The sequence below is a fragment of the Augochlora pura genome, chromosome 1 (genome assembly GCF_028453695.1).
Source record: "Augochlora pura isolate Apur16 chromosome 1, APUR_v2.2.1, whole genome shotgun sequence".
Classification (NCBI taxonomy): Eukaryota; Metazoa; Arthropoda; class Insecta; order Hymenoptera; family Halictidae; genus Augochlora; species Augochlora pura.
The window spans coordinates 8,920,511-8,992,599 of record NC_135772.1 but is presented as its reverse complement, the minus strand read 5'-3'; the positions used below and the strand labels follow the sequence as shown (position 1 = coordinate 8,992,599).

Here is a 72,089-nt window from a genome sequence, read left to right as displayed (position 1 = left end):
AAAATTGCACCGTTTAATTATTTAGTTTCGTTTTTATCACAGTTTGAAGATGGAAGGGCAAGGCGCGCGTTTCAGACATATTTTATTGCATTATTTCCAAAAAAGCAAGCATCGCAAGCACGATTTTTATGTTATATACAGTATATTAAAATGAAGCCTTGAAAGAAAGACAGTGTCAAAATTCATTTGTCTAATTGAATAAACTTATATTTTTAAGCAAAAGAATTGAATTCTCCTTCTTATTTTGAATCCGCAATTACTTAGTTGCCAACCCAATACACTGACTGGCATTTAAATTCCCTAAACCTTTCTTACCAGATTTGAGTCTGCTGCTTGGCGCTCTTTTCTCGTTGATTTGTTTCTCTGTTTCGGCAAGTCGGGGCGGTGGTTCCTGAAGATTCGTGGGCAATATGGAGTCGTTCCCTTCCATCATACTCTCGAAATTCGCGTCCTCCGCTCTCATTTTCTCCAACTGTTTTCTGGTCGCCTCTTGCCTATTGTACAATAATAATGCGGAAGTAACACAGGAAAGTTATCGCTTGTAACCTACGCACCGTCTTTCGAATCTCTCCTGTTCCGTTTTCGCAGCGTCTTCGTACAAATGCTCGAGATACGCTAGATAGCGAAACTTTTGCAAGTAATCGTCGTACAACGAACGCAACTCGATTTCCAACTTGTCGAACTCCTCCATGAAAGCTGGTCGCACTTTTTTCAACGTTTGCAGCCTCTTTTGATTTCTGTCGAGCTCTATGCGCCGCCTTTCGATCCTTCCGTCCAAGTTTTGCTCTGTATCCTTTTCACAAAATGTAAACGCGACACGAAAATGTTACCAAAATGTTTTAAACGTTACGAAATGTTACACACTTCGGTATCGAAATCAGAAAAGGAGAAAATCATCTCGTTTAACTGAAAAATTTCTCATTCTAAACATAAAAATTGCAATCTATTAATGATTTTCTGGGCCATTTTGAAGATCCAGCTTTCTACGAGAAATTTAAAAGAAAGACGGTCTAATTGAATCCGATGGGAAGATCAAAGGTTCTAGATAATGCTGTCTAAGAGTTGCATTTCAAACAATTGATTAATAAACAATTAGAAACAATCATCTTCACCATCAGAATAATGATGACAGAATATTGATTTGCATTTGCTGTCAAACTCGTTAAAATTATGAAAAGAAATATAGTTTTTTGGAAGGTAAAAGGATAATACCTTGACGCTGTCAATTTGTTTTTTGGTATCGTCAATCTCCTTGTGCATACTATCGATGACGTTTCTCAATGCCGTTTCGATTTCTACCGTGTCGAACTGTCTAGCAACTTTGGAGTTACGAATTTCTCGTAGATCAACTTCACGTCCTAATAAGTCGAACAGCGATGCACCGGTGACAGTCAGTTGCCTTGCCAATTCTCTTGTCGACTTTAATTCGTTAATTTTATCGGAGATATCAAAATTGGATACGTCAAAATTATCCTCTTCGGTCATGTTGCCGTCGATGCTGTTGCTCTGGGCATCGTATAATAACGTTGTAACTTTTAATAGCTCTTTTACAGCATAGCCGTCCGCCTGGTACAATTTCTTTGTGTTCAATTTCACGTTCGTTTTCAGCGCCTGGTTTTCAATATATTCAAACTTATTCCCGCAGCTCATCGTTTTATTAGTAAATATATGGCGAAGTAAAAAGTTTTGAGTCTTTTTCGTTAGATGCCTTTAGTGCGAGCCATATCTCACGATGTATACGTTGCATCTTGTCATTCTATAAGGCGATTTAAAGGCGACATAACGCTTCAAAAAATTGTGTAACGTGTTTTGTTTAGTGAATCCAGTTGTGTGTTAGAGCGTTCCAAAATGGAGGGGAAAAAGGGAAAATTCGATACATTCTTTAATACCACTACGACCAAGGGGAAAAACAGAGCAGGCGGTCAAAAAAATTTATGCTGTTTATGGACCCAATACAGTATCGAATGTAATATGAACGTCGAAGATGAGACAGACACGTTCTGGTAGGCCACTCGTCGAAAATGTTGATCAAATCATGAAAATCATCGAGTCAGACCGGCATGGGAGCACTTATTCCATTGCTCGGGAACTGAAGATTAGCCAGAAAACTGTTTGGAACCATTTGCATAAGGCTTGTCTCAAGAACAAGCTCGATGTATGGGTGCCAAACGAATTGATGCAAAAGAACCCTTTTCTTTGCAGAAGCGTAACGAAATCGATCCGTTTTTTAAGCGGATGGTGACTGGGGATGAAAAATAGGTCACATACGAGAACAACAAGCGAAAAAAATCGTGGTCCAAGCATGGTGAGCCGGCACAAACGATTGCCAAGCCTGGATTAACGACCAAGAAGGTTTTTACTGTGTGTTTGGTGGGATAGGAAGGGAATCTTCCACTATGAGCTGTTCCCATCGGGCCAATCACTCAATTCAGACATATACGGTCAACAACTGATCAGATTGAAGCAAGCGATCGACGAGAAGCGTCCAGAATTGGCCAATAGGGAGGGTGTTGTTTTCCATCAAGACAACGCAAGGTCGCACACATTTTTAATTAGGCGCCAGAAGTTCCGAGAGCTTGGATGGGAGGCTATATCGCACCCGCCGTATAGCCCAGACCTGGCACGAAGCGATTATCACCTGTTCAAGCATTTGCAAAATTTTCTTGATGGTAAAAAACTGGCCTCAAGAGAGGATTGTAAAAATGAGCTGGTCAAGTTTTTTACCAGTAGAGACGAGGATTCCTTCAATCACGCAATTATGAAATTTCCTTAAAAATGGACAAATGTTACCGAACAAAATGGCGCATATTTGATCTAAATCGTATCATTCTAACTGTGTTAATTTCATCGTCGAAATAAAGAGAAAAAAGGCTCAGAACTTTTTACTTCACCTAATAATATTAAAAAACACATATATTCTAAATTATAAATTGCAATTACAAAACTCAAGGTGACACTAACATTCCGATCAAAACGGAAAATAGCAGAAAATTAATTGTTGCCATGTATGCTCCTTTTTGTACCAAGCTACTTTTACTCGAAACATTTTTCATGCAACATGTAAATTACAAGAAAGAGTAAGTTGACAGAACTAATTGTCTTGGTAAATACGGTCTTGTTATTTTAAAAAAGTAATACAAACTAATCACTCTTAGTTCCTAGTAATTTGGGTGTTAACCCTTTGCGATCGAATGACGGCTCTCAGGCGCCTCTAAAAATTATCATGCCATGTTTTAAAATAATCTTTATCATATTTACTAATATTTAAAAAATTGTTAAGAGCTATTGTCTGTTACATAAGTCATAAAATTCAATTTTATAATTTATAAAATGCTCCAGGTTATATAAAATGGAAGCACTGTAAGTTTGAAGAAATATTTTGGAATTCCAATTAAAATGGCTCCAACTGCAAAGGGTTAACATTTGCTTACCATAAATTCAGCAACGGCACGTATTAACGCGATGCGTTCTTCTTCGGTATTATGTTCGGTAGGCAGATCAACATCCGGGTCAAATCTCTTCACCAGCCAAATAAGAATCTCCGCTACCAATGGAAAATTTGGTATGCGAAAATTGCCAACTGATATGAGCCTCGGATAACCGAGCACACGCATCATTTCCGTGAAATCTAGAAAAGAAATAAATATGACATTTCTTCGAATCAGTTTTTGAACTTCCAAAGGTCTTCAATGAAACATGTGATTAATATATATGTATGTATATATATACTTCTTAGATCGCGAAATGACATTGTTGGAGAAAGGAGGAATTGCTACTAAACGAAGCATAGTACTCGTCAATAGGGGTCGGTGTTTTCATTCAAAACACACAACACGCGTTGCCAAGGGAACTCTTCATTTTATATAGGTATGTATTTGAATGTCGTTTAGAGCAATTTAAAAGCTAAATCATATTCTAAAGGGACAGGAATATTCAGAAGATTTTCGTTGATTTATATTGTGCAGAGAACGTTTATTTATTGTTCAAATAACAAATAATTCTTGATAAGTTAGTCATAAGTAGTTCGAAATAAATCTTTTCGGTGTCCAAGTAGTTTATTAATTTTACGTATATTATAAAATATAATGAGTTGTCATAATTAAGAGCAGTCCTGGTTTAAATAAAAATTGGACTTTTCATCAGAGCTGTTCTAAGGGAAACAGAAACCCTAGCATGATTAGTCTATTCTTATATCTCGTTCGTGGTTTCACGTTGCTGCGATGGCAGCACTATATTGATCGTGTGAGATATACGTGTAAATAAATAAATTAATTTTAATATTGATATTCACACTTATAATTTAATTTAATTTTTAATATTTTTAGTTCAAATATTTTGGACTAAAAGCTGACTGAATGTTGACGCTTTCAAAATTTAGAAAAGTCCGATTAACATTTATAATATGAAAAAAAACTACATTAATATAATTGAATAACTCGTTAATATCGAAATTATCAACATAATAGAAAACTAAGAAATTTAATAAAATAAAGATCTCTTCTTGCTAACGTGTTCATTTCCATGAACTATCGGTAAGGCAGTACGCAACACGAAATGATAAAAAGGCATGTTGTGATCCTAAGTACGCTTTCTTATCATAGCATTTTATCCAGAGTCGATAATGCAGACCTTTAGACGGGATAAGCACTATAAATAAGTTCGTACGGATTAAAAAAAGATACAAAAAAATTAGTACTTCTGTAGTTACCTCCCACAGAAGGTTTAACGTATGCATTCTAGTACATTTGGTCTCGTAAATTTTTTATTTTGACAATATTATTTAATATACAGTATAAGGTAAGTAATGATTGGCTAAAATTATAAGTTCAGGTCATGAGCGTTTACGCTTCTCTTATGTTCCGAATTTTTTCGTTTTTCATGAATTCGTTTCCTAGCTGCAGCCAGGAATTGTTTTCGTTTCATTTCTGCAGTCTCAGGAGATATCTCCGGTGGAGGTTTTATAACTTCTCTGATCATTGTTCGTAACTTCTCTAAAGCATCAGCTAAATTCAATTGCTGAGAGCGTGTTAATTCTGATTTAATGATGAGACAACCATCCTTTGTCAGCTTGGTCATGTACTGCAATTAACATTACCTTCATTCATGGATAATTGTATATTTCAATTAAAATACCAATCTAGAGACAAACCTTTACGATCAATTTTTCTCTGATTTCTTCTGACAACCACTCAGCACTTTTTACTTGAAATCTAAGATTTACTTTACTATTTGTACGATTAACATGCTGTCCTCCTGGACCGCTGCTACGACTGTACGTTATGTCAAGTTTATCAAGAGGTATGTAACCACTGAATTTGGCCTTTGGATCTTCAGGTTGCTAGAAAAATTCGAAAACATTGCAAGTATTGGTTATCATAGTATATCCTTTTATATTTAATATAGCATGGGACAGTAATAATGTTCGATACAATAAACTTACAAAAGTTGGCGTGTACAGTTTTAGGTTACTTGTAGGATATAAATTTTCCATAGAGTATGCACTTTTATACGTAAGTGCTCTCCCGAGGACCGAGAACTGATGTTGAGACATGTCATTTTGAAAAATTCTTAAACACTGTCTACCGACAATATTCATTTTCTTTTGTACTAAATTTCATAAACACTGTAGAGTCACAGACAATCGATAGTAGAGATTGTACAACTTGTAGAACCATGTATCACAGACCAGTTATAGAATAGACCGCTCATGCAATGCACAGTAAGGGATCTTACTGCTGCATACTTTCAGGCGACAACTAGATCCGTCAGTGAGGGTCGGTACAAAAGTTTTCATTGCTCCGATTGGCTGACGATTCATTGCTGAGATAGGAGTCACGGCGGATTGGATAAGTAGCAGAATGGTGGGGGCCCATTACTGGGAGTAAGTCCCATTACTGAAATTTTATTCGTGTCACCCGCAATATTACCAACCGAGAGCAAAATACGACTGCAGCGCTTACTGCGGTAAAAATTATACACTCAGTACGCATTTAAACAAATGAATAATCGGTGGATAAGATTGTAAAGAATATCTTATTCTTTTACTTTCATTGTTTCCAAGAATAAAATTAAAAATCATCCATTATCATATATATATATATATATTGCCAGGCATTTTAGATATTTCAGATAGATCATCGAAGCATGACACAATGTCCAAAAAATTTGTTTTCAGTTTAATTGTTCACATTTATTTAAAGGCATCAATAAAGCATAATAAATGATTACAATATAAGTTTCAAATTAATGGTTAAATATATTAGGCTTAATTCATTCAGAATGAAATATATGGTAATTATTTGATCGGTAATGGTAAAGCTTTTCAGCGCGATGAATAAATACTAATGCTCCTTCGCACGTTATTGTGGTTCACGCATTGACTTTCCATCATTTATTGGCGTAAACCAATAATTCGTGTATTATTTTCAAAATTATAAATGTCGTATTTGATGAATTTGATTTAGCATATTTCATCTGTGTTCCCAATTCTGATATGTGTTCATTGCTTTGCCGTGATGGCAGCACTATACAGGACGCAACGAAACCCGGACGCTACAACTTGATAGTCACCCTTGTCAGGATGGGAATTGGCAAGATTTCTACAACAAATCTACAAAAATATGAGATAAATCTCGTTCAATAATCAAGTAAATAAAAAAATTAAATAAAAATTAAATATATAAAATTATAAATATCAAAGATTTCGAATCGTTTCTTTCAAGTTTCAACTTATCTATACTTACTACAATCATAAACTTTCCTGAAATTAATAACTTGCGAATTTAAGACTTGCAGTAATAACGCATATTTAACAATTACTAAAGGAGGTAGAATAACTGATCGAAATTCCACGCCTGCAGTTTTATAGTGCATCAACTGATTTTTATCAACTTTGTAATTTACATACAAGTTACCCACATCTACAAAGCGCATTATTTGAATCTTTTTTGTAGGCTCAGATAAAGAGGCTAAGGAGCGTGAGTTTTTTCTTTTTCTCGTTCAAAATAATTGCAATTTTTTTAAACTTTTCAGTCATCTAGTTACATCTGGTAATTCGTCCAATTTCAAAATTTTGTTCCGATTTAATAGGTGTTTGAACACTTTCGTGAGCAACTGTATGTGCAGTTAGTGTAAAAAGTATTCGTACACTGTATTTTCAATTTTTGACACATTGTCAATATTTGAACTGTGCCGTACATCTATAAACCTGGATTCATTTTAACCACTTAGCGGCGTTGATCTATTTTTGAGATAAATTTTGTATCTGTTTTATTTGTCACAAGTTTCTTTCGACAAATTGTTCTAGAATTATTCTAAAATGTGCGAAATTTATGAATATATTACACAATCATTTTAACTTAAAACGTAGGAAGAGTACTTTTGTCGTAAAATCGTCATTACCTTGTGACGTGTACACATGTCGTCCGCAGCTAAGAGGTTAAAACGTGAAGTTTCTATTTATGTTACCCGTTGTTCGTTTCCCTGTAACACGTTTTGCATAATATATCTCATTGCAGGTGGAAGACTGTACACACGCATTTCCTGAGAAACGTTTGTAAACACACTGGATAAGTTTTTTAACGACTGATTCTAACGTAGATTTCAAGACTGTAGACCCTCGAATGAAAGGTATACAATTAACTTACCTCTGCGATTTTTTAGATGAAACTAAGAAAACAATGTTAGTGCAATAAACCTTCCATTTATAACAATTGTTCAACCGGTAATTACGTGTTGAATATCGCCAACACAAGGAATAGATTTGTAACATTGTTTGAAGATATTACCAACTGCTTTACGTAAATAAGACAAAATATAAATCTATGCAGATGCAGCTACCGGAAGATTTCGAGGTGGAACTAAAAATGTCCCACCATACCGTCAAATACATAAAAAAGGTGGGACACTTTTAATCCTACCGTGCCCCAAAGAGTTAAACCATAACATTTTTATTTTACAACGATTTGTTGCTATTTGACAAAGTTTATAATATTCATTCGATAGAGCTGTTTCTGCTCCACAAAACTGTGCTAATTGTCTTTTTTAGTCATTTAATTCATTATTACTTTTGAGGCTATAGCGATACACGGTCGGCAACCGTAATAACAGTTCGAGCTGTCCTTTTGCAGATTCCAAGGGTTTGGCGAAAAAAACATTCCTTGACGTTAGCTAGTACGGAAATTACCTTATTCCTTTATTCACGTGATTTACTTAATTAATACGTAAATTACTAATAAATTATAATTATTAAATTATTAAACCTTTGCACTCCGTTGTCTCCTCTCAGGGGACGTCGTAATTATGGTATATGACTAAACATTAAAGTTTATTAGCGATTTGCAACTATTTCTCGATGTCTACAAATTCATATAAATCGAATATTATTATAATAATATTATATACACATATACATATATGAATAATGTATACTATATAATATAAATGTTCATAAGCGCTGGTAGGTAACATCTATGATGGCGCGGAGTGCAAAGGGTTAATAATGATTAAAAATTAATACTTAATTTTTTTACGTAATTTACTATAATTTACTTTTGCGTAATAATAAAATAATAGATATTAAATAATGGATTCATTTATTATTATAATTATTAACACAGCAACAAATCGTTGTAAAATAAAAGAAAATATAAAAACGCTACGAACTTATTCCCCAACGTAATATAATGTTGGATCCATTTCCCTTGAATTTATCTACACGTGAACATTTCTGTGGCTATAAGGAAAACAGCAAAAGTCACAATTATAACAAATTTTCATTTATCCACTAATTGAAATGTAGCATATAGGCTTTACGTATTTATAAAAAAAAAATCCTGAGGACAAATTCGACGGGCTCCCGAATATTATGCAATTTGAAACACTATTGCCACGAAGCGTTAATAATCCGAACTTTAAACGACAATATTTCCGATGTGAAAACATGTCGCGTTTCTCTTAACAATCATAGATTTATGCATCTTCGATTATGGCTGACATATTTTTATTAATACTTTATTATCGAATAGTTTATTCTTATCATTTGCATAATTTGTTTTACCTTGTTAAACATTTAAAGAAGGAACCAAATTTGCTTCAAGTTTTGGCCAATAATTACCTGTACAGAATGATAATGCTTTGCACCAATGACAATCGTGAGAAACGTATAAAATCATCTAAAAATTAATTGATCAAATTATAAATCATTCTTATAAAATCGTATATAAATGTTAGTTTAATACAAATATTAATAAATCTCGATACAGATCTACTGCATTTTGTATATTATTTCGAACGCATGTAACAAAGTTTTTTAATACAATAACTATTGTCAGTCGGATGAGTAAATTCAATGTATTTCACAGTAGAACTAATAAACATCGTCTAAACGATTATGATATATTCAATGTTATTATCAGTCCCAGAAAACAGTAAGGTAATTTAGATTTTTTTTAAATCATTTTAATACGCAAAACATGCATATAAAGATAATTGTTTCGTATCAGAACAATTCAACCTATGCGACTCTAAAATAGGTTTAAAAATATCATTCGCGGCGTGGAGGGTGGCAACGCGTCGCGAGACAGTATCCCGATACCGATTCGCGAGTATTGCGAATCTATCACGATCACCTACGTCTCCCCTTCCGCCAGGTTTTTGCACTACACCCCACCTCCTACCATCGTTTCACTGTTTCCCTCTCTCCGCGTGCTGATGCACGATGCAGGGGAGAAAGACACGCCGCCTTCTGACCGGCTCGTAGTTGCTCGAAAACCTCTCTTACCTGTGCCGTGTGCGCTCGGTTTTACACTTCGACGAGCTTCCGATTCGTTCGGTATCGCGCCGATCGTGTCCGCTCCGATCGTGCTCGTTGGAGATCTCACCGTGCGCGGCGACCACGCTTTTGGTTCCGCGCGCCAACCCTGGAACCGAAGAACGGGGTCGATTCATGCGATCGATCTGGCCTGTCCGGGGCACGCTCGAAAACGCGCGGGCTCGTGCGCGCCTGCTTACTCGATCGACCGCTTAAACACGGCCGAACATGTTTTGATCTCGCGTGGGATCTGTATCGGCCACCTGGATCTCGCGCGAAACGATTCTGCGAACAATCGAATCTCGGACCAGTTCTATCGATTCAAACGTCAAATCGATGGTCATTTACAGTTGCTCCGAACTTAGGTATTGGTATTGCAGTGATGCCAACGCGATCATCAGACAGTACTTTCTCATTCTAACAGGTGCTCGAATTGTCGAAAATCATCGAGTCACATAAAAGCATATTAGATTTACCGCCCGAATTGTCGTGGGCCTCTAGAGTCAATCGAGAAGAGAACTGTCTAAAGTGAAGCTTGTTCTCGCGGCAATTATATTAACATTATATTAACATCATCGATATCATTGACAGAGATAGTTAAAAGCCTCCGGTACCGCGTAACGTTGCCTTCATTTGACTATCTCGGCTGTCCCGAAGCTTCTAGAGCCCGACCAAGGAGAAACGGGCCAGAAGAGGAAGTGGAACTTACGGTTATCAGAATTACAAGCGACTCAGTAATCAGTCCGATCCCAATCAGCGGCAGCAATTCCGCGGAAGCTTCTGGGCCGCAATCAACCGCGGCAAGTTCGGAATTGGAAATCGAGGAGTCGAGTGACCAAATTTGGCCGGCGCGACAGTCCGTTTCTAGACAACCGGCCACGAAACTGTAATTCAAACTGTGATTGACTAATCCCGGCTTGCGGCTGGAATATTGGCTCGAGCGCAGATCTAATCCGCAACGTACCTCGGTGGTTCCTTTCGACCGCAAATAAATTACCGCCGCCGCCGCCGCCGCCTCGACCGGATCGAGCGAATACGTAATATCGTTTGATGAAATCTGCCACGGCGACGTTCCCGACAAATTGCCGGGTCTCGACGGGCCTCGCGGCCTGTCAACCGGACGAGAGTCATCGAAAGGATCAACAGGTTCTGCAACTCGGCGGAGCTCTTCGATCCGCGTAACTGTCTCTCGAGGCGTTCGCCGGAGATCCTATCGATGCTCCACGAATGCTTCCGATTAGGATCGGACCCGTCGCGAACCAAATCCGAGTTACTTGTTGCTGGCAAGTGTAGCGAGCGCTGCGTTATTTTAAATCGATCGCGAGGGTAACCCGGAGTGATGAGATTCCCGTGAAAGTTAGCGAACGATTCGTGAAAGTGTATCGGTAAATCTCGTACAGCGAGAGTCCCGGTAAAGTGTGACTGTGGTCATTTTGATCGCGGCTAGTGCCAATCGGCACTCGGAAGAGGAATTTAGATAAGAGCGGCGCGAGAAAATGTAACTGGAATGTGTTGTATAAATCAGAGTGTGAAGTGATCTGGGTCGTTGAAAATTGTGTTAACTGGATTCAGGAATTTACGGATTGCCCTAATGTGTTCCAAGAGAGAAACCTACCTGTGCCGTGTTCCGATTTGATTCATCGCCAATTAGTGGCGCTGATTTGATTGACAACATAACCTGACAACTGAAAATAGATTGCAAATACTGTTGTACGTCTGTTATAGAGAAATATCTCTGACGAAAGTTCGGCACGAAACTGGTAATATCTTTGGAAGCGTGATTGACGTTTCCGGTGTAAACTGTTCTGCAATGCTGAAGAATAAACAGTGAAACGCAGAGGTTCGAAAACGTGGGTCGCCGTCCGATGCTGTTGAAGAAGAAAGTGCCCTCGCGAGGCACCAACGCTTATCCTGACATAACCGCCGCCGCACGGATCGCTCGATTCCCAACGCGTGATTTTCCGTGGAACAAGGCGAAAAGGAGTGGATCGAATCGGGGCTGAAGTTCCCTCGACCGCGTCCAGCCGGCTGAGAACTTTCGTCGATTGTTCTTCCTGAAGATCTGCTGGCCGAGTGATTCATCGAGGCCGCCGCCGCCGCCGGTTGAGCAGGTCAGGGACGCGAGTTCTCTGTGGCTTCGGGTCGGTGCACGTCCAACCTGGATTTCTGCACGATTTAACGTGTCGGGCTTCAAAGACGAAGCGCGAGCGTGCGGCCGCGAGCGAGCGGTCAGAAGTATCCGCGCGGCGAGAAAGTTACAGGACACGATAACGAACCCGCTGCCCGTTGGATTTAATCGCGCGTTTATCGAGCGATCTTCGCGGTACAGGCTCGTCGCGTTACAATCCGCTGTGGACCACGTGCTAGCGGAATGTTCGATTCGACTGAATTTCCGAGTCGAGGAAAGTGAGAATACGCGCGCGCGCGCGTGTGTGTGTGTGTGTGTGTGTGCTTGGTGTACCTGTACCTTCGCGTTAAGGTGAAGTGGACCGTTCGTGGAAGTGGGAAGGGAATATAGGAAGAATAGAACGAGGTGACTGACCGGAGGAACTAGGGAACGCGAGTGGTGAGTACTCGCTAGATAAATTTGATTCGGTGCTGGTTTGTTTCCAAGATTCTCGCAGGCTCCAGTTATTCGAACAATTTTTCTAAAAGTGTTCCGAGTTATTCAAGTTGATGCTGTTCATCGCGATGCATAAAATTGTTGAAATATTGTACGATTAACTCTAAATTGACTTGATTGAATTAGTGAAAACTAAAAAATTTCCGCATCGCGCTTTCGGGTCAAGTAACAACTACGGTGGCTATCTGTCCTTCGTGGAATTGAGGAAAAGGTGCAAATTAAAAACTAAAACATGCTGGAACAACTACATACGGAATACAGAATCATCAATTCATTGCGACATACAAAACAATTTTGGAAATTCATAAATAGTAAGAAAAACGACCGCTCTTTACCCAGCACTATGAATTATAAGGATGAACAAATAGTTAATCCTACTCATATTGCGAATTCCTTTGCTGAATATTTCAGTTCCACTTTTGCCAACAATACTGCAAGCACACACGAATTTACTGCCATTAATGAAATCAATATATACTCCGTTTCTATTAGTTTAGGGATGTTTACAACAAAATAGAAACACTTGGTGTGAAAAAAGAACCGGGTAGTGACAATATCCCGGCAATCTTTCTCAAGTCGTGCATATTTACAATGTCTCTTATCCCTTAAAGAAAGCTGCTTTCCTAATGCATGGAAAATTGGAATTATCACTCCCATATATAAGAGTGGAGATAAATGCTGCGTTTCCAACTACAGATCTATTTGCGGCCTAAACATTATGGCGAAATTATTCGAAAGCATTATTGTAGGTAAGCTCTCTTTAGTGATAAAAACCACATCGCTGCTGAACAACATGGTTACATTTCTGGTCGATCTATAGGGTTGGCAATTAAATAATTTCTGATCCAAAATAAGAAGGAAAATTCAATTCTTCTGCTCAAAAATATAAGTTTATTCGATTAGTACTGTCATGTAATAAATATGCTGTCTGCAGTTAGGTAGTACAACAGAACAATAGATCTCTCTTTCATAGGTTGAACGACACCAATCACGGTAGAAAACGTCAAGAGGTTTCCCTAATGAAATATTTATTTCTACATGAATCCCGTAAGTAACTTTTTTTCATCGATCTTTATACACTCCCAAAGAAAAAGATAGCATAGACGTGCTATCTTTAATTTCTCGCGTTATAATTATGGTACAGGAAATGTGCCAATGATACAGAAAAACTACCTTCTACTAGTATGTAAACACTATCTATTGGGTTGGCAACTAAGTAATTGCGAATTTAAAATAAGAATGAAAATTCAATTCTCTTGCTTAGAAATGTAGGTTTATTCAATAAGACAAATCAATTTTGACACTGCCTTTCTTTCAAGGCTTCATTTCAATATACTGTATATAACATAAACATCGTGCTTGCGATGTTTGCTTTTTTGGAAATAATGTAATAAAATATGTCTGAAACGCGCACCTTGCCCTACCATCTTCAAACTGTAATAAAAACGAAACTAAATAATTAATCGGTAGAATTTTCTTACTTAATTAAAGATAGAAGATCAAACAGCAAGAAAACAATATAGATCAGATGCTTTACTCCTACCTTTTTGGAAATAATACAATAAAATATGTCTAAAATGCGCTTCTTGTCCTTCAGACTTCAAACAGTAATAAAAACGAAGCTAAATAACTAATCAATACAATTTTCTTACTAAATTGAAGATGAAAGTCGAGTACAATAAGAAAACAATATAACTTAATAACTTTGAACACGTTGACAAAAGAAAATAATGTGCTAAAACCATCTATTAACAAAATCCGCAATCATTTAATTGCAAACCCAATACTATTATCAATCTAACCCAATATCACCACTTTCTATCTTAAGAATTGGATAAGTGTCATCAAGTCGATACTATTTATACGGACTTCCATCAGGCATTTGATACTGCTAAACACACTCTTCTAATTAGAAAACTGCGTGCGTTTGGCTTGTCAGGTAATTTACTTGCATGGTTTTAAAGTTATCTACGTGATAGGTCCTTCAGGGTCAAGTTTGACCGTCAATTCTCTGAATCTACGTATTCGGAGTACCCCAAGGATCTAATCTTGGACCACTGCTCTCCATCATATTTATCGATGATCTAACTAAAATTTTTTGTTCTTGTAAAGCGTTACTCTTCGCAGATGATCTAAAAATTTTCCGCACGGTATGTACTCTGAATGATGCTATAAGTATACAGGATGACATTAACAAACTTCAAGAATGGTGCAATATTAACATGATGAAATTGAATGTCTCCAAATGGCACTCCCTAAAATTGACAAGAAACAGAAAGGGCATAGCCGATGAAGATGGTCAAAACTGCCCTCAGAGGTTTTTCAGTGAGTCATATACCGTTCGATAGCTGACCAATAATCTCATCTGTATAAAATTTTAATCCTGTAACTCGTCCGTAAGGGTAGTTACAGGGTAAATTAGATTTCGAAGTTTTCCGGCATTTTTCCCCCTTTAGCGGCTTTCTAAAATTTTGAAAAAAATGTGGCTTATTTTGGACATCAAGCCGTATGTTATAGAATTTTTTCAGATATTTCAGTTGCAAGCTGTGATTATCAAAAATGAAAAATTAAAAAAAATTAATTCCCTGATAAGGTACTATCACGGCTAGTGTACTCAATTTTTCTTAGATTTTTGCTCGCCTGCAACATTGTCAGAAAAAATGAAAAACGAATGTGTCGATGTTTTTTTGCTGTCAGAAAGAAGCTACTCTAGTTTACCGCAAGTGTGGATTAAGTAATTTTAAACGTTATTGCATCGAAATAAACAATTTTTTAACCTAGAATATGCGAATTAAGTGAGCAAAAAAATTGTGACGATATGTACCAACTTGAAGTAAACAAAAGTGGAAATTGAAATTGTTATTACATTCCATTGAGAATAATGAAGCTTGCCTTCGTCTCTTCGGAAATACTGTGACCGCGAAATATTTATACGCGTCATTAAGCCGTTTTCAAAAATTAATTTTCTTCTTCGATGTTTTCCTTATACTAAGCATTTATGAGAATCGTAAATGTCTTCTATACTCGGTTTATGACGAGCGCTTTTCTCGCAGCAAATCTTAAGGGAAGTGTTAATCGACGCATCGAAGATGTCATTTTGCTTTTACAACTGTAAGTAAGAGAATAACGAAGAAGGCCATAACACCACGTTCTTCACATACGATTATTATTACTAATACGATCATGATGGCATTATCATCATTCCATATTGTTTAAATTTATTCAAAACAGAGTGTACACGCGGAGGGCGTCAGACGAAGGAAATTTTAAAAAGCGGAACATGTCAAACAAAAATGATTGTGAAACTACTAGGCGTATGCGTCGTAAGTGAACTTTCAATATGTGAAATGCGAAAACTCTCAAAAACTTGTTATTGAATCAGTAACATTCGTTACTGAATGTATCAGTCATCCTCTCACTATAAAAAATAAATGCTTAATCCAAGAACAAGGAGTGCAAATGCAAACTCGTGTACAAAGTTGATGCTGGCATGTATTAATTTGTCGGAAAACGTAAAGACAATATTTTCTTCAATAAACAATGAAGTTCAGATTAGCCCAAAGTGATATTAAAATTACAGAAGACATAAGTTTTTATTACAAACATCCTTTTCCAATGTCTTTCTATGCAATTTCCAACTTCTAGTTTTATTGTCAAGTACTAAAAGCTTTGCCAGTCTGATTTGTCACAGAATTATATCACAGGAAAACAAAATACGTGACAGAACATTGTTCATATTTTTGATAAATGATTTACTGAAAGGATTGTTTTGGAAACCCGCCCCTACAGACAAAATCAATCTTTTTAATAACTGAATTAATCTTTTTTATAACTAAATTATTATTCGGAAAAATATCCAGCTTCGTTTTTGTTGTAATTTCATTGAAATAAATCGTTAACCCTTAGAGGAACATAAGGTTGCTAAGAGTAAATATTAGTATGTTTATATTAATTTGTTTAGACGTAAAATTGATTTTACAGTTCTTTTTTTCCCCAAAACGTATTCTTTTATATATAAAAAAATTTTGCACTTTTTATACTTTTGTATAAAAATTGCAGATAAGGTTATAATTAAATACAACAGTCACCAATTTTAAAATAAGGAAAAAATGTTTCCCATATTCGTGAAAGTATTAATTACTGATTAACGCTTTCCAATTTCCTATTATCCATAAACGAAGCTGTAGCAATTTTTCAGAATAGTCTAGGCAAATAACTAAAAGCACTTTGTACTTATCTTGCTTAATATTACACAACATCCGCCCTCTTGCTAGACGCATCGATCATTTCTTATCAATTAACCAGTGAACTGTGGCGCCCTCATTTAAAAGTGCGCACAGTTTTGTGTCGCCAGAATCGAGCCACGACGAGTATATTCGTCAATCACAAAGTAAGTTGCGCTAGTAAGATATTGGATAAAAAAGATGGGTTTATTTTATAAAATTGAAAATTTTATTACTAATATTTACTTCTTTGGTTAACTTGGTAAGGTATGCACTGACGCACACTTTTTGGAGTTCGATACAGCAAGATGAAGATCAAGATCACCGAAAATTCAAAGTTGCTGCACTGCTCACGAGTTAGCTTTCTAGTTTATAAATCCACTTTTTGACTTTTGCCTTTGCCCCTTCTAGGTGAACATCTAAAAAACGTTATCATCTATTATATAAAAATAAGTCGAGTTTTCCTTCCTGACGCTATAACTCCAGAACGCACGAACCGATTTCCACGGTTTTGCATTCGTTGGAAAGGTCTCGGGCTCCGTGAGGTTTATAGCAACCAAAATTCTGGAAAAATTTCAAAAGAAAAGCAGGAAAACAGGGAAAATCATTTTTCACATACAGCGCCATCTCTGATACATAGCATGTACTACAAACCAATATGGTTTATAAAACAAAAAAAATAACTTTTCTTCATCTTTTAATCCCCAAACGAAATGTTACAAAAAACGAAGCCATCTGGTGGCGAAACGAAGTTCGCCAGGTTTGCTAGTCGTACATAAATAAATTCATTATGCGAACTGGTAAACTTTTTCAACCAGTATATACGGGGACGGATGACATCATATCAAACTGTTTATATTTTCTATTTGTTTGTTTTATTCCGGCATGGCCTCAAAATATTCTAAACATCTTGAAATTTGAGAATATGTTTCGTTTTTCTCAAAAATTGCAATTTAAATAGCTAATGGTCACTGATTTATACGCATGACGAGTATACTCGTCAATACACAAAATTTTGCCACTTCTCCATGACGAGTATACTCGTCAATCACAGTTAACTGGTTAAGTTGTAACGAAGATACCTAATAACACTGATTCCGCGGAGGATATTCGAGTTCGTGGACCTATTCCAGTTCGGCGCGATCCAGATAACGATCCTTTTAATCACGGTTACTTTCTCGTCATTCCTGGCCCTGTTAGTCCCGACGCGATCGAATTGCGAAGAGAGAAGATCGCGCGCGTTCAGCTGCTCCGGGGCTCGTTTAATTGCCAAGTTAATCTTCTAACGAAGCGGGTCTACAGGTTCCCGCAGTTAGTCAACGACAACCTGTTTCTTCTTTTCGCAAATGCAGATAATGTTACGCTTCTGATCGTGACGGCACGTTGTTACCGTCTTGCCGCCGTTCCCCCCTACCCCTCGGAGATCCTCTTGATCTTCGAAGTATGGCACGATCAATCGAAACAAACCGGCTTCAGTCGGCGATCGTTGATCGAGTTGATAGTGGCCAGGAAACAAAGACAATTTCTTCTTGCGCCATTTCAATCATTTTTATCTGTCAAGATACGAGAAACGTGGCGAAATAAAGAGATTCAACGAACAATATACTGCTTTACGTCATAAAAGCGTGGACGTAAATGTTTACAGTCCTCGACTATTGCAGAATTTTTTATAACATCGTATAATTTAATTTAGATCTCGTATGTAGATTTACAACTTATTTACAGCAGTTGGGAAATACTGGAAATGTCTTTAAGTATCATGTGATTGTGGCATGATTCATGAAGAGGAAGTAAATCGGTAAAACAAGTAGAGCTGTTAGTGTAAAAATCAATGTTGAATCTGACTCAACAATGCATTATGAAGAGTTGCAATGTTATGGAATGATATCAAATGATATTGCAATGTTATGGTAATAAAATAATAGTAATTAATAATTTAGTGATATTAAATGATATTTCAATGTTGTAGGACGTTGAATTTTTATGATATCTTTGAACAAACGCACACTTTACGAGCAAAGTTTATTAACAGAAGTTTTGTCAATTAAATACAAGTTGCATTAAATAGAGTCTAAAATTCAAAAAACATGAAATCCATATTTTTAATACCCGAATGTCATTAAAAATACCATATAAATGTTATTAAAGAATGGATTTCATTATAATGTTTCACTAAAAACAAAACACCGTGGTTCCTAGAGCCGATGGTTAAAAGAAACCGAAAAGAATTCTCGAAGGTGATTTTTGTTTCATCGCGAAACATATGGAAATTCAACGCATGAATTACGTGATATCTCATTTTTTCAAAAATGGACTTACACCGCCTTCAAAATAAACGGTCCATTTGTTCCGCGTTGTAATACTAAAACGAAACAGGCCTAAACATGCGATTTTGATCAGAAAAGATTTTCGAGCACTTTTGCACGCTCTTTGCCCCACGGTGAGGCTTCCGAGAAGAAAAGGAGAGTATCTTCGAGAACGATTTACGAACCAACGCAGCGACGCGAGCAAACCAACCAAGAAACTGTATCCTCGGGATCGATGCCGCGAAAGAGCGAAAGCGTTCCGCGAAGGAAGGATCGTTTCATGGATGCCCGGTTGGATCGTTCGATCAACTGGCCCGATAATCGGTCTCCGCGGACCGCGGCGCGTCGGTCGAAGCATCCCCGGTGCCGTTTTTGCGTTCGCCGTTGGTTCGATCCGATTGATCGTGCGATCACGACAGGTGACGGACCAACGTTGCTGAAGGGACACTCGAGATCTACGATCGCGGGCCAGGCCAGATAAAGATTTCTCGTTGACCGGTTGCCCGCGGTAACGACAGGCCACTTCTTCCACGCCACGGAAGGTTTTGCGCAGCGGAGTATAACTGATGGATCGGCGTTGATTGCTCAACTCGAGGTTTATTAACTTCTTCCCGCAACTTCGTTAGAACGGGATCCGCGCAATTAAGCTCGCTCCGCAAGCGAGAAAACGTTCTGCGATTTTCTGCTTTAGATTACCCCGTTTGTTTGACTTTTTCTTCAAATCACGGAGGATTGCGGATCACAACTATGATTGCTGTGGAAATAATTCCTCAGATTGGTATCTTTATTATCTTAACCTACAGATTCTGAGGGATTAATGGATGTCTGCAAAAAGGTATGCATTCTTTGTTAACCAATTAATTGTTTTTGGCGAGTATACTCAACATGAAGTACTAGCAGTATATTGCGCTATGATGAGTATACTCGTCGCTCGTAAAAAGTAATTACTGTTATTTGTTGTTTAAAATTACCATTTCAGTGAAAACAGATATATTTATCAATTTGAATATTTTTGAATATTTGGCGGTCCAAGCATATTAAAAAATATAAGCTATCGTTATGTAAAAACCGTGTATGTGGTATGAACAGTGTTCTATGTTTCGTTAGTCATCGTTTACTTTTTATTTATTTTAAATATCGAGGATATATTCGTCCAGTTCGAATTTGGTGCGAATCAGATAAGTTAATACTCGGAACTGATTTTTAATTCAATTGAACGAATAAGAATACTTTCAGCTAATTTCATTACAGCTGTTGTAACGAATTGAAATTGCGTGAAAGTTTGGTGGTCATTATATTCTACAGATTTACGGCATCTGCGGAATGATGGTCGCTTAATTTTAAACGGTGAAACGTTGCGATCGTTAGCGCCTCAGCCATGATCATAAAACGCCGACTTTCGCATACGGTGACGGACATAGTCGTACAAGACTCATTTTAACATCGTAATCTTCTTCTAAGTCCAGCGATGTCAACAATTTATCTCTGAGACTTTCAGGCTCTGACGTATTTATCTACAGTAGGACTCTTTTTTATTTCGAGAAAAGAAGAAATTAGTAAATATTTTGTTAATATAATCTGTTTACAGTACAATGATGGATTGTCGTGTTGAAAGATTTCCGTGAAACTAAAAAAATCTGCTCTGACCTAAAGCTACTCTAAATCTATTCTAAATTTAAAATGAACCCTGAAGTTGTTCTAAAATTTCCTTAAATCTGTCTTAAAACTACTCTAAATTAGTCCTAAAACTGCTTCGAATATATCCTAAATTATTAATAAATCTGCCCTAAAACTGTCCTGAATTTGCTCTAAACCTGCTCTAAATCTGTTCTAAACTTGTCCTAAAACTGCCTTAAATCAGTCCAGAGTATCTTAAATCTGCCCAAAATCTACCTTAAATATTTCTTAACCCTTTGGCTACGGCAGACTTTGGCACGGCCGTAGTTTTTCATTAGACATGCATTTCTGAGGAAGTATTTTAAAATATTCATAATATTGAATTCTATTACATTAAACCAATATTACTTGAAGTGAACTATAATTTTAAGCTTTTTTTACAATATATAACATAAATATTACACAATATATAATTAATCAAATTTAATAATAAACGGGGCGAAATTTGATCTTGACGCCTATTGGCGTCTACAGTACCGGGAAGCTAACATGTTTCGGACGCCAATAGGCGCCAACAGTAGTCAAAGAGTTAAAACTGACCATTAGGAGAAAAGCAGCAGCAGAAGGTGCACGAGTTTCCATAGCATTTAAAATTATAAACAAAAATATTAATATTCATTTCTAAGAAGTAAATTCATGATAAAATGGAAATCAAATTTTGTTAAATGAGAAATAAGTTGAATAAATTTAGGTTAAAATTGAGAAGAACATTGAAATTTGATTTTAGGAGGAAGCAGATTAAATTTCGATTTTAATTGAAAAGAGAAGAAAATTCGTTTAATTTGGAAGATGGTACAATCGCGACTTTAAATACATAAAATACAAAACAAGAATTATGGAAGAGAGAAAGAATGGAAGAGAAAATGGAAGAGAAAATATATTTTATAAACATTTTATATCGCAAATTATTTTGTTACTTTCCTATGTGTATTGGAACATTGTAAAAAATATAATTGAATTATGTATACTTACCTCATGTATAAGTGCACAATCAATAATATTTAATTGCACTAACTGTACGTAAATATATGTCCGCCATTGTATATCTACTGGATCCCAATGAAAAATAGCACTGCTACACTCTCTCGAATGTATCTGCATTAACAATCACCTGGAAAAAACTGGCTCTTTTACTCAAAATAACAGGTAACGATTATTCCATCAACTTTTAATATCAGAATCCGTACAACTACTAGGTTGCAACATGAATAATTCTACAGGGAAAATTGTTAAAAATATTAAGCCGGATAACTTATTTAAATGTCATCAAAATTGAGGAGGTCGTAATAATTATCTAACTATATCTATATATTTTACTAAAAATTATCTAATTATCACTACCTTTCTAAAATGTTACAAAGTTTCTGATGTTTGAATAAATATGTATGAACGTTGTGTAGCATCGGTTCAAAATATTCCAGCAATGATTAGAGTATGTGAGAATCATTTAACTATTATTTATTTCTGAAAATGTCCACGCAAATAATTCGTCAAATATCTTCTGATTCGTTCTAATAAAAATATATGCGCAATAAGAGAAACTCTAAAATCAAACGGTGTTCCATTTCAGTATAGAAACGCCTAGAAAGTTTAACTTTCGTATAAAATACTACCTAATGCTGGGATGAATTATAAATAAAATCAAGTAAGAAACAGTTGCGAACAATTTATTGAATTTCACTTAGCTTTCATACATGTTTACAGATAAAGATAAACAAGTGGATAAGAGGATACGATTAGACAGTTCAAGTCACTGTTTTCTATTTTTGTATCTAAGAAATGTTTACGTTCGCATTGACGCCTGCTGAAATCAATGGACAGTATAACATATCGGAAACACTTAATCCTTTCTAATATTGTACATGTCACTGTGTTGGGAAAGTTTCGTCAGTTTCCTTTCCAATTATTTTTGCATCCACATCAAACGAAAGTAATCATACGTGAAGCAATGACAGGTGATCCGAAGTTTAGACTGACTACTGATTTAGTCGGATTTTAAAAGGTTATAGCAAAAATGAGTAGGCATTATTTAAAATAGTGCAAATATTAAAAGAACTTATTTATATTGTCAAAGAAAGGGAATAACTTGTGCCTACAAGTTGCAATTTAAGTACACAAGTTTTATTTTGCATAAAGATCAGCAGTCTGCCGATTACCTTACGATTATCATACGATCCACTAATGATCACCGAAGGTACTCAATGATTTGCGACAAAGAAACAATGACCGGTTCTTTGCGAGCTAATATCTTAACCCAAATATCCGAGAGAAGCTCACAATGGACCGGGACTGACCGTGTTTGCACACTTCCAGTCGCGTCTTATATGTACAGAAATTTCAAGTACGCTACCCGAACACTGTGGTTCTCAGTAAATCGTTTCGCAAGGTCCTTGTAGCTGATCCGATATGGCACACGGTTGATCAACATGGATGACAGAAAAAGAAAAGCAGTGATTGTCCACACGTCGTTTCCTTTTCGACGCGTTTCCTTTTGTGAAACTGTGCGCATTGTCTTCTTGCGTCAGACCTTGCAAGCGATTGTTGAATAAGCAATTTTTCATTTCGTCAAAAATTCGCGTGACATTGTTACACAATAAATATTATGTGATCTTACACGATCTTGGAGGAATTGATAATATCGATACTTGTTTGTCTTCACAAAATCTGCAGGAAAAATTATACGGAGAAATTATAATTGTTGCAGCTGGACTGCAAATCTTTGGACAAAATAAATTTGACCCCAATCTAATTCGGTTGAATGTACAGAACGTGGCTGACCTTTTTCTGGTCATACAGGACGATAAAACATCTTCGTAATTGGCATAAATATTGTTTTATTATATTTATTATTATATATCAACTATTGCTTTGTTGCAACTATTTACTTTGTAGTAGAAGACGTTGAAAATGAGTATGCATCTCACTCTTGATTTTTATATGTGTAAATGTTTGCCGTTCACTAAGTTTTCCTTCCGGAGACCTTTTCGAGGCTAAGCTTCATCATTTTAACTCGTTTACTTCAATCGTTTATCGCCCTGTGCTTACAAAAAATTCGTGGCAGGAACTTGTGGGTTGATCTAATACGTACAGCGTTATAAGTCGTATTAGGTTGCTAAGAAATTAATGTCGGTTTTCGAACTTTCGAACTTTGATGCATGTTTTGGGATATCAATTCACTTTTTTCTGTTTCCCTTCCAATGTCATCTTACAGTCCAGATGTCGTGCTGCATGCTGGTAGGTATGCTTTTGTTTGTACTGTTAATTTGTGCTCATTTGAAGTTATTGAATTCGCAATGGATAGAAAACAAGTTCGTGTAATATTCTTATATCAATATAAACTGGGTCATAAAGCTGCAATTGCGACTCGTAATATCAACAGTGCATTTGGAGAAGATGCCGTCAATGAACCCACGGTGCAGGATTGGTTCAAAAAATTTCGAAGTGGAGACAAGAGCCTCGAAGATGAAGATGGTCGTGGACGCCCTTCTCTCGTCGACAATGACCAACTGAAGGCACTAGTTGAAGCTGATCCACGAACAACGGTTCGACAAATTGCACAGAAGTTAGATGTATGCCATCCAACAGTTATCGACCACCTGAGACAGCTAGGAAAGTCAAAGAAGCTCGACAAATAGGTACCGCATGAGTTAAGCGTAGACCAAAAGAATCGTTGTTCGACCACGCGTCGCACAATTAACGCTACAAAAGTTGAATGAATTAGGATATGAAATCCTGCCCCATCCAGCATATTCCCCGGATCTGTCGCCAACCGATTACCACTTCTTCAAACGTCTCGACCACTACTTGCAAGGGAACATATTTACCAACCAAGCTGCTACTGAAAGTGCGTTCGAAGAATTTATCAATTCCAGAGCAACAGAATTTTACGCTACTGGAATTAACAAGCTGTCAATTTATTGGCAAAAATGTGTAGATTGTAATGGATCTTATTTTTATTAAAAAAACTTAATCCGATTTGTGATATGACGATTTAAAGATATAGTTTGGAAACCGACATTATTTTCTTACCAACCTAATATTTTGAATGCAGCTGAATGCATTGAATTCACTGGGATATGACAGTGAAACTAGAAACATCATCGAATTCCAAGGGCATCGTAGGTAAATTTGCATCGTACGCCAACACGGTTGATCCTAAGGCAATTCAGTACCGTTAGTACCGTGTGAACTGAAGATATAGATAAAGGTCATTCCTTGGCAGAAAAAGTCCCTGCGACAGGATTAAATCAAAGCCGGCACGCCAACAGGTTTTTGCTTCCTTTAATACGTTGGGAAGGTAGTGCTTTTGTTACACACAAGACTGCGACTGTTTGTTGAATTTTCGAGGATCCCGAAATCTCTTACAACCCTTTAAATAAGTGTTTATGAAAACACAATGTTTATTGTTGACAATGATTTTGGGATGAATGGAGAAGTTGTTATTGATTACTTTGTGATTAAATATTTCACATATTTAAAAAGTTAATTCTCAATTTCAGAAATATTCCCGAATATAATATATATATTCGGATATTTTATACATTCAAAGAATTAATACTAGCTAAATTAATACTAATATTAATAATGATTCTGTTAAACAATGCTAGGGATGTATTTTTCACAATAAGACAATAAAGAAGTAAAAGTCTTTTTTTTACAATAACAATATTACACGAAACGTGCGAGATTAATAGTATTTTAGAAAAAATAACGATAAAGCAGAAGTTATTCTATATCTAAGCATGGAAAAATTTAATCGTTTATCACTGTAATCATTAAACTGATAGGTATACAGTTGATAGGTACAGTTGATACTATGATACAGTTTCAAGGTATAAAAGAAAGTCCTTCACACCGAAGACAGTTGTCAATATTTGTCCAATATTTATGCTTCCCCCGTAGCAAGTATTTTGCAATATGCATATTCTAAACAATTTAGTAATACCTTACTTGTACATTCGCCGTCCTTACTCTTAACAAGCTTGGTCTCGGCGATTGATCTTCACACTGTTAATTTGTCAGAATAACATAAATATCAAGATGTTAATACAGCAGAACAATGCAAGTATTATATAACACGGTAGCCTTTATCTTACCATTTTCCTTTCGTATCCACTCAGCATCAGCGCATGCATAATGTATGCATCCCGTGGATGCATACAAGTGTACATTGTACCTCTATGGAAGTTACTATTATTTCGTGTACATGCAACGTAATAATACTATACTTCATCGAAATGCACGCATTCGCACGATACGCATCGCTGGTTCTCGATGTATGCTTTGAAGAAAAGCAAATTAGCGACCGGTTACTTGTAGATTTAATTGACGATCGACGGCGTTATTGCAATCATTATTTACTCTCTCATGAGATGCGCGCTGCGAGTGTAATGTAAATTAATCACCTGGTTTTTATTTAACAACTATATATAGATATTTAAGGTATACATTATACATAAGATTTCTTTTTCATTTAGCTGCAATGACATCCGTGTTTCATATACACTTTGATGAAGTAATTAACCCGTCGTAATAATAATCTGTCATCACTACTTGTCAAGAGTTTCGAATCATTTACCAATTATTTTAGTTTAACGACTTACAGTGGGTCAAAAAAGTATCGGCACAAACGGTTTTCTTGGAATATCTTTAATACTTTTAATTAAATTTTAATTAATTAAATTTAATTTTCTTTAATACTATTTATTAAACATACTATTTATGTTCGTCAAAAGACACTAATAAACATAGTTAATGTTAATAGATTACTTTATAGTTTAAAGATATTCAAAGAAAACTGGTTGTGCCAATACTTTTTTGACCCACTGTAACAATTTTACCGTCGATACACAAGATCATTACAATCTTTCGTGGACAGATATTCAGTCGAGTGACGTACATATTATTGATTAAACTCTTAGGTACGGCTGAATTTTGCGCAAATAAAGTTTTTCATAACTAAAGGTATTATTTTTCTTAATATACATTTTTTCCGTGTAGCGGAAAGTGTATTATACATACACACATTCATTTTAATAATTTACTTTAATAATCAATAAAACAATTGAATAAAGCATAAAACATTCATAGTGGCGCGTAAGAGGTTAAATATCTGGCACACATTTAGTTTAAATTTGAAATCGTCGCAAGGAGACCGAGCACTGTACGTTCCGACTGTTCTACAAAAACTGATTGTTGAGGAAAGATTCGAATCGAAGTCAGCAGTCTTCTCCTAAATCCCCCACCATGTTTAAAAGATTGTGTCACCCCCTCAAGAGTGCATGGACACGTCGGTAATATTCCGCTACGTAAAAATCGATACCGCTCATAGTATTTAGAACGCGCGAACGTTAAAAAACACTTTGGTAGAATAACTTTTTTGAAAGATCACCGCAAGCCGCAGAAACGGATTTATAAAACTGCGGAGAACATAAGAATTTTAAGTACTAATCTATCCGTAGTCGGTAATCCTTCATTTTTATCATCAGTCGATGGTAAATCCCGTAACGGGGCAATCTCAAGTTCTGCACATTTCATTGTTTCGAGTAGATCGATGCTTTCGGCTTTTATCATTTGATGGAGAGTCACCTACCTTTCCAATTATTAACCCTTAACTGCGGATAGGGAGTCCGGCAGATTCTACTGTAAACATTATTGCCTATTGCTTCTACCATAAGTAGGTTTAGAAGTTATTAATTCGAACACATGCCTCTCTCCCTGTCACCCCCAACATGTGCAACACACGTTATTGTACATTTCATCTATTATGTAAAAATTAATATATTTCTTTTATAAACAATATATTTTTGCGAGTTGCCACAGATTCACAAAAATATAAATACATTGAATATTAAATATAATCGCGGAATTAAATAATGTTTGCTTCCAAATGAAAAGTTAATTTAAAATAAATTGAGAATAAGCTTGTCGAACGAATCGATGAAATTTTAATTGTATATTAGTGTTCTGTTCAACAACAGTTTCGTTTTACAAATAAGCTTTCGGTCGCTTTCGGTCGATTGAAAACGATTTCGGGAATTTACTGGTCTATGGGATCGGTCGATGTATTCCTGGACGCGTGTTCGATTATCCCGCGCGCGAAAACGATTAGCGTCGTCCCGAGGTGCACACAATTTTCTCGGTGAACAGCCGTTTTGCGATAAGCTGTGTATCGTGCCTGTCCGTCAACGATCTATCATCGGTACACGTCTCCCCTTTTACCATTTCCCGGCGCGGCCGCCTGTCTTCCGCTCCTATTACAGATATATCAGCTCGTATTGATTATGCCAGTAGTGTAGTCCGAGCGACGTGTTATTATCGATCGGCGATAGAGGTGTGGGTGGAACGTGGACGTTCCAGTTTTCCCGACCCGTATTACCTGTTTCTTTTCTTCGCGTCCGCTGAAAATTTCTTGCGGTTTACAGGCTGTAGCACGCGCCATCCATTTCGCACACGGCATGCCGCGAATAGTTCCGAGGAGAATCTTCTTCCGGTAATATTCCCATAATTTAGTGACCGCAATCGTTGAATGTTTCTATTCCGAATGTAAAACACGTTTTATTACTCTTTGCCTAGACTACTTCTTCGCAAAGAAACTATAATTGCATTTACAACTGTTTTTATCGAGAAGAAAGTCAAGATTAATGAGATGAACTTTGAGATAAACTCTTTCAGATAATAATGGATAAAAGTTTCACATTCGTAATGCCAACTTTTTGTTAATCATAAAATATGTTATATAGCTTAGTTTATGCGATAATTAAATTGCAGAGTTCGTGCATTTATGATAAATAACAGTTGTCATTTTAAACAGTACTGGTCTGTATTCTTATTGCTTAAAAATAATAAAATGAATATATAATATAAATATATATAAAATAAATAATAATATAAATAAAAATAATTAAGTCAGATTAGATTATCTCTTTAAAAATTAGAAATTTTAAACTCTGATGATATATGAAAGAAAAAATAGAATAGAAAAGATTTAAACAATTTAATGATTAAAAATCGTTATCGATATGCTATTGTTGCTAATCGTTGTACTTTATTATACTTGAAAGCGTCTTGCTGAAGTGAAGATGTTTATTAAAATAAATTATAAAAGAAAAGAAGTAGAACAATTGTACTCGTACGATAGGAAAAAAAATATAAATTAAATTCTTTAAAAAACTTGTATTGATTTTCATCTGATTATTTTGTCAGACAACTGCGACAAACGTATAAATCATGTTATTTAGTGCATTCATCGCGTGATCAATCGTTACGCTCTATGTGCCGCACCCATTTTTCATTTCACTAGCTGCAGCTATGTTAATTGGGACATTAGAGGCAATAACAACGCTTATCTTCATCATTACATTCTCCATTCTAGTTTTTGCAATTACTTCCTTTCAGATTTGAATTATGCGCGCTCCTGTTCCACTGTTTTATACCTTCCTTTGCTTTCTTTATATTCCGCTTTGATCTTTTTTGTTCACACGTGTCAGCGTATATGACCGACTTCCTTTTCTTTCCACCCTTGTTCTAATTTCTTCGCGGTAGAATTTTATGTGAAGGTTTCACGAATTTTGTTGTGAAAATTTTAGTGCACTTCGAACTGTTGTATGGATTTTATGAATAAGCTACGAGAATAGTATGTCGAACGCAATTGTGTAAACGGGAACGTTTAGAAAAAAAAGAACTATCAAATTAATTTTACGTGTGATATTTTTACGGTAATATTTTTATTTTACTATTGTGAAATTCTTCTTGTAAATTATATATCAAAATATATATATATCAAATCTGGAACAAGGTGGAACGAAACATATGAGGACCAAAAACCAAGATCACCTTGAAATCTTGGAAGTATGTCTATCCAGCAAACATTTGCGACTATTGTAAGATTTCCTATTCGAAATAGGAGCATGTCTCCCTTAGAACAAACTATAATTTAGGTGATAAATGCTACTTCAAATGCCGCAATTTCTTTACAACCTTCTTCATTTAACCCCATGCACTACGACTACTTTCGCGTTGCGTTGATTAGCACTTGTTTGTCTTTAATACTACCCTTAATAGGACCAGACAATTTCTGTTTCTTGTATTGTCATTATTTACTTCTATTTCTAGACTTTGATAAAAGAAAAATTCAATTTTATTTCGATTTGAAAGAAATTAATAATATTCATATTTAGCAGATCTTACATGGAATCTTTATCACGAGTCTGACTCGTTATTAACTGACTTGTTATAGTACAAGGGTTTAACAGCAGTTTCGATCCATTTCGACAAGTTATTTCACCCTCTCTACACACACTATTTCATTTGATACACCGAATTATAAATGCATACGTTTGGTGGTATGCGTTTGACGCTAACAGAAGTCAAAAGTGGGTGAAAAAAGTATTGGCACAACCAATTTTCTTTGAATATCTTTAAACTATAAAGTAGTCTATTAACATTAACTATGTTTACTAGTGTCTTTTGACACACATAAATAGTTTGTTTACTGGAAAGTCTCAGTTATTTGTCATAAGGAAATAAAGCCAAGAAAACGAAAAGTCCAGAGTCAAAAAAGTATTGGCACACGTACGATTTTGCTAGAAGAGCATGTGTTACGCAACTGTAGAAGTGTACAATTAAACTTACTTAATATTTGCTGTGCATGCCTTTAGCCTTAATTACGGCCTGTAATCGATTAGGCATTGATTCGATAAGTTTTTGCATAATTTTCGATGAAATGTTAGACCACTGTATTAAAAGCGTCGCTTTGAGATCATCTTTATTTTTAATTTCCCTTTTTCGTACTTTTAAATCTAAAATATGCCAAAGATTTTCTATCGGGTTAATATCCGGCGATTGAGGCAGTGTAGGGAGTTGTTTTGGTACATTGTACAATAACCATTCCCTCGATTTCTTTGGCGTTTGCTTTGGGTCGTTGTCTTGTTGGAATCGAAACGATTCGTTTGTGCCCATTTTTAACAAATGTTTGTTAACAAAACAAACTGAACAAACAAATAACTGACACTTCTCAGTAAACATACGATTAGGTTGGTGCATATGAAATATCGGATGCTTAACCCTCTTAGCAACCCTCTTCTTAAGTTTGATAAAGTTTCGGAAAGAAATTGCAAGAATTTTGAAAAGCCTGGTAAACAACAAGTTCAAAAAGGGAGAAGAAATAGGGAATGAAATTGTTGTTTAATAAAAATATTAAGAAAACTATCTTGTCAAAAACAGCCAACAACGATATATCGTTGTTCGGTACTAAGAGGGTTAAGTAAATATATAAAACTGTATATCTTTTTTCAAAAGCTGTTGATTTAATCAAAATATGCCCCGTTGGATATACTACACCTTTTTCAATGAGATTTTCAATGAGATTGAGTTAGCGAAAGATCTATATTTTATAAAATTTTATATTTTACTTCATTTAATTTCGCAATTGTTTGGTACGATGTATGCGTAGTTTGAGGCAGTCTGAAAAATTCCATACTACAGTTTATTGTTTCGAAAAATCAGAATTTCTTGAAGACAAACATCTACAATATGAATTAAACTCGTGTTGGGAAAAGTATATTCAAACAAATGGGGCACATTTTGATTAAATCGATAGCTTTTGAAAAAAGGTATGCAGTTTTATATACTCACTTAACAATCCATTTCATATGCACCAACCTAATATTTATGTGCGTCAAAAGACACTAATAAACATAGTTAATGTTAACAGATTACTTTATAGTTTAACCACTTCGGTACGAGCGTCGACTATAGTCGACGGCCACAGATGAACACGCACAGCCGAGTGTCGACTATAGTCGACGGCCGTGATATGAACGCACACGGCCGAGCGTCGACTATAGTCGACTATAGTCGACTGCCAAGAACTTTTGCCTTATCTCTACAATTGCAGTGTTTACGTCCAGAAATACACATAAATAAGCTTTTCTCGTCAAAGATCTGTAAAAGAGCAAAACGGATTCACTGTCGATGCACGAAGTAGCATGCGAATGGTGAGTGCCGGCTGTGGGCACAATTTCGTGGCCGATGCGCGCCGTACCGAAGTGGTTAAAGATATTCAAAGAAAACTGGTTCTGCCAATACTTTATTGACCTACTGTGTGTCCAGCCGTTTAGGTCTGACGCTTACAGGAAATCCTACGTTTAGGAAGACGTGATTCCGCAGGAGGAATCTCGAGGATCACAAACCTGACGGAGTCGTCGCTCGGATGGGAACTACTCGAGGGAGATCCGAGTGGACGATCCTTAAAGAGGTCGCGGTAGGTAAACGAGGGAGCAAGGGGTTTGCAGGAGGTTGAACGGCGATTGCAAACAATTTTGCAACAGCGAGACGCGCGACAAATTACCGCAAGCGTCGGTCCGCGGCAGGGCTGGGGGGCAGAAAAAAAAGAAAGGAGGAAGTTGGTCCCGGTTGGCAGAGAGCGGGGGAGGGGGGCGCGCTGTCGCGCTACAGGGGATTCGCGGACAGCCTCGGCCCTGCTGGAGGGGGTGCTCGACACGAAAAAAGGGGCGCAGCCGCGGCGAACGGCTGCTACCCCCGCGGGCACTTTTGCTGGCGCGCCGCCTCGCCAGTCCCGGTCAGTCGTCGGCGGCCGAAAGTCGTGTGCAGCAGCGCGACAAGGGCGGAAAGAAAAACAAGTGAGAACTCGCGGCCGACAGGTGAGCGAAACTGGACGAGGAGAACAGGAATGCCGGGGAAAAGAGGATACGTAGTGTCGAGCTAATCGTCCACGAACTCTCAACCAACTTCTGTCCGCCTCGTGCGCTCATCTTTCACCTCGCCAATTTTTCACTGCACAATTCTTTCTCTCTCTTACTCTCTCTCTTTCTTTCTTTCTTTCTCTCTCCCTCTCTCTCGCAGTGTAAATGCAGAGCCGTGTTCGAATTAACATGTTGACGGCCACGTCGGCTATGTACGGGTAACTTGATTCTTTTTCCCCGACATAGAAATTAACTTTCATCGAGATATTCTCGATTAGAATTTCTGCAGTGCGGAGATATATCGAAGTAACAATGATCATAATAAATTCTTGCTCGATTTGGTTACTTTGCTCCAATTTTCCAGGCTTTTGGGGTTGGTAGTCGACGGTCAACGTGTTAATAGAACTCCTTGCGGCCGGATCTAATATTTTGCTGCCCTTGGTCTTGAGACAATTTGAATAAATTACGAGATGTTAGCTTTGAGTGATACTCTGATGAAATTATGTACATCTTCTGTAACAAAAGTAAAAATTACGCGTAAAGCCGTGCGCCGAAATTCGCTCGGAACTTAGCTACTCGTTACGCCGCTGTAATAGTTCGTCTTCGAATTTTTGTAACAGCTGTGTGTCTCAACAGCTGTGGCTTCCGTACGAATTTTACCAGTGTGTTCTGCAGCTGCAATTACATTCTAATGTTGCTTCCAATACTCTGCGACACCTAATTAATTTTTTTAAGCAGAGATTGGTCAAATGTAATGTCATTTACCAGTGTGTTTCGCACCTGGAAAATTAATTGTTACTACAGCGAAAGTTCATGCAGACATGTGTTAACATATTACGAGACCGAAGAACGCGGTGGTCGCGACAATAGTTTTTCTCCGGCATAAACATCGAAATGAACCATTTCATTTGAACTATTTATGCGTCGATATAATTAAAGTTTATTGTGTTTGTAGATGTTCACTACTGATTCGAAATCGCACACAGACGAAGGGCTTGCAGTAATAACTAATAGTAATAAATAAATTGGAAAATTCATGATGTAAGCGTAAATGCAACATGCAAAAATATTTGATTGCACTCCGTTTGTAGATTTTCTGTTGGTTGACGTTTCAGCTTTTGTTTTCAGCTGTGGAACACACTGAGAATGAATTTACAGAACACGCGGGATATTTTGTCACGTTAGAATATTGCTTCGCAAATGGTTGATCGAACTGTGTTAACTTTTTCTTTGTTATGAGAATTAATGTTAGAGAATTGGCGGTATTGTTTATCATATCGTTTAATAATATTCTTCGAATATTATTTTTTCTTTTCAAATGATTCCGGTATCATCGGTCAACGCTAAACATTCTATCTGATAAAATCGACGTTGCCATAAGTGCTGGTGGCCTGGTGACTCACATGGTAGTCATCGCGTTGAGGGTGGACCTGCACTATCTGTCGACATGGCTGGGACCTTACTCGATTGACCGCTTCAAAATTTTTCTGAGCGGTCAATCGGTGGCCTCGGTCGACTAATTACGATCGGTAAATTCACAACAAAATTGTTGCAAGGCGGGAATTAAATAGAACAATATTTCTCTTTAATCGTTTAATTCGGATGCAAGTAGCGCATCGATATTCTTAAATTCTTTCAAATTCTCGTTTGTGAAAGTAACACGAAATTCGTTGTCCAGTGATTGAAAAATTGTTTGATTATTAATATGTCGACTACCAAACTATCATTTCAAAATATCTACAAATTGATCGTTTAACGAAACCGGAACGTTAAAATTTCAAAGATTACTCCTTTAACCCATTTAGATCCCACAAATCCTAATGAAACTGGTTTTACGTAAATATATGACAAACATTAACTATTGATAGAAAATATTCAATCAGCAGTGTGATAACTGAGAAACATTATTTTTGTGTATTGTATATGTATTCGACGGATCCGATAAAAGAGTTAACAATGCCTACAAGAGATAGAAATCCTATTGCGCAATATATGATAATGCACGTATGATTATGCTTATGTAAAAATGATAAAAAAGCTTTATGTAACGTGACGAAGTACGTTCGCAGTACATCAAATTATAAAGATGGCTGTAGAGATTGTCGGAAAGATTGTACCCTTTCGGCTTGTACAAGTTCTGTGTCAGTTACAAATAAGCTTTGAAATAATTATGTAGCTAGCAGTATGAACAACAATATTTACAGGCGGAATTATTGATAAAACACAAACGGAGAAATCTCGGACATTATTTTCTCACCACCCAGATACAATTGTGAAAGACTTATTTTATTCAAGGGCGTACATCGCAGTATAATCGACATGATACTCGCCGCGTTAATAGTGTGGATTTACTCTATGGGGTTTTATGGACAGAGTTAAAGAAATTATTTAATCCAGAACAAACGTTGAGCAGTCAAGGTTGAGGTAAGGGCAAAGGTGGAAGAAAAGCTCGGGACTTGCAAGTAGACCTTCGCGAAGTAATTATATCTTTGAGAAATGAATGACGTTAATATGAAAGAAAGTGTTCGTATTGGGGTTAACCGTATGGGAGAGAATGAACGGAATTATAAAGGAATGAAATCGTAGACCACGGGAGCGAGAAGGGTTCTGAGGATGGGGTATCGATTCATGAATCGGTTATGTTTCGATCAACTAGAGGAATCGGAGCATCATTTATACCAGTGCTACATATTAAAATGGATTTTCTTAACCCTTTGATCTCGAAGCCATTTTAACTGTAAATCCAAAATAATTTTTCTGGCTCATAGTAATTCTATTCGATGTAACGAAGTGCACTTCTATGCGTACGAAGTTCAGGCCTGTGACTCGTGCCAACAGCTCCACTGCTCAACAATTTTTTAAATCTAAACTTCGATAATATAAGAATTATTTTAGAATGTGATATAACAACTTTCACGGAGCCTTAAAGTCACCACTCGAGTGCAAACGATTAAATCAATTGTTTTCTGATTGTTATCGATTTATTGGTCAAATCCAATGGTCTGTTTCGACCAGTTACGTCTAACTGAATATCACGTTATTGGTTTATCTTATTAAAGTTCCAATATCGAACAGAATTATGCATAAACAGTTTTTTTCTTTTTGAAGCTAAACAGTTTTCAATTGTAAAATTCGGTAAAAGTACCGTGTCGGTATTTTATAAAAGTAAAATATATATTTAATTACTTTTATAAAATATACATAAAATGTATACTTTTATATTAAATGACATTATTTCTGAAATGTTTCTGATTGCGATAACTACAAACGTTGCATGAAAAGGATGTCTGTTATTCGAATTTGGCCGTTATAAATTAAAAGATGTTTGTATTTTTAACCAATTTGAGCATCGAAAGAATCTACTTTCAGTAAAACGAGGACAAAATTAATACTAATACAGGATTTTGGGAAGAGACAATTTATAATAATTACGAGCATTAGAATTAAAAATACGGTCAGATATATAACTTCGTCGAATTCTGTATTGTTCAATGTATCTTAAACAAGTATAAGCTTAACCCTTTGCACTTGAAGACATTTCAACTGCAAATCTAAAATAATTTTTCTGCCTTCTAATATTTCTATTTTATATAACAAAATTCATTCTACGCATATGAGATCGAGTATCGTGACTCATAACGATTACACTTTCAACAAATATTTCAATCTAAGCTTCGGCAATATCTATAAAAATAATTTTGCATATATTTTGCATATATATAATTTTACAATTTTTGCAATAATTTTGAACCAACTTGAACTGATTTTATAACATTAAAATTTTCGGTTGAGTTACAGCTACTTTCTCTGAATCTACCCTATTGTGAGTCGCGTCGTGCATAGTTATCTGAAATTATTCAGTTTTGTATGATCAAATTGACTTTAGCGGTTTTTTAAAGTTGAAGGTTATATTTTGTAGACTGTTGAACTCGTCTCGATACCAGTGAGAGGAGATATATTAAATATATTATCAAATATATTAACGTATGAAAAATCAAGGTGACTAGCATTTTTGATATACATTATACTTGAGGTTATTTTAAAATGATTTATTATAGGTAAAAATATAAGAATTGATGTTTCTTTTCCAAAATTTTATCAACCGAAATTTTTAGAAAAGTAGATACGATAAACTTTTGTCGGAAACATTTTGTCACCGGATCATCCAGAATGCGTGAAAAATCGTTTAAACTTTTAGTTGTTATAGCTCATAAATTTAAAATTTCATAAATTCTGTGCCGTATATTTATATATACATATATGTATATAGATATTTCTCAAAAACTCTCTGTAAAGTTTAGACTGTTATTTCGACGTTTCAAATGGATCAAATAATTCTTAAAAACTACTTAAATAATGAAAACGTACATATAATAACAATACATGCGATAGATCGGTTCAAACCTGTTAGTATGGTCCTAACAGGTTTGTAGTATGGAATTTCTGTCTTCGGTATTATATTAAAAATATTGATATTTCCGCACACGTATCTAAAAGTTGAAATAATTTTGTTTAACCCCTTAACGTGCACGCTTGAGTTAACTCAATGTAATTTTATAAATACTAGCATTGTTATTATTTATATTTTAAAAGTATAAATAAATATCTTTACTAATAACAATGTTTTTTCTGAAATGGAAGAAAGATAAAAAAGTCGATGTGCGCGTAATATTACAATATTCCACTATCTTCTGCAATGTGAATCAAAATCCAAAATTGCAATAAAAATTTTGATTATTTTTGTATTTTTGTCATTTTCTTGCCAAGACAACGTTCTAAATTGTCTTTTTACATTTAAAAAAATTGATCTTTTTTGGCCGATCTTTTTCAAGAAAAAAACTGTGCCTCGAGAGGTTAAAATGAGAAACATCAAAAATTCTAGATTGGTCGCGGAAAGCGAGTTGTTAGTCCAGTGTTCGGCGAAGGGGGTGTTGAAAAAAGGCAACGTATCGAAAGAGAGGTCTCGAAGGCACCGCCGTCGCATCGGTACCGCGGTTTCCGTGGAACTGGACAGAACTGGACGGAACCGAGCGGAACCGAACGCTACGCCGCACACGGAGGGACGACACAATGCGACCGGTACCGAAGTCTCACGATGGGGTCCGTCCGGTTTTTCGTGTTCAGTTCGTGTGTCGAGCTCGGCCCGTGCGCCGTTTCTCATTACGTTTAGCGTTCCCGCGAACTGTCCCCTATTTCAGATATTTTTAAGTCGCGACCGCGGACCGGAAGTACCTGGAACACCAACAGCGAAACTTCCAAACCGGTTAACCGTTGATCTCTCGTCAACTTGAATCTCGTTTTCCGATTCAGCTACAGTTTTTCCCAGCTTTTTGTTCGTTGATATTTTGTTTGGTGTTTATTGTTTATTTCGTGGCAAGTGAAGCATGGAATTTTAGTTTTTATGAGAATTTATGCTGCTTCTGGTAGACATGTTGATTTAGTGATTGGTACGTGGGAACAAAGCTGCAAAATTTCGTTATTTTACAATATTTTAATATAGCATCTGTGGATTACAAATATTTAAGGTGTACGTGACCGAAGCTTCAAGTCTCTTTGTTTTTATTTTTTATCTTTCAGTGATGGTAGAATGCCCGGTTTGCAAATTTTTCAGCACGCATCAATAAACAAACATTTATTCTGCAGTGAATACGTAACGGATAACTTGTAAATATCGAAGCACACGCGAAGCAGCAGGCATTGTTTTTTATTTATTTTTACATATACAAAATGTCTGCCTGATAAATGTTGAAGCACGCGTGAGAGCAAAGCAGCAAAATTGATTTATTTTATATATTTTCCAAGTGATTATTATGTCTAAAAAATGTAGACGATTCTAATTATTTCGTGAGTTGTTATCAACAATATTCTTGGTATTCATTTAAATCGCGTTTAAATGTGTAAACGTTATGTTATAGTTATTTCGTGAAGCCCAAATTGAGAGAATTTTAATTTTAAATATGGTAATTCATGTTCTGTGAAATTGTATCACAGTTTCGATTATAACTAGTAATGACAAGGTTTAACTATTGGAAATATTAACACTTTATATTTTTACTTTGACGCGTTCTTTATTGTCTCGCTACATTTTGTTACGATAAGATTGCGTTGATAGATAATAAAATCATGAAACTGGGAGTACATTACCGCGAGTAAAAAAGTTGGTAACGTGCGGTGTGCCCACACGTGGTGCAAAGTCATCGAGTTTCCTGTTGAGTGATAAAATATGATATTTCAATTAACTTAATTCTCACCTAATTACGAAGAAGAAGAACTATTGATTTATAAATAAAAATGTCGTTAATAAAATATGATAATAAGTACATCGGAACAACAATTCTAATTAACGAATAAACACATTATCAATACATTTGATCAAATCCAAATTATGAAAACAGTTCTTTACTTTCATGTCTAATTTCAAAGCGAAATTCATTCGCGAAGCGAATGTTCGGATCTATTAACACATGTTTGCACTGTTATTAACAAAATTTCGAGCGACGATTGATAAACGTAAACTGTTACGATAGTTCATAGTAGCGGTAGATATTTCAAATTTATTGCGCACAGTTTTTTTTTCATATCCAAAGAAAATAACTCATTTTTGTTATCGGTATTTGCTGACGCTATAAATTCCCCCGCGACGTTACGGGTTTCCTTCGACGCCAGCTGAAACAACTGAACCATCATAGCCTGTTCTCGCTGATTGTATTTTCGCCAATCCTCGCCGATTATTCCGACAATGCTTATTCGGCAACGATATCGCGTAACTTGTGCCGTTCCGTTTCGGTTTAACTTCGCTGAGGTCATATTTTTAACAAGGCAATGGATTATCAGAAATGCTTCAAATGAAACCATTTCAAATACGAGAACATTTTTCGAATGTTACGATATTTGAGAAATGCATTTTTTCAATCACCACATTTTTGAGTCTATTTCAACGTCGCTATTTCATTTTAAATTATTCGTAGCTGGAAGTAAACGTTCATTGTTTTTTGTTGAATAGTATGGACGCTATGCTAACAGGTGTAGGTGTATTAATCGTTGTTTATTCATTTAAAATCTTCTTAATTAAATATAAAAGTTTGATTGTTAATTCCCTTTTATTCTAACCAGTTTCAGAATTTTTTCGTGCAAAATATTTGTTTGTTCACATTCTTGCTTGCAATATAGTAAAAATAACCAGTCAGCGATGCATAATCATAAATAACGCGACGCAGTGAGTGTTTCACGTAATTATTGCAGGAAGCAATGCGTTTATACCTTGAAGAGAAATCGTTTTTGCAAACAGTGCCGAGAATCGATCCTTATCGTTCATAGTCTGTTATAAATGACCCCATTCTTGCGACTGATTTTCCACTGGCGCGATAATACCACCAATTGCGGTTTATCACTTCGTTTTAAGCTGCCAAGTAACCGACGGTAACGCGATTTCGAACGATAAAAAAAATTATAATAGCTGCGATTATTTCTAGACTCTATTTTATTCGAATCGTTAGCTTGAAATAGTTCAATAATTACATTATTACGGTAATATAAGTTTCGAAAAAACTATTTTCATGGACTTCACGCTTTATATTGCTGAATAATATTTCTCTATCCAAACAACACGCTTCACTGTTTCACATCTCATATTTATTGCATATTTATTGCTCACACTTCAACCAGGAACAAAACAAAATTTTGAAATCAGTATCCGAAGATTGAAAGTTATTTTTTAGCATTCTATTAGAATTATATTTTGCTTTCAACATAAATGATCTCCATAGATACATTTATTTGCCAATTTATTCTCTCGTGCCATTCAGTTATTGTAGTATACAAAACTCAATGCACATTGATGATTAATGTTACATGAAAATTAGTTATATCACAATGTATTATACATTTTTTAATTAAACCTATTTTAGTGTCACGTTCTTCGATATGAAATTGGCGAGCTACTTAAATTATCAGGTGCTTTTAAAATATTATTAGACTCCTTTGTTGCTTTATAAAATCACATGGTTTTGAAGTTTATCTTTTTTATATTTTTAAAGATTTAACAATGATATGTTACGCTGGTTTGCATTAAGTTGTCGCGTATAAAATGTCCAATTTGTAAATGTCATCAAGTATTTCCTTTAAAATATACCGCAAATGTATTGTATACCATTTTAAAATGAAACAGCTTTGCACTATTAATTTTCTTATTAAGTCGCACATTCATTATAGTAGTTTCTACTGCAATGCAACTGAAAAGAAGTAGTCATTGATTAACCCCTTGCCGTACTTTAACGAGTCAGACTCGTAATGGAGATTTATAATAATAAACTGTTAGGTGTGAATGTTCATCGGTTCCTTTAAATAGGGATCAAATGTTATACTCTCGTTATCAATATTTAAACATTCGAGTAGGGTGTAGGCACACAATAAATATAAAATTCCTTTTTCGTCTGAGAAATTAGTGCGACCGAAACTATTCTAATCATAGTAATTGTAAAGAAAATGGTACGGCAAGGGGTTAATAAGACGTATGTTGTCACTGTCCAAAATCGAATGTCTCATATACGATAATCTAACAACATATTATTGAAGAAGTTGCGCGTGAGTCACGTGTCTCGTGTAAACAGTAGGACAACACGAAAGAGAAAGGGAAACCTATAGTGCAGGCATTGACGTTCGAACGAGGGAAAAGTGAAGGAAGTGAAGATCAAGGACACCGGGAAGGTTCCTGGCGGGTCTTGGCACTGGAAGAATTCACAGATGTGTAGTGTATAATCGTGGATCTTGCAATGCCATCACTTGCTGGATACCGTTTCATCGTGAGCATCTATCGCGATCAATTATGCCACGATTAGGCGTTGTCTCGCGACGGATACAAGCATAAATAATACATTGAAGTGAAAAATTTATTAGAACCTGGTCGTCAAGGTTTTATTCTGTTATTAACATAATTCATTTGTCGATAGGTGAACTAAACTTTGTGAAATTCAGTATTAAGAACTTGAATAAGTATTTGCAATTCAATCGAATCTAGGTGGTAAAATAATAACAATGTCAAATATAGATTTTGGCAGTAACAAATCTCTCCATCTGTAGATTTAATTCTTTTCCCCAAGTTGAGGAAAATAATTGAAATAAACCATCAGAAATGAATCCACGTTGACTCGAAGAGATCATTTTTAACATTTCAATTTTATCTATTTTAATTTATTTTAATTTATATAATTAAATATATTTTATATATTCTAACAGTATATACAATTACATGTATTCACAGATGATAAAAATCGTCTTAGTTTAAATTATTTCTTAATTAATTAAAGTGGCCAGAGAAATGTTTCTAATGGTCTTGTTACAACGAAAAGATATGGCGCGCAATTCTTTTACAGAGTTTATGATTAATTTTAATAAATTTTAATTAATCTTAATAAATTCCTTCAGACATTACCGTTTTCACAAACAAGAGGATCATAGGTAATCTAAATTAGCCTGCACGATGCATCGAGCGTTGGCTGTTCAAAGGTATTGTAAGTAAAACACAGCGCCACGTTGAGATTTATATTTGCAGAAGCTGCCAAGCTAATAACCCGCAGGAAGTTATATTTTTTTCCCTTGTCTTGATTGTAACAATTCTCTTTTTTTCTACCACGTGGACCTCTACGAAACAATTTGAGCACGTTTTTTTTTCTAATTACAGGAAATTATAACTTACAGAAGGCGATAAATCGGCGACAGGTATGGCCAGCATTTACAAATTCTGTACGCATACGTGCATACCAATGAAAATAATCATGTATAATACATTAATATTATAGAGTGAACTAATACATGTATAATAAACAAAACGAGACAAGTAATAAAAGATGCACCAAAAATTACGTTAATGTTTTCGTCATTTCCTATATCCTCATGCGAATTATATAGACGCAAATTTTTTTAACACGATATCGATAAACTGATATTTATTGTTTCAAATTGTTGATTTTTGTAATTCGAATTCAATCTTAAACTCCAAACTATGCGTAATAATCAATATACTATACATTTTAATATATGTAATACCGATGAAAATAATTGCTTATTAATCATTCACGAACAAGGTAAAATGATATTTTCAATCTACTTTGGACATATAACAGTGATAAGTTATTATACAAATTTTTACAGATTTTTATATAAATGAGAAATTCTTTGTATTAATAAAGGTATTAAAATCAACGTTCACCTTTATTTTCAATTATTCATTTAATTAATGTTTCAGATTAGTCATGCTCATGAAATCATCGAGTGGAAATAAAACAATTGAACATTTTTCATTTAACAATCAAAATATTTTGTCGTCTAAAGAAACGGAGTAAATGAAATCAGGTAGTTATTAATAGAGAAACTGTTTTGTTTCGTTGAAGATTAATTTTTAAGTGTGTTAAACAAAAGTTTAGTCGACGGAACATAGGAGGATTATTTCTAGATGGTGTCTCTGGCCCATGCGAAGGTTACGAGCAACGTTCCCGTTTGCAACAGCGGCAACGGTACGCTTCTGTTGCTGATACAGCCGACAACGAAAGGAAGAACCTGGCGGAACACCTTGGAGCGTGCCACGTAGAATTTCATTATGCGCCCACATTTTCTGAGGGACGCGCGCACCTGCCGTAGATAAGGAGCCCCTATCGCGACAGGTTGCAAATGCGAGGGCTACACGGTGAAATTAACGTTCCTTTTTTGCCCTTCGACTTTACCGCGACGGATTAGATCTCACGTGACTCTCCGAGCTACCTCGAGAGGATAAGGGAGCGACAGCTGCGTGGATCCCGATCCAGTTCTTCAACGTTTTTCCTCTTTTACTTTTGATTACACACGGCTAGATTACGTCGGCCTATTTGAATAAGTTTGGGACTCGCGATTACTGAATTGAGCCGTTTATTTTGAAAGTGGCCTAACTCCATTTGTCTTCAAATCGAGATATTTAAGGATTTGCGACACAATGAATTTAAAAATATACGTATAGGAAACTAATGAGTCATACTGCTTAAGTGTATCTAAGGGTGTTAAATTTATAGTTCCTATTAAAATAGTGGCAATTATTAAGTGAATAATATGCGTTTTCTTATCAAGAATGGAGTTAGGCCACTTTCAAAATTAATATCCAGATTCATTATAAAATCTGAAGGTGCCCAAGTCCATTCAACATAATTTAAGATGCTTCAAATTGAAAAAGACAATACTTAATTTATTTTACATATCTTTAAAACACTTCGGAAACTTAATTTATGCGATTCAAAACATTTTTTAATTGCATAATGTACAAAACATAAAAAACATAAATTTATTACTAAACAATTTACTACTCATCTACATTTTGTGTGTATGAAAGGGATTTGAAGAAATCATGATGTTCCCCGGTGGTATATATCCTAATAGGTCAATTATGTCCTTAAATTTTGCTGTTGGAATTTCTCTGATATTTTTATACAGTGGTGTCAATACAATATTTTCGAACTTTCTTGGTTTACCTCGACGTGGTAATAAATCCAGGACTTTAATACGGTTTATTTCTAACAAAACGCATCCAACATATTTTTAACCAGTTTATTGATTCTCCATCCGAATTCTTTACCTTTTTAAAAATTGCGTCTTCTAATAATTTTGTTGATACAAAATCTTATTGTCTCATTTCATTTACAATAAAGTTATTACCTTTCCGACACTTTTTAATAATCTTGTAATAATCTTGGGGAACGAACAGTAAATTATTCTACCACGCCAAAATCTCTATCATTTGGTAAAAACGAATTTCCTGATATTAAAAATTTGTGATCCATGATTTCTACATTATTTTTCAAAGTTTGGACAATTTTTAACCACATTAAAGTTACTTTAATGTTTCTATTTTGCCCGGCGCACATGTTACTGTAAGCTATAATGTGTCTTTCACTTCTTAAATTTTTAACATGTTTTAGGATGCATGAAACAATTTCCTGAGCACCTCTGGATGCAATAGTTTCATCCCAAACGTACATGTAAACATTATCGTTCCGAAAATTTTGAATACCCTTTAATACTTACATATTGCGTTTGTAATATGCTACTGAGGTAGACAGCTTGGGATACGGTAATGTTTTTTGCATTAGTTACTATTTCTTCTTCACTATCTGAACTAAATGGTCTTGTTCCGTTCTTCCTCATGGGTGAAATAATTTCTAAAATTTAATATTAAATTTTAAGTTTTATATTAATTAAACGGTACTGTTATTCAACTAACGCAATTGTCCAAAAACTGAGGTTAACTTGTTAAATACTAATTATTTAAAATTGCCTTAATCACTGCCTTCAGACATTATCGATAGTGAATATATTATCTTGATTTAAGTATAAATGGAGTTAGGCCACTTTCAAACAACACGGTTCAATTATTGAACTAACTTTGAAAACTTATATGTCAAGAATTATCGTATTTACTCGGAATATAAGCAACCTGAAATGCTTTACTGATAAATAACATGAAGTTGTACATGTTACCATGGCAACCGGAAAAAATTGACAAATGGAGTTAGGTCACTTTCAAAATAAACGGCTCAATTACTTGAAAGCAGATGTGTTCTGTTGACCTGATTTCGTCGGCTTATTTAAATTTTCAACCTAACCGGTCTAATAGCCAGTTTATTTGGACGAATTTGTGAAAGTCGAAGACCGGTTCATTGAAATACCATAGCAAAGCTGATCTTCGAAAATCAGATATGTGAGAATAAATTGGGTGTAACCTATCGGTTGTTAGGCGCAGATAGAATACAGGCTATAACGTTCGCTTATTATAAAATAGTTCTCGCTTTCTCGCCATACTCACACACACAATACTACAAATCAAAATACGCTGATTAACGCTCGCTGTTCTCGCCGCCTATTCAGCTGTATCGCTCGCTTTGCACTGAGTTCGATTTGGCCGTTGCCGCAGAGCAGCGCGTAAACAAAACACGTCCTTCTAGAACGTTCGCAGACGCGCGCGGTAAATCCCTACAGATATGACATGGAAATTCATAAACGTATTCTATTATGATACTGATGCTTTATTATTTGCCATTGTTATTTTATATTTTTACTGAAGTTGTATTTCTTGAAGTAAGATATAAATTCTTTTATTTATCAAATCATGTTCCCACGGACTCACACAAAATATGAACTCACACTACACGAAGCGACAGATTATTATTCTTTTGTTGTTACTAGAATATGGATTTGATGCATTTTTTGCAACACTGAAAGGATTAAAATATACTAAGAATTAAGATTTGTGAAAGATTAACGCATATTAGATAATTAAAAGATATTAATATTAGCTTGTTAAAATTATTAAAGAAAAAAAAATAATGCTTGGCTTAGTTGTATTATAATGGAAGCAGAAAATTATTTTGCATAAACATCAGGGATCTGTTTATTATATCATTATTTGATGTGAAAAGAAAGGAAAGTTATTTATAACGTGCGTATTAATAGAAGTGATTTGCAATTTCGTTTATATTTATGAAACTTATGGCTCAGGCCGAGGTAAGACAGGTAATAGTTGTCTAGATAAATATACATATATTAATATTAGCTTATATATAGTAAAATTATGTTGTGGGCGTTTGAAACATTATCAAAATAAGAAATTGTTACAGTTAAACAAATTAAATTTATTTCTTGAGTTTGTTCCCTGCAAATGTGTATATTATAACATGATCAAAAACTTATTGATAACATTATTATCAAGTACTTATAAAGCAAGAAATGTATGACAGAAAGTATGACACTTATCAAAATAATATATCTAATATTTTGTTACTTACTATTTTTTTAATTCATTGAAATATAAGTTCGCACGATAGTTTATTTTTCAATCAATTTAATACCAATCTAACTGCAATTAGAGTGACATAACTGTTGAAAATTAGAATTACGATACAAATTCAAGTGTATTGTTATGCCGTGAAGGAGGAAAGGATGTAAGGTCCCTCGAGAAAATACCCTTCTTCTTCTTAACAATGTGGAGTTTATTACAATAGGTCACAGAGTTCACAAGAAAGTAACTTCACCAGTTTTCGGATCTGCACGAGGCTGGCGCGAATTTGAGAGTGGGCGCATTTTGAGTTCTGACTCCTTTTATGTATTCCTATCGGATGGACTTGGGCCTTGCCGCATTGGTCGTAGGCCACGTAAGTCTATGACCAATAGTTCAAGGTTTGAAATTTGGGCAAAACAGGGCTGATTCATTCTGTTTTGCTCGGTACCTCATCTTAGGGGTGACACAGCATAACAGTATAATGAATTAGTAATAATGGTAGTTATTAAATAACAAACACGTGCATCAATAAAGAAAATTGTATTAGATTTGTCAGTGTTCATTTTAATGCCAAAATGTAGCTAGAGTCTGAACTAAATAGATAAACGAAGAAAATGCAGTTGCGAAAGATACCGTTTCAAAGCTAATGTTTAAATAAATGCGTAAGTACAAGAATTCTTCGACATGTTTACCAGAACTGCAATTTTTATTATTTTATAAAAGTATTTACAGCCGTTTTAAATTCATAGATATTTTTATTTTGTTTTATGACATAATAATGTTTTAGAATCGTGAAAGTAGCATAATTTTCAAAGTCTTGTTGTATGCCCTGACAGGGGATATTCCAATGCAAAGAATTAAGAAAAGTTACAATGTATTATACAATGCATTTTATCGCATTACAGAAAGTGAGGAAGATAATTATTACAGAAGATAATTATTATTCTTCGAATACCGTGGTATGTGTTACGTGTCAAAACTGATCATTTACATAGTAAATACTAACTGTACTGTTAATGTAGAAATTAAATTAAAATTAAAGTGTAGAATAGTGTAAAAATTAAATTAATCTAAATTAAATTAAATTAAACTGCTTTTACACTAAATCTATGAATTATTTAATGGGAGGCCAATTACTCGAAATTTGTATTATCCTCTTATGAAATGGTAGTGTTTGTTGATAACATATCCATAATAAAGATTCAGATTCAAAGAACAAAAACAAGAAAATAAAAAACCTGAAAATGTAAAAAATGTATAGTAAATACATGGAAAAGAATAAAAAATGTCGCAGCAAGAGGCGGTGTTATTACATATTCACCGTGTTATTATTCTTATATAATGATGTCAAAATATTAAAATTGCTTCACGTACTTTTTTATAAGGAATTATTTTCTTTTTATTATTACTATGTTCTATTCAGAGATTTTTCTATAGAGTTAATAAAAAATTTTGATGTAAACAGCGTTCTCACTAACGTATATATACAATTATACTCTACTCAAATATATATTTCTACTTGCGTTGTTCAGACGGTTTTTTCCTCTTTAATCTTTCGATTTCTGTGCTTATTTTAGCTTTTTAGCCAAATCGTTGCGATAGCTGATTATTCTAAACTTGCATGTTGTTCCGAATTTCTCTATTTGCAACAGCTACAATTCTTAATGCGTTATTTTTAAATCTTTCGATAATAATATTATTGGTATTTGGCCACTTCCATAGTTGGATACTGTACGAGAAATCATCCAAAGAAGATACGCACATGTCAAAATGTCAATCAAGATGTAACTAGCACGGTACACGTTAAGAGGTTTATTTTGTTTTGTTTATATAATAAATGTTTCATGGCAAACGTTTTGTAATAAACAAAAGAATTTATTTGGTAATGAACATATACAAGGATATGAAAAAATGAAATAGAGAAGCAAAATCTGAAATAAGCATGAACAGGTAACAAAAAATGTACATTACTTTCTGCTCTGAAATTATTCGAGCACCCAGAATGTATTAAATTATAATAGACTGCGGCATAACACGATTTCCTATAAATTACGAGTCAAAATTGAAGCATATGAATTACTTGAATATAAGAATGAAATAAGCATTATATACATTGGCTTTTCCATCGTTGTTTTGCTTTTGGACACGGTCACTCTTAACACTTTATTGACCGGTGGCTTATTAATCGGCTTTTTCTTACAATCGGGAGCTTTGTGAATCGGGTGTCGTGGCAATAAATAATTTATTACCTATTATTGAGATAAATATCTTAAATGGTACTACCCCAAGCTTCGATATTGTTATATAATTTTTTAAATATTAAATACCTCTTGCGATTAATAAAATAAATAAAATCAAAATAGAAACGAAAATTTAACATTGACGTAAATGTTTACGATCGAATGATCGGTCGGTAAAGTGTTAACAGTTCACCAGCGCTGCCGGATCATTTCTGACAACAAAACCTTATACCTTTATGTTCATAATGTTTGAGATACACTAGTTAAGCCCTCTTAGTGTCGAGCGAGAAAGCCAAATTTCACGGTGTTACTAGGGTTTGGAAAAAGGCTCATAAAAACCAAACGAAAAGCAATATTTACATAATCCAAAAAGCAGTGTATTAAGGAAGAAATTGAGAATGAGACAGTGGCGCCAATTTTTCTATATTCATTGGAAATTACATTGGAAATTACATAAATAACAAAGGTATAAGTATAAGGCACTTTTCGCCAGTGAAGCGCCTCCTGCACTAAGAGGGTTGGTTTGGGTCAATTGTGACTCGCCACCGCTGTTAATACAACATGGTTTCCTATAACGCGAACTCATACAGCACGTAAGGTAGTAACAGCGTTATAGGTATTCCCTATTCTTCGTCGATTTTCGGGGGATTTTTGAGATTTCCATCGAACACCGAACGCGTTAAAATCCAAGCGAACCGGTTGATCGTGATCGGAGGGTGGACTCCGGCCGCATGCGGCAGCGGCGAGCCAACGAAAAATGTCTGGTGAACGATTTCATCGTGGCGGCGGACTACGTAAGAACGTTGTTCGGGCCGAATTGCAGGGATCGCCGGGAATACCAGCGCAGGCCGCGATATCGGCATGGCACGGCAGAGTCGACGATGGAATCGGAAGTCGGTGCCGTGCCGGGCTATTTATCGACCCCGTTGCCATGCCAGCCCCACGTGTACACAAGAACACCACCCGCCACCATTATGGATCACGCTGCCCGGCCAGGCCGTGTGCACCTATCGTTGCACGCCACCACCTGCGTTCCCGTTGTGCGTTGCCGCGCGCGCACGCCCGCGCGCGTGCATCCGCGAAATTACGCGGCGGCCAACGTGGATATGCACGCCCAAGATCCACGGATCGATCGGTCAGGTACGATTCGCGATGCGCCCTCACCCTACTTGCCTTCCTTCGACCAGGGGCACACCGGCAGACACCACGAATCTCGATGGAGAAAATTCCACGGACTGTAACTGCTATAATCAAAGTGAAGAAAATGATCAACCATTAGATATTCCAACCCTCTTTTCAGGTGGTTGATGTTGCCCTTTCTCTCCATTAATCAATTCTATATTCATTTATAATGATCGATTGTCATTCTTTTTCATCTTAATAACTTCATTCGTATATCTTGCTGTTCAGTACGAGTTGTTCCAATTCTTATAATAAATATTGCGATAGCCACGTAACAATCGTAGCATAACGATTGTTATTTCCATTCAAATGTTTTCAGTCGCAAGTGATAGTTTTATGTGACTGAAGTTCTATTGGGTTGGCAAGAGAGTAATTTTGGGTTTGCACCAGTGTATAGCATTATGTTTGTTGCGTTATTGTTTGTCAATGGTAGAATTCTTTTTTTTTTGAGATTTGGCAGTCAATACCTTTAGGTTGCTTTAGAAACAAATTCCGAGTAATTTTGTTTACAACTATCAGTTTACGGTCATTTTTAATATGGAGTGCAAGATGGACCGTCTACAATAATGTTAATCGAAAAAGATCATGGTCTAAGCATGATGAACCAGCACAAACCATATCAAAAGCTGAGTTGCATAAAAAAAAAAGATCATGCCGTTAATTTGGTGGGATTACAAAGGTGTTGCGTATTTTGTGCTGCTTCCAAACAACAAAACGATCAACTGAGATTTTTATTGCAAATAACTTGTGAAATTGGAGGAAGCAATCAAAGAGAAAAGGCCAGAATTGGCAAATCGCAAGGGAATCGTGTTCCACCACGACAATGCGAGGTCTCACACGTCTTTAACAACACGTACGGAACTATTGGAGCTTAGTTGGGAAGTGATGTCGTATCCTCAATACAGCCCCGACCTTGCCCTATCGAATTATCATTTATTTCGAACTTTACAAAACTTATTAAATGGTAAAAATTTCAGCAATAACTATGACCTCAAATCGAACTTGGTTGAGCTTTTTGCTGTTAAGGGCCAGAATTTCTAAGAGCGCGGGATTATGAAATTAACGGAAAGATAGCAAAAGGTCATCGAACAGAATGGAAGTTATTTGACTGATTAAAGTTCAATATTTGTATAGAAAAAATTGAGTTTTATGTCACACTGAAAACCCGAAATTACTTTCTTGCCATCCCAATATTTTCGTTGCTCATAATTAATGGAATGTAAAGTGGAAGAATTGAGAAATTGATTCCCTGTTGCAAAATGCGTTCTGAAATGTTTAAGTGATAAACTGTATGTGTACTTATGTTACCAGTGAAACATATTCTTTTTTTGGTAGGCAAGTAAAAGAGTATAAACAGAATTATTAATTTGAAAAAAATATGGGATTGCCGAAATTCGTAGCGCAAGCGATCAGGGAGTAATTCTATGTCAAAAAATAAGCCATTTTGGTATGGTATTTATTTAAATTTATTAATCTTTGTTCATCATTTAGTTGTCGTTTTTTTCTTAGATAAGATAATGTTTGCAAACATTGACAATGATGGAAACATTTCGTTTATTATATAAGTTCGCAACAATTAATGTTTGTAAACGTTATCTTGGACGGAGAATTACTTATTTATAGATCCTCGTTTATAGAATAATATGGTAAAGTAAAAATTATGCGGTAAACAACAATAGGCAGCATTAACCCCTTGCACTATAATAACGAGTCAGATCTGTTATAAAGATTTCATACAACATCTGCTAAATATAAATATTATTCATTTCTTCTAAATCGAAATCAAATTGAATCCTTTTGTTATTAAAGCCTAGAAACGGCTAAAGGCTGGAAATAAATTAATTTTAGCGAGTCACAAAACGTATAAGTGAATTCTATAAAGTATTCTAATGAATATACTACAGAAAATATTATATCATACAAACATGCTTTAATCTCAACGTTTTCGATCTACCTATTTACAATTTGTTACTGTCGTCGCCTGCCCGATGCTATTGGAAATGCAGGAAACATGACAGGAAGTTCTTAGAAGCTCGTCAAAAGTTCGTTAGCAAATCATTAAACTTCTTATCTGAAAGTTTGAAATTTTCCCAAAGCTTCCTCTTTTGTTCACGAGAGATGAAAATGGCGACGAGGATACTTACATTTTCGAATTAACCGCCCTTAGACTTCAAGGAATCGCAGCGAAAGTCAGCCGTTTCGTTTTTCACCTGGAAATATAAATTCCAAGTCGGCATTCGAGCTTCGCATAGATCGGTAAAGCTAAATTGTAAGGAAACTTTTTAACGGGAACAGGAGCGCTTCCGTGTGTTCGTTGCGTCGATCATTTCTCCTGAACGCGTTGATACCAATCTGTAAGGACAGGCGTGAATTAAGATTAGATTTGAACGCGAGCGCGCTTTATCTGGTATCTTGATGAATTAGTACTTAAAGCCACTAATTACCAGCAACCTACGCCTCGCGCTATCTAAGATATTTTCGCAATCCGAAATCAACATTCGTCGATCTATTACGCTTCAATAGGTATCCTGACGGTAGAAAGCGAATGATATTTTTAAACCTATTTTAGAGTCGCATAGATTGAATTGTTCTGATACGAAACATTTATCTTTATATGCATGTTTTGCGTATTAAAATGATTTAAAAAAAATCTAAATTACCTTACTGTTTTGTGCGACTGATAATAACATAGATATATCATAATCGTTTAGACGATGTTTATTAGTTCTACTGTGAAATGCATTGAATTTACTCATCCGACTGACAATAGTTATTGTATTAAAAAACTTTGTTATATGCGTTCGAAATAATATACAAAATGCAGTAGATCTGTATCGAGATTTATTAATATTTGTATTAAACTAACATTTATATACGATTTTATAAGAATGATTTATAATTTGATCAATTAATTTTTAAATGATTTTATACGTTTCTCACGATTGTCATTGGTGCAAAACATTATCTTTCTGTACAGGTAATTATTGGCCAAAACTTAAAGCAAATTTGGTTCCTTCTTTAAATGTTTAACAAGGTAAAACAAATCATGCAAATGATAAGAATAAACTATTCGATAATAAAGTATTAATAAAAATATGTCAGCCATAATCGAAGATGCATAAATCTATGATTGTTAAGAGAAACGCGACATGTTTTCACATCGGAAATATTGTCGCTAAAGATAATTATTAACCCTTTGCACTCCGCACCATCATGAATGTTACCTACCAGCGCTTATGAACTTTTATATTATTATATAGTATACATTATATATGTATATATAATATTATTATAATAATATTCGATTTATATGAATTTGTAGGCATCGAGAAATAGTTGCAAATCGCTAATAAACTTTAATGTTTAGTCATATACCATAATTACGACGTCCCCTGACAGGCGACAACGGAGTGAAAAGAGTTAATAATTTAATAATTAGAATTTATTAATAAATTACGTATTAATTAAGTAAATTACGTGAATAAAGGAATAATGTAATTTCCGTCCTTGCAAACGTCAAGGAATGTTTTTTTTTCGCCAAACCCTTGGAATCTGCAAGCGGACAGCTCGAATGGTTATTACGGTCGCCGACCCTGTGTCGCTACAGCCTCAAAAATAATAGCAAATCAAATGACTCAAAAAGACGATTAGCACAGTTTTGTAGAGCAGAAACAGCTCTATCGAACAAATATTATACACTTTGTCAAACGGCAACAAATCGTTGTAAAATAAAAGAAAATATAAAAACGCTACGAACATATTCGCCAACACAAAATAACACATCGAAGCCGTAGCTGACATTATTTCGAAGTTGTATTCGTTGACAAGGCAAATGTGACAAGCTGGACGAGGTCGGGGAAGAGTCGTTTTATTCAGAAAAGCGACCGGTTCGTTGGCCGTCATTGTGGAATTGCCTTTCATGCGGCTTTTCTGTGCAGAATGAATGAGAAACCAGAATGAACGCGCTCACAAAATAAAAAAAGAAACGATATTAATGGATCTGAAAAAAGGTCGGCTGATGATGCTTGAGATTATGGATCCATTTTTAAACTTCCATTCATTCAGCCTATTTCCTTCGCTGCTGATTGAAATCCTTGTTGCTCGAAGTAAAAGACTAAGGACTACAACTTTATTTCAATAGATCCTTCTCAATAACCTACGCGATTGATCTATTGTCTATTGTTATTGAAATATTTCAACCAAAAACTAAGGACAATGAAATTTTTATGTCATCGAAATATTTAAACATCTATTTGAACGTATCGATGAAACAGAACTTATGTTTATTCAGAGAAAGACATAGAAAAAATAAATTTCATAGAAAAAAGAAATTAGTTTCAATCAATCAACTTGCAATTGCAAGGATTGAGAATTTTTATGCGAAATGAAAACCGCATTCATTTCGAAGAGCAATAAGCGTGCAGAAATATTTTCCTCTCTCTCTCTCTACTGACCTCAATAAGTTTAATTCAGTAATTTGTTTTCGTCATAAATGTTCTCTATCCCACTTATCGTTATAGCGAATCTTTATACAACGTCCGAGTTTTATAGATTCTGCTATAAAAATTAAGCTCGAGCATTGCTCGCTTTGCAACTGAACTACGAATATTATTCATTTTCTCGAGCGTCTAAGCCAATTCTATCCGAACAAACTCCCCGCTAATCGACGTCGAAATTGCGAAAAAAAAATCCAATTACTTATATACGTTACGTAAAGCAGATTGTACACGAATTTCAGCGGTATTGCTTATCCTGAAAGCGATCGATCATTCGTCCGGCGATATTTTTAACTGTTTCGTGTCCCGAGTGACTGTCCTTAACCTGCTCCCACGTGCAAAGACACGCGACGAACTTGCTCTATCTACTATTGGCTCGCGCGAATTTTTAATGTACGCGGACACAATCGCGGATACACCGCGATCGTTCCATTGTTTTCTCTTCCTCTACTCTGTAATTTATCGTGTTAAGTTTGCGATCTGATAAACCATCGGTTCAAAGGGTTCTTGGAATGTCTATCCAGCGCACTAGCTTGAAACAATCGGCAAAAAACTAGATCTATTCGTTGTCAACAGCGTTTTTGATAAATATCGATAATGTCGTGGTGTTAGTGATAATTCGAAATGTCGACTACGTCGCCAAGACATCGTTAAAAACCTCTATAGGTCACCTCGACGTTAAGGTCATATATTAGGGTGTCCCATAAGAAGTATCTTCCCTCTTTTTGATGCGAAATGAATACACGATATTTGTTGTTTAAGATGGATTTATTATGTCATATATGAACCGTTCTGTTCTATAACCTTCTTCCATCTCTCTTTCCAAAATTGTTGAAGCCTATTTGCAAAATATTCATCTAGAGACGCGGTTCATAAGGCAGGTCTCCGTCAATAGGTGTGGAAACCTATTATATTCTCAGTTATTATAGTTTGAAGGTGGAAGGGCAAGGCGCGCGTTTCAGACATATTTTATTACATTATTTCCAAAAAAGCAAGCATCGCAAGCACGATTTTTATGTTATAAACAGTATATTAAAATGAAGCCTTGAAAGAAAGGCAGTGTCAAAATTGATCTGTCTAATTGAATAAACTTATATTTTTAAACAAAAGAATTTGAATTTTCCTTCTTATTTTAAATCCGCAATTATTTAGTTGCCAACGCAATACTTATTCAGAGCTGAGTTATATTTATAGGGAAAATAATTGATATACTATTTTAAATAATGAGTTTTGAGTAATTGTTCACAATTGAAATAAGGTAGTACTTCAAATTGGACATTTCAGTAAATAGAATATTTTATGGCGATAATCTACAGATAAATCGTGAAAATTAATATTTCGTTTTGATAATCTAAAATATGAAATAAAGTAGTTTTTATCTAAATAACATAAAACAGACTACTGAATAATAATGATCAGACTACCGATAACATAAAATGGAACACTGAAGATGATTAACTCAACGTGTAACGAGATAAAATAAATGATGTTTGTAAATGAAATTCATTGTGTTCTTAATAACAGCTACTGCGATGTAACAAAGTGCATATTTTCTGTATATTTACAATGTTTAATAAATAAAATTAATCAAATGTTCCCAACTATAGTATAAATATTTTCTGTGTTTCTGAAATATAATTCTATTTGAAATATTATTTTAAAAATTTGTAATAACGAAGAAAGTATTTTATTTTTAGAACTACATTCTTTCAAACAAATAAGGTATTATTCGTTTGAAATACTATATACTATGTACTAGATACTAACATAAAATAAAATACTAAAATAAAAAATAAAATGCTAAAATAAAATACTAGATACTAAAATAAAATATCTATTGACTATTTGCCATTTAAAATACTATTTTACCCAGCTCTTCATGTATTGAATATCCTGCCGAATTAGACATGGGTATAAATCATAATCTGTTGCATAAAATGCAAGATTTACCGTTTCAAAAGATATCTGGAAAAATCATCAATCCACACACCTTTAAAGAAAATGGGATTGTAATGATTTCTTACCTCGACCAGTGACTGTCGCGAACTTAAGATGCGTTGAACTTTTTCCATTTAACAAATCATCCGTGTTTCCGAGTTTTTAGCGACAGGTCACCATCCCCGGCGTCGTAACTTTCGTATACACCCGTTGGATTAGGTGCGCAATATAATCCTGGGAATAAACACGCGATGCACGAACATGATTTTATGCATAAATTTTCGTGTTGAGATCAAGTAACGATATTTTTTTACGATTTTTCTCGGGCTTTTTCCCTTTTTCTCCGTTAGCTGTTGATTATTTATTCATTGTCAAGAATGCGATCGGTGGATTTATCGCAAATGTCAACGTTTTTAAACATCATTTTCGTTGATGAAGATAAACTTCCTGTTTGTTTTGAAGATTGTGGACATTTATACTGGAGTGTTGTAAAACCTCTTCGTAAGGCACATTTGGTAGTCTAGTTTACTTTTAGCAATTTTTTAAATGTACAAGTAATAATTTAGGTGTCTGAATATATTAGAATTGAATGCTACTTTTACAAATATTAATTGTTTAAAAATAACACATCTATGTTTGGACATTCTTTATAATACTCTCACTGCTTTATGTTTCGCGTTATCATCTCTGCTCGAAGTGCATACAATTTTATAAAATTTAAAATTATATGGAATATAATTTTGAATAATTTTGAAATATGGAATACAATTCTGTGTAATAATTTATATAAAATCAATAAAGTAATAGTCTTCACGTATACTGGGGTGACTGACAGGTAACTTATCAATTTCAAGTTCTTCGTAGATTCCTGATTGTATGAGAAAATGTTTACCAAACAGAAAACGCATGAAAATTGTTAGATCATGCAATATTTGAAACGAATCGTTTATAAAGTATCGGTGCGTCAACTCAATCAGAGGATGAATAAAATATTATGTTTATACAATAACTTTTTCTGTGAAACCCGAGACATAACGTAGTAAATAAAAGATAGCCATCCATTTCAATAAACGTACAATTTTCTATTAGAATTTAAAGAAACAAATTATTTGCAATTAATGAAGATAGTTCTTATTTTGCGTAAATATTCGTTTATTCACTACAGTAAGTAAACATTTTGAGAAAATAACTCACCTGAATTTTAAACGTCACTCAGTATAACATTTACTTTTACAGATACTGGTACTTTATGACAGTTCATAGCATACGTGAACGTAATTTATAATTTATGAGGTATTTTAATCCGCCAGTTAGGAGATTCGTGCTGCATGTAACGTCTCTGGCGAACGTGTTAATCAATATACAGTGGATCAAAATAGTATTCATACACCTAGTCTTTTTGCAATAACTTTAAACAAGCAAATAATACATAAACAAAAACTATTTCAATTAGTAGTGTACTATGTACAAAGATAATGTGCAAATGAAGAATTTCTAATAACGCATAACAAGAAAATAATGCAAGAAATACAAGAATTTGAGAACTAAAAAAGTATTCGTACACTTTCAGTTATAATTGAAAGTTTATGATTATTGTAGTGCTCTATTGCAATTAATATTTGGTGTGCATTCCTTTAGCATCAATACTGGCTTCCAGTCTTCTTGGCATAGATTCTATCAGTTTAGGGTTGTTTGTTGTGACATTTTTTGCCACTCTTCTAAAATTACTCTTTGCGGGTCCGATATCTTAGATATTTTTCTTTTTCTTACTTCTATATCCAACAGGTGCCATAAATTCTCTATTGGATTAATATCCGGGACTGCGGAGGCGTAATTAATTGTTTAGGGACATTATATCCATTCTCGTGTTTTTATTGCTGTATGTTTTGAGTCGTTGTCTTGTTGAAAGTGGTAATTTCCAGTCAGGCCTAATTTAGCTACACTTTCTTCTAAATTGTACCTCAACACCTCGACATACTTTGTGGCATTCATTATCCCATCGATAAATGTAATGTTTCCAACACCGCTGTACGCCATACAGCCCCATATCATTACGTTTCCTTCGCCGTGTTTCACAGTTGGTTTAATATTCTTTCGTTGAAGATCAGTATTAGGTTTCCTCCAAACAAATCTCTTCCTATCTGACCCAAAAATGTTAAATTTAGACTCATCCGAGAAGATGACACGTTTCCAAAATTCGATGGGTTTATTTACGTACGTTTTAGAGAAAGCTAGACGCTTTTCTCTATTTATATTATTAATATATGGTTTTTCTCTTGCAGCTCTGCCGTATATTTCAGCAGAGTGCAAAATATTTCGTACCGTTTGAGAGCACACAATCTTCCCTGAAGTTGACGCGATATCGTTGCATGAAGTTTGAGCACTTATAAATGGATTTTTTGTAGTCTCTTTAATTATACTCCGACGCTCTCTAACTGTGATTATCCTTGGCCGACCTGTTCGTGGCTTATTTTCTGTGGTTTTCGTTCTCCCATATTTTTTAACAATGCTCGGCACTGTTGTTAAAGTTAAATTCAGTTCTTTACCAATTTTTCTATAACTTTCCCCATATTTTCGAAGGAAAATAATACGATCTTGCACCGATATTGGTATTTCACTTTTCTTCGCTGTCATGATGCTTGCACCGAGTTCAAAGATGCACTAGAGACACAGCACAGGCCAATGCTACTATTTAAACAAACAGTTGTTTACCTTTTAGTCAGTATTTACTAAAATACTTTTTAATAATTTACTAGAATACTTTTTTTCCTGTTAAATATTTGTATTTCTTACATTATTTTTTTGGTATGCGTTAATAAAAATTCTTCATTTGCACATTATCTTTGTACATAGTAGACTATTAACCGAAATAGTTTTTGTTTCTGTACCATTTGTTTATGTAAAGTTATTGAAGAAAATCTAGGTGTACGAATACTTTTTTGACTCACTGTACGGAGGAAACAAATAATACGTAGTCAGTATTAAAATTGTACATTGATTAAACCGTTCGGCGTAAAAGTTGCTGCTTAGCACGTCTCGTCAGGTTATGTATACAACGTGCGAGTTTTTAAAAACGTCCGCCGGCGGGTACAGAACTAGGATCGGAATAGAAATGACGCAGGGGACCAACCGTACAAAAGCAGGTGGGTCCATAATTCCGCTTGCACCTGATGCTCCCTGCTTCCGTCTCGTGGCACACCAACCGTAAATTTACGATTCTGTCTGTCCGAGGCGTGACCGACTGCTCGAAACGTCCTTTGGTGAATAGCACAGGCTGCCTTGAACAATTAAACATAATCGTCGTTATTATTGTTTATCTTTGGTCCCAGGACCAGAAAACGCAACACCAAGTTTACCTAAGGAACGTTAGTGTGCTCTTGTTTTTCACGTGTTTTTGTGCGTGTATGTGTGCGTGTGTAACGACACAATTAACATTAAGTATAATGCGTCACGCAAGAGTGTTTTTACATGAAGGTGAAATTAATTCACTGTTTTCGTGTCGAGTAATCACATCGAGCGAAAATAATAAAGTTGTCGATCTCTCTTTAAGCGGGACTATTAAAAAATTAACAAAATTGGAGTGATTGAAGTTTGCACCATTTATAAACATAGTTTTATTGGTCGCTATATGTGTAATGCATTTGTTTTTATATTGCATTAAGGCTGCAGTAACTCTTTATGCATGGAACGTAAAGTGATACGCAACTGTCGCTTTGAAAGTAATTACTGCGTACAGTACTTAATTAGTTAAATGGATAGTCGTTTGCACATATAGAAATCATTCCTGCCACTTTTTATTGTTTTCAGTCATCCGCAAGGGCTGTTAATTAATTTGCGTGTTGCTCTATTATTAATGAAAATATTAACTTACAATATTCAATAATTTACGAGTTTTTCGTAAGTAATATATGCAAAATTCGTTTTTAGAAATATTAATATTTGAAACAACATTTATCAGATCATTGTAGATAATTCTTTTCATAGTAAATAGAGTTACTAAAATATTTGATGAGGAATAACTTTGTTAAATCAAATTACTTGAACGTGTTTGAGACGTTAGAGCGCTACAATGAATACAAAAGTTTGTGCGAAAGTTGCCTTTGCTTAAAATGACGAAAAAACGATGACGTTGAATAAATAACTTTTTCGTTCGAGTCTACAACGAAAAATCAAACAATGAATTTTACAGATCTCGTTAACCCATGCGCATGCTAACAATTCCATCATCAATTCAATCGAAATCAATTGACTTTGCTGTCAGTCGCGCATAATTAAAGATATTCAAAATCGCACTTTTTTACGATTTTCGTCCAATAACTGAGAATACAAAATTTAAATAAACACGAACGATTCCGCGATCTCCTCGTGACTTTCTTGGCACGAGCTCGTTGAGTAAACATTCGGCAGGCAGTTTGCCACGAGGGCATCGATAAAATAACGTAACGGGTGAGGTAAAATTATTTAATCGCGCGTCATTCAAGGCCTCCCAGGCACGGAAAGTCCTTCGAGGGCCGCGTGTTTCGTGTAATCGCGATCGCGCTCGCCGGAAATGTTTCGAATTTCGTGCCTCGGCTTGCTTCTGGAATTATTAATCACCCTTTGCCGTGTATTACGGCATCGTGGCTCTATTGTTCGACCGACGGAACCACCAGCTAAAAAGAAAACAAGAAAAGGATAACGCTGGTTGAACCTGGAAGCGGAGTCTGAATGAACGCGGCCGTACTTCCGGTTTATTCGCCTCTGCCTCCACCTCCTCCTTCTCCCATCCCCCTCTCCTTTCTATCATAGTCTCTCTCCCTCTCTCTATCTCTCTTCTTCTCTCTTTTGCTCTTACTCTCGCCTCTCTTCTAGTAAAACTACTTTCCTCGCGACCGTTCCTGCCGCTTACTCCCGAGAACTGGCCAAGCAGGATTTAATACGATTAACAGATGATAATTGAACTTGGGAAATTGCTGCTGAACTAGTTTTTCCGTACGATAGATGTTCACCAGGTCATGAAGGAAAGAAAATTAATCAGTTTCTCGTATATGCTCTGATTATATTTCGCGCATATCTCAATAAGAAACTATAAAAAACTGTACGTCACAATTGATTATGTACTCAGCTGTAGAATGTACGAGGTGCGATCAAGAAGTTCGTGGAATTTGTATAAAGTGAGTCAAAAAAGTATTCGTACACCCAGTTCTTTTGCAATAACTTTACATAAGCAAATGGTACACAAACAAAAACTATTTCGCTTAATAGTCTACTATGTACAAAGATAATGTGCAAATAAAGAATTTTTATTAACGCATAACAAAAAAATAATGCAAGAAATACAAATATTTAAAGCAAAAAAAGGATTCGTACACTTATAATTCAACTGCTAAATTTTAAGAAGCACACATATATTTTAGCAATACTGACCAAAAAGTAAACAACTGTTTGTTGAAATTGTAGCATTGGCCTGTGCTGTGTCTCTAGTGCATCTTTGAACTCGGTACAAGCATCCTGACAGCGAAGAAAAGTGAAATACCAATATCGGTGCAAGATCGTATTATTTTCCTTCGAAAACATGGGGAAAGTTATAGAAAAAATGGTAAAGAACTGAATTTAACTTTAACAACAGTGCCGAGCATTGTTAAAAAATATGAGAAAACGAAAACCACAGAAAATAAGCCACGAACCGGTCGGCCAAGGATAATCACAGTTAGAGAGCGTCGGAGTATAATTAAACAGATTACAAAAAATCCATTTATAAGTGCTCAAACTTCATGCAAGGATATCGCGTCAACTTCAGGGAAGAATATAACCTCTCAAACGGTACGAAATATGTATATCTTCAAAAATACGTATATATTTCTCTATATTGATGCGATTACCTACAATGTGATCTCTATTGACTGTAACATACTCGTGACAGCATTGTTTCCAATTCAAAACATTCGTGTGAGACACTATGGGCTTTTTAATTTTACTGTCGTCCCAATCAATTGCAACTGTTATAAACAACTTCTTAGTCATTACCTAGTAGACCAGTTCTTTTTTTACCTAAAAAAGGTTCAAGTTGTTTGGTCTAATTTGAGAAAAAAGTTATTCCGTTTTAAAAGGCGTACGAATATTTACGTGTGCGACCGTAGATCACTACGATCGACAGAACGATACGAAACAATTAATGGCAGGAACGTAAATTGGTGTCGGAGAAAAAGAGGGGAGACGAAATTGCACCTCTGCGCCTTGTATTTGAAATACAAAAGAGGAATGGAAATTGTCGAAAAATTTCGTGGCTGCCTACAACGAAAAAACAAGGTCTGAATACCGGATTTCATGAGACCGGTTAAAGAGTGCTTCAAGCGTGACAGGGATAATACCGAGTTTTCAGATTTCGTGGACGTGAGACGGAGCGGAGGCACAAAGATCTCGTGTATAATCATAGCGGACCGAGCCGTAGGTTACAGCCTCGGTTATAAAAGAATCCGGCAGGAAAGAACATCTGTTTGTCCAACCATTTGTCTTTCTCTAATCGTGTGTCAGAATCTAACCGGATCTGGTAAGTGACACCGAGAGCTTTCCCAGAGCAGAGGGATCCATATTTGGCAACAAAGTGGCTGTTATTCATTAATTCGTTCATCCTGGTCCTTAGTATGGGACGATTACTTCAGTCGTCTTATCTTAATGGGTGAAAGTAATCAAAAGGAGAGGAATATTTTTCTGGACTCAAAGAGTTAAAACTGTTCCGCAGCGTAAAACTAACGTAACCATGTACTGGATTATATCTCTAAGAATATTTACGGATTCCATTTATATTGAAGAATATTAACGAATTAATTGCACTTTATTGAAATTGTTAAAGGAAGCGTGACACTCTTGTTTCGTTCATATTCATTGCAATTTACGAAAATATTTTATATCGGATAAAAATTTACAGTCCACTTATTGAAGTCAATGTATATTCCCATAAAACATAAAACGAGGTATTGTTAAAAAGAACATAGAACTGTTAATATCATAGTAGGCTATATAATTTCAAGTAACAATTTGCACGGAATTTTTGTTCTTCGCTTGAAATACAAAATCCTAGATGTCGTAAATGTTGATCGAAATCGTAAACGGTGAACGTGTAAATTGAAGTTTACATTGGAAAGAAGTGGTATCGGTTAATGACATGAGCACCATGAAACGTAACATTAGCTAATAATATTAACAACATGGAAAAGAAAATTAGCCGTTTATATCTAGGCCATAGTTGATGGTGGTTTAATATTAACCCCTTGCCGTACCATTTTCTTCATAGTTGTAACGGTAATTACCTTTTTAGTTATACTAATTTCTTAAGAAAAAAATCTCGTTAAAATACGGCAAGGGCTTAAGAGGGTCTGTTTTTCAACAGTATTTTCATATGTTGTAATGAAAAATGAAATCATTACTCTTTAGTCTTCATAATCGAACTGTAAATTGCGATTTATTGCAAGCATTTTTCTATATTAACCCTTTGCACTCCGCGCAAAAATAAACTTATGGGACAATAAAGTAAATAAGGTAATGATCTCTGTATAATTTTACTTTTTATTAGAATAACTGTAATTACTTAGTCCTTGATAATTTCACAAAACAATGAGAAAATTTGCGCGTATCACAGATTGAAGTTCATTGTAAATTATAATGCTTAAATATTGACGACAGAACTATATGTTATTTCGCTTTAAAACAAATGAAAATTATTTATATACACGACGCACTAAAGGAAATTTTCAGTGAGTGTGTAACACGGTATAGCAAGTGGTCGAGAAAGAAATAATTTGAATAGCAACAGTAATAAGTGCGTTCAACCCGTCTTTTGCTAGCAATCTATAGATAGCATAGGGTTCCGCCTCTTTAATCAAGCGCCGAAATCTAGATGATTCCGCATTTCTTCCATTCCCATTGTCATACCGCGTAATTGAGTAAATCGATTCGCATCCTAAGGCACAAATAAATTGCCACGGAACTTCCCTCTATCTTCCCACTTTTCTGCCCCCCTTTCTCTTTCTTCCCTCGTTCCCCCTCTCTCTCCTTTTCACCATCTCCCTGGTTCTTCATTCCTCACAGTCGCTATTTCTTACCTTCTCTATTTTCCCCTCTTCCTCTATTTCTTTATCTATCTTTCTCTATCTTTATCTATATCTATCTTTTTCTATCTTTTATTTCTCTGTCTCACTCTCTATTTCTTTATGTCCTTCTTCCTCTATGTCCACCTTTTTTCTCTCACTCTATATCTCTATATTCCTTCACCTCTATTTCTCTGTATCTTTCTCTGTCTCGGTGTTCCCGTCTTTCTCTATTTTTCCCTTCCTCTCCAGCATTCTCATTTGCGTGTAGTACACACGAAACTCTTGGTACGCGCGCGCCATAATTCCGGCGGTATACAAAATGATTGATGGACTTTTTCGTCGGTGGTTTCTCGGTAAAGGCGTATCGATTCGCCACTCATCCTTATGTATTTATTCCCATGCGTTCACGCATGCAAGCCGAACTGAATTTACATAAAACTCGCCGATGTTTGTGTGTCCCCTGGCATCGTGTGCCGCGCCGTGCACCATGCGCCGTAAGTGTTCGCCAGGGTGTCGGAGAAAAATGTTCTCGTAATTGAACTGGGAACCACTTACGGAAAGGTAACCGCGCGCACTTTCTGTAGAGCACTCGAGAGCCACAAAGAAAATGATACGGTACGTTTATTACTGCGAAATATCCTGGTCCCACTGCTGAGACAGCTCCGGTAGTTCTCCTTACAGCACGCCGGCTCGTGGTCTCATCTTCCCCGTACTGTTCTTCTATATGCGTAGAATACGCAGTCCACAGAGTTGCGGAATTTATATAATTTCCAAGAAAAAGTGAATAAATGATTATTATAAAAATAAAATAATTGCACAATAATGAGAATACAAAACAGTAAAAACATCGGTTACATCAGATTTAATTTTCGCAAGCTGTGAACAGAAGAAAATACATTATTACTCAATTCCTGTTTTCAACCATTGATGCAGGAAATTTCAATTATGCATAAAGAAGGTTCGCAGCAACGTATTCATAAAAGTGTATGGGAAGTTGGCCGGCCGGTACGCACGCGCCTCTTAAATTTGCGAGCGAGATCCGGAAGAAGGTAGTATGCTCGCAGAAAACGCAAATTTCATGGGCGGGGTGCTCGTAAGCTCGTAAGCTCGTACGCAAGCCGTGCGGCCGATAAATGAACGAGCGAAAGCAGCCCGAAGCTCGTCACGTTTCCAGGAACATTTCGTCACGATCGATACGACCTGCTATTACTGCCGGTAGATAGGCTCTACTACCGCGTTCCACCTTCTCTGTTGGTAGCACGCCGCTGCCGGTCGAAGCTCTCCCTTGCACAACAAGCCGTAATAAGGGTTGTACCGCGGTGTAACGCCGCGGCACACGTTCAAATCACAAGGAGAACGATTTTCGCCCTCGTTTCCGGCCGGCTAGTTCCTCGACTATCGCTACAAAAGACCCCTCCGTTAGATTTATACTTTACAATTTACCATTTTTACACCGTCTCATGGTCGGAGATTCACGCTGACCGCACCAACCCCTTCGACATTGGTAATAAGTGTATTATCGACACCGCTAAGCCCGTTTCGAGCACCTATTCCCCTTTTACTTGATCTTTGCATACGGTGGGATTATGGTGCTGTTGCAAATGACTTCATGGCTCTAAGGGAAATGCTGTCATAGCTTCGAACATTTTCATTTGTGAATTAAGTGCGGTACATGATCTATGTATACAGTCAGTCCCATAAGTATTCGTACTCGCATTGCTCATAAAAGAAATCTGTTGAAATCAAGGAATGCATGTAAAATTTTGCAATAAACATTTTATTTTTAATGAACACATGTATAAAGTTTATTTATACCAAATTATAACAAAATTGATTAACTAACAACAAAAATATATTGATTTTACTCCTCGTAGTACGTAAAATCAATATACTTTTGTTATTAGTTAATCAATTTTGTTATCAGTTAATCAATATCAATTTTGTTATAATTTGGTATAAATAAACTTTATACATGTGTTCATTCATAATAAAAAGTTTATTGCAAAATTTTACATGCATCCCTTTATTTCAACAAATTTCTCTTACAAGCAATGAGGATACGAAAACTTATGGGACTAACTGCATGTCGAAAGGGATATCCATAGTAATGAATTTTATAGACTCGACAAAGTAACGCGATTTAATCGAAGGCCAATACTAAATTCTTCTGCATAGTGGTCGATTTATGTTACGCCGAGTTCGAACAGCAGACAAGAAGCTAAAATGTTAGTTGACGCTGTGGAATGAATATCCAATCAAATTGATAATTCTCTGTATAGTTTAACACGTTGAGTGCCGACAATCGACCACTAAAATCGCCGCATAGTTAAAGCAATTTAATTAATCAAAGCAAACCTAGATAGTTAATATTTATCATAAGTCAAATTCATTTAGTCAAATTCAATTTGTTCAAATACATTACAATTAAAATGAATTTTCAAGATTGGTCAGAAATTAGTGTCACTCATATTTGGGTGACGCGGCGCTCAACGTGTTAAATTGAATTCATATAAATATACTTTTATAAAATTGTGTACAAATAAAGGCAGTCAATGATTCGTCATTGATTCGTTTTTCCTAAATTTGACTAAATATTTCGAACTTGAGTTCCACTGCGTCGCGATTGGAGGGTTGATATGAGAAAAAAATAAAAGCTTGCGACGATGAAATTATTAATAAACAATTGATTCGCATCGAAACATTCACTCACGAGAACCACGTTGTATGTAGATTTTATATGGTTGATTTCTTGATAGGACAGTAAAAACATAGCCATTCATTAATGTTAAGAATAAAGGGCAACAGTTGGTATTTACGAAACTAGATCTATAGAAATCAATAGACCTATAATAACACGTATACGGATACAGTAGGATTATTCTTATGGTTTGTGCGGAAACATTCTTTGAAGTTATGACGCCAAATGCTAATACGTAAAACCTGACCTTTACTTTCCTTATACCGCGACACTCTTAAATATACAATTATACAAAATGTCAATGTGTCAATTTTTCTTTGCTACAAGATTTTCGTTTCTTTCATATTATTTTATAACGGTGAATTAGTACAACGCATAAACGATCTTCATCTTTCTTTCATTCGTTGTTTTGATATAGTTTTGGACTTTTTAAAGTAGAATCGACGATGGCGTTTATTTAACTAGAATGGCGCAGTGGTACGAGTATGACTGTACAAATATAGTCGTCACTATCCTCGTGACAGTAACCTTTAATTATTAAAAAGTTTAGCGCGAAAGCTTATACGAAGCTTGCATTGAATGCACTAGTATTTCGTTGCTATAGTCGGTGCTTTCTATCAGCGTGTAGGGTCGTTGAACTTGTTTGCTTTCGTTTAAACGTTCTGTAAAAAATGTATCACATGTTTACATAACATTTATTATAAAGTGTAAGATTCTGTTTCGCGTTCAAAGGTCTTTCTGTAAATTTTCGAATGGTCATTGCGAACTGCGCATATCAATTTTGTAAATACATAAAACATAGATGTTTTCTTAATAATAGAGTTCAATTTTGAAGTTAAAATTTTTTTATATTTTATCCCACTGTATATTTCCGTTTCCGACAATATTTGATAGACTCGAACTAAAGAATGATCTTTTTTAAGAATGGATTTTGCTTGAATCAAATTGATATAAAGGCTTTTTAACGTAAAATCTTTTCGTTGCACATTCTTTTAAGAATTATTTCTGCTGTCCTATTTGAAGTCGAAGAAAACGAGACAGTTTAATATTTAAAATGGCATTATTTCATAAGGGTTGATATTATTTTTATTTCCATATAACAGCACTGAAAGCTCATTTCTAATGAAATTCATCTAGATCTGTTATAAGGGTAAGCAACGGTTCTAGCTAGATTGTAACACATTGTTGCGATTCCGAATAATGCATAAGAAACGCTGGGCGAGATCGGCAAAGATTCTTCGGGGGCGTTTCGACGCCGACTCCGATTTTCGTCCGCCGTAACCCCACGGTGCAAACGCCACCGCCTAAACGAAGTCTCGTGCAAACCGACTCCTGTACATACGTATACGAGCAAACTATTGATCCGTGAGTAGTCGTCACGCGATTCCCTCGTACAACACCACTCAAGCCTTTCTTGTGCCTTTTTCCTACCACCCCCTTGCTCGCGCTACCCTTTGCGCGCCCCATTGGAAACCGCCTCGTTTTGTGTTCAACCGAATGATCGAACTTGCTATGCCGGTTGCCTTTCTTAACGGTCGGCTCTTGCTACTCTGTGCACTTTCCTTGTCGCCGCCAAATTGTAAGTGTTTCTCAAAGGGGGTGTCTGATTCACCAACTCCAAAAAATCAACCTTATTGAATGCAAAATACAGAGTACAGTGGGCCGCATTAATATTCCGACATCATTGTACTTGAGAAATTTTTACTCCGTATCTTTACTGTTCGTTGAATTAACGAATTTTTAGGTTTTTAATAAGTCAGAACACTTACTTTAGTTTCTACAAACATCAATTTTATTTACATAATTTCTATAGTTTCATTGTTAACACATTGTTGACCGGTCACGAGTTAACTCGTGTTTGCCCTGCTTTAGCTATTTCAATTTGTGAAACCCAGTTCAATATAGAATACTGCAAAAGCTTTGTTCATCGTGTTTAGACGTGTCCCTTTTATCATAAAAAAAATTATTTTTCTAGATATTCAGATTTTTATAGCAATATTAGTTCTGTACTGTTTATAACAGTTTTGGTTGTGCACCATTACACGTAGGTGATTAAAAAAAAATATTAAAAGTTATATAAAAGACATGTCCAAAATTCAATTCATTATGTAGAAATAAAGTTTATTTATCTTTATTGAAGGTTATTTATATTGTTTCACTTCCACATTGAATTACGAAATAATAGCCGGTGACATGAGATAGATTCGGCGTAAAATTTCCGGTCAACAATGTGTTAATCGATATTAAATGAACTAGTGCTTACTTTTTAAGGTCGTAAAAATATTCGGACATTCCATACGCTTTGTAGTTTAAGTGCCCTGTTAAGATGAAATTCTTTGCTTGATGACAATGCTTGTAAACATATGATGTAAGTACTATCTCATAGAATTAGTTTCACTTCAAATCTTGTTCGTGTTGCACATATTAGCTCTGAATATGCCACGTAAAAGGAATAATACCTCGTTTAATGTACGCCAACTTTGTTATTTATCATCGCGAAGAAGGAAAACCGTAGAGGAATCGGGATATTATTAAATTTGAGCAAGAGCAACGTTGCGGACATTGTACAAAGATATAATGGTGAGGATAGAATTGAATCTATCCTTCAAAAAGGTCACCCAAAGTTACTTAACGATCATGATGAACGTAATATTATTAGGAAAATAAAAGTAGACCCTAGTTTAAGTGCCACAAAATTGACAGCAGAGCTTTTTGAGGAGATTGACAAGAAAATTCATCTCGAAACAGTTCGTCGGATGCTTCATGAAAATGGATATCATGGCAGAGTTGCCCGAAAAAAGTCATATATTAACGCTATTAATCGAAAGAAGCGATTACTCTTCGCTAAAGAATACACTTCTAAAGAAGAAACATGGTGGGAAGATGTAATTTTTGCAGACGAGAGCAAATATAATATTTTCGGGCCTGATAGGCACAAACTTATATGGCGTAAAGCTAATGAAGAGCTTTTTCTTAAGAATCTTAAACCAACGTTGAATCGCGGTGAAAGAAGTGTGATGGTTTGGGGTTGTGTCTCAGCTGCTGGAGTGGGTGAATTAGTTTTTATTGATGGAATTTTAGACAAAAATAAATATTTAAATATTTTGAAATAAAATTTACTAAAAAGTGCTATTAATATGAACATTCGTAGCGATTTTAAATTTTATCAAGATGATAACCCCAAACATAAATCACGTATAGTTCAAGAATATTTATTGTATAATTGTCCAAAAGTATTGAAAACTGCTCCACAATCACCAGATCTAAATTCGATTGAAAATTGATGGGATTACTTAGATCGTCGAATCAGAATGTCGCCAATAAAGTCCAAAGAAGAATTAAAATTGCGATTAACCGAGGAATAGTCACGTATTCTATTAGAATATTTAAATAAAATTATTTCTAGTATGCCTAAACGATTAAATCATGTAATTAGACAAAAGGGCAATTCAACAAAGTATTAACAGCGATTTATTTTTGTTAAAGTATATGTATATCCTCAATGACCAGATTATAATTTGTAGAGTGTCCGAATATTTTTGCGACGTCAAAATTTAGCACTAGTTCGTTTAATATCAATTAACAATAAAACTATACAAATCATGTAAATAAAATATATGTTTATAGAATCTAAGTAAGTGTTCTGACTTAGTAAAAAGCTATAAATTCATTAATTCGACAAACAGTAAAGACACGGAGTAAAAATTTCTCAAATGTGATGGTGTCCCTTGCACTATAATAACGAGTCAGACTCGTGATGGAGATTGTATGCATTAAAAATAAACTTTTCTGTTATCAAAGTATATAAACGAAGGTAACTCAAGACAATGCAGGAAACAAACATTGTTGGTCCTATCAGAAAAATGATTAAAGTACGAATAAGTGCTATCGTCACAACATGGAAGGAGCGATAGTGGAAGGGGTTAATGCGGCCCACTGTATCTCAAAAATGTCTTACAATCCGAAAATGGGAGGTACCTGAGGTGATTTGTTCGAGGTTTACGAGTTATTAACGAAAAATACTGTGCAATGAGAAGCGAGCTCGCCTGGCATTAGGCGGTCGAGCCAATTAGCGGAACTGGGCTCCGTTGGCTCGACCACCTTACGCCAATCAAACTCGCCACTCATTGGTCAACATCTTTCGTTAATAACTCTTTAACGATGCTGCGGATTGAACTTTTGTAAAGAAAAAAGTTACTTCAAATGACCTGAGGGGTCATTTAAGGTTCCATTTTCGAATTATAAGACACTTTTGGGACACCCTGTATTTTTGAAGTTCCCGGCGGGAACGGAGATAATTACAGGTTGAAACTATTACCATTTTGTAAAAAATGTGTTACACGACGTGAAACCTGGACTTATTTTAAAATATTGGAGAGTTTGTTTCGTGACTGAACCCATCAAAGATTTAAAAATAGAAGCTTTTCTTTTCTAATGAGCTCGTGAAATCAGTGCACGATTTTCTTTGGTGCAGAATGAAGATATTCTTTTGAATTAAAACTTATGCCTAAAATAATAAAACGACTACCTTCAATTTCCAATGCTGGTTCAGATGAAGAATAAAAAGCCGCTGTCATTTGCTTTAATTACAAAGAAGTGACTCCGTTTTTCAAAATTGTAATACAATTTTGTGTTTCGCATGTCACTATTATAAATCAATTATTATAATTATTCATTAAGTATGTATTATTATAATTCAATTGAAACAAATCAGAAATTTCAATGGACCCCAAGTCGCATGAACACGCTTCAATCTAAAACAATTTCAAAATTCTAACATTATAAACGGCTGTCACTGTTAAGATATTATAACATGCACCATGTATTGGATTAATTACGAAATATCGAATACTAATAATACGTGTTCTACTGGTAATAAGTATATACAATATTTTGAGAAAAAACAAGTAAAAAGATCTACTTTATTTATTATAACCTTTTGGTTACACATTTCGAAATAAAATTTGTATTCAACTCTAAGTCTGCGGTGCAAGGCTGAAAGACTGATTCTACACATCTTCGATAAAAATATCAAAATATCTAAATGAATTTAGTCTTAGAGTTTTACAAAGTGAAATATGTAGTATTCTCTTTTTAAAAAGAAAAGCATGTACAAGTATTGAAAAATATGTTTTATTATTACCACATAAGTATACTTTGTCATTGTAGTAATTTCATAGAAGAAAAAGAATTGTAAGTAAAGTATTGAAGACAAAAGAACAAGAGTTTACTAATTATGAAAGTGGACGAAATAACATTCATATTTACCATATTAGCATCGAAAAGTCTTACCATGTCACAGGTTACCGTTTTAAACCTACGATAT

The 72,089-nt window shown here is 35.3% G+C and overlaps 3 protein-coding genes and 3 long non-coding RNA genes across 7 annotated transcripts in view; 2 read left to right on the top strand and 4 right to left on the bottom strand.

Moving 5' to 3' along the window:
- Cluap1 (clusterin associated protein 1) overlaps positions 1-3,786 on the bottom strand; it is a 5,591-nt gene extending 1,805 nt beyond the window's left edge. The window contains exons 1-5 of the mRNA XM_078196869.1: positions 3,730-3,786; positions 3,432-3,628; positions 1,213-1,611; positions 555-793; positions 316-494 (exon numbers count right to left, since the gene is read on the bottom strand). Of these exons, the coding sequence (XP_078052995.1) occupies positions 316-494; positions 555-793; positions 1,213-1,611; positions 3,432-3,628; positions 3,730-3,751 (1,036 nt within the window). The 5' untranslated portion in view covers positions 3,752-3,786. The remainder of the gene's footprint in view (positions 1-315; positions 495-554; positions 794-1,212; positions 1,612-3,431; positions 3,629-3,729) is intronic.
- Positions 3,787-4,109: 323 nt separating this feature from the next.
- On the bottom strand, positions 4,110-5,675 carry LOC144478756 (large ribosomal subunit protein mL62). Its single transcript, XM_078196963.1, has 3 exons — positions 5,441-5,675; positions 5,150-5,338; positions 4,110-5,079 (listed from the first exon to the last, which is right to left on the bottom strand). Exons 1-3 carry the CDS (start codon positions 5,594-5,596, stop codon positions 4,819-4,821), a joined length of 606 nt encoding a protein of 201 aa, XP_078053089.1. The 5' UTR covers positions 5,597-5,675; the 3' UTR covers positions 4,110-4,818.
- An 18,189-nt stretch (positions 5,676-23,864) lies between these two features.
- Positions 23,865-24,418, top strand: LOC144479095 (histone-lysine N-methyltransferase SETMAR-like). The gene has a single exon (XM_078197607.1). The coding sequence runs from the start codon at positions 23,934-23,936 to the stop codon at positions 24,273-24,275; it is 342 nt and encodes a 113-aa protein (XP_078053733.1). The 5' UTR covers positions 23,865-23,933; the 3' UTR covers positions 24,276-24,418.
- Positions 24,419-26,739: 2,321 nt separating this feature from the next.
- On the bottom strand, positions 26,740-31,905 carry LOC144468395 (uncharacterized). Of its 2 annotated transcripts, none has more exons than XR_013493807.1 (3): positions 31,833-31,905; positions 28,019-28,174; positions 26,740-27,893 (listed from the first exon to the last, which is right to left on the bottom strand). It is a non-coding gene; the product is annotated as an uncharacterized LOC144468395 (long non-coding RNA). The 2 variants fall into 2 exon arrangements; XR_013493806.1 differs by having other exon boundaries at positions 31,774-31,847.
- Positions 31,906-32,227: 322 nt separating this feature from the next.
- On the top strand, positions 32,228-42,205 carry LOC144469256 (uncharacterized). The gene is made up of 2 exons (XR_013493942.1): positions 32,228-32,303; positions 37,228-42,205. It is a non-coding gene; the product is annotated as an uncharacterized LOC144469256 (long non-coding RNA).
- An 8,946-nt stretch (positions 42,206-51,151) lies between these two features.
- LOC144470415 (uncharacterized) lies at positions 51,152-59,193 on the bottom strand. The gene is made up of 4 exons (XR_013494120.1): positions 59,127-59,193; positions 56,083-56,230; positions 51,707-51,914; positions 51,152-51,633 (listed from the first exon to the last, which is right to left on the bottom strand). It is a non-coding gene; the product is annotated as an uncharacterized LOC144470415 (long non-coding RNA).
- Between the last annotated feature and the right edge of the window lie 12,896 nt (positions 59,194-72,089).

What these genes read in the sequence shown, in the direction of transcription:
- LOC144478756 (XM_078196963.1), bottom strand. Translation starts at nt 5,596, where the DNA reads ATGAATATTGTCGGTAGACAGTGTTTAAGAATTTTTCAAAATGACATG. An exon ending in AACTGTACACGCCAACTTTT is followed by an intron (nt 5,339 to 5,440) that starts GTAAGTTTATTG and finishes GAATTTTTCTAG; the next exon opens with CAACCTGAAGATCCAAAGGC. An exon ending in GAGAAAAATTGATCGTAAAG is followed by an intron (nt 5,080 to 5,149) that starts GTTTGTCTCTAG and finishes TGTTAATTGCAG; the next exon opens with TACATGACCAAGCTGACAAA.
- LOC144479095 (XM_078197607.1), top strand. Translation starts at nt 23,934, where the DNA reads ATGGATAGAAAACAAGTTCGTGTAATATTCTTATATCAATATAAACTG.